This window comes from Bombina bombina, chromosome 1, assembly GCF_027579735.1.
Source record: "Bombina bombina isolate aBomBom1 chromosome 1, aBomBom1.pri, whole genome shotgun sequence".
Classification (NCBI taxonomy): domain Eukaryota; kingdom Metazoa; phylum Chordata; class Amphibia; order Anura; family Bombinatoridae; genus Bombina; species Bombina bombina.
The window spans coordinates 931,604,044-931,676,132 of record NC_069499.1 but is presented as its reverse complement, the minus strand read 5'-3'; the positions used below and the strand labels follow the sequence as shown (position 1 = coordinate 931,676,132).

At 41.0% G+C, this 72,089-nt stretch overlaps 1 protein-coding gene across 1 annotated transcript; it reads left to right on the top strand.

The window, feature by feature from the left end:
* The first annotated feature begins 19,626 nt into the window (after positions 1-19,626).
* REM1 (RRAD and GEM like GTPase 1) lies at positions 19,627-61,868 on the top strand. Its single transcript, XM_053692947.1, has 5 exons — positions 19,627-19,938; positions 29,722-30,009; positions 50,399-50,478; positions 50,550-50,751; positions 57,382-61,868. Exons 2-5 carry the CDS (start codon positions 29,727-29,729, stop codon positions 57,654-57,656), a joined length of 840 nt encoding a protein of 279 aa, XP_053548922.1. The 5' UTR covers positions 19,627-19,938; positions 29,722-29,726; the 3' UTR covers positions 57,657-61,868.
* Positions 61,869-72,089: the final 10,221 nt, after the last annotated feature.

Below are 72,089 nucleotides of genomic sequence, written 5' to 3'. Positions count from 1 at the left end.
ATTAAGGGAAGGCATAATGCAATAGATTTTTCATGGCCCAGATGTGTATGCACTGTGCTTGGGTTTTAATGTCAGTTAAAGGGCCACTGTAAGTAAATATTTTCTATGCCTGTTACTAACTAACTACCCCAAATATGCTTTTTATCAATAGCATTTCATTAACATATCACTACCGTATATCAGAAATCTTGTCTGCAAATTTAATTGTTTTCCAAACCCACTCCGTCGGTATTCTTTGCTCTGTACCAATCCGTTTACAATACCTAGGTTTCAAAATGGCGCTTTAAACACAAAGTTATTGGTTTAAGTATTTTGAACACTCAGTGCTGAAAATAGTGGGCAGGATAACGTGACATCATCAGCGAATAAAAGATATAACTTAGTTATGAAACTTCGTTTTGGAGAAAATATAGGTCAGTAGGTTTTAATTAATGTTTATTAACTTTAATATGTTAGTTGTTTAGCTTAAAAATTATAACAGAAAGTAATCCTTTAACCTTTCTTTGTATGTGCAAAAGAGCTAAAGGTATAGATAGGTAGTAGAGGGCATAATAATGACCGCCAGTGCGCATTTAAGCTGCAGTTCAGCTCCATTTGACTAAGCACATTATACAGAGTATCATTTTGTGCTCCCGGAAAGAGTGTAAAAAAACACCAGCAGAGGATTGGTACTGTATATGTATTGATGAAAAAAGGTTTATTAGGTGATACCCTGGTGCCACCTCCCCTTCAAATCAACTAAGACTAGAGTGAAATTTGAAACACTATTTGATGCACAACACAATGCTGTATAACTAATGCACTACCTATACTTACAAATATTGTTTAACATTTTTTGACAATGTGTGTGAGTTATGATGATTCTATGAGATAGGGTTATTAGCTAGAAATTACAAGACAGGTCTTCTACCCTTGATGGAAATAAACTGCTCAGACAGACACTTCCTAAAATGTTTTTAAACTGTTTATTAAAGCAGTATATAACAATATCCGGTGAAAAGTACAATAGGATGTATAAATTGTTACAGATAAATATCCACCATAAGATTGAGAGTCCTTTAAGTATGCCAGACATGTATAGTCCAATAAGTGCATATTTGACCACTACAACGGGAAAAAAGAACAAGAAAATATAACAAGAGTCAAACAACGAGAAACGAATAAAAGAATAATAGTGAATCAGGAGTTTGTCAAGAAAGAAGCAAAATAACCCAACCTGAGGTAGGCCTAATTAGGAGATACCCATTTCCGAACAACACAAGTACACCTTGGTCCATACTCTACTTAGAAGGTAAGTGGAGACATTATTTAGAAATAGGAAGGGGGGATAAGAGGGAAATATAGAAATATTTATTGTCTGAGCTCGATAACAGACAAAATGCAAAGTGGAAAAAAAGGAAGGGGAAGAAGAAGAGGAGAATTGATACATTAGTCCCAAGAGCTACGCCGTTAACAAAACCTGTGGAATATTAGAGACCAGTAACCCCCCTCACCTATTATTAAACATTCATCATGTAGGTCTAATAAGGAGAAACCCATGTCCGAACAACAGGAGAATACCTTGGTCCACAAAATATGGGAACAGGTACAGAGATTACTATAATTTATCCAGCACAGAGGTGAATTAGAGATATTTTGAACAATTGCTCTGGCGTCAAATGCCATTGTGTAAGGACTTTGAAATATAATTCATAAAGAGTAACACAATGGACTGTCGGCTTTGTTTGCTAAGTATCAAGTTTCATTATAGGCCGAGAAAGCTAAGAAAGTCTCCCACTGTAAGACACAAGCAGATTTAAAGAAAAGAGGAGTTGTCATGTCGTTGTAGGAAATTGTAAGCATTTTATGAATAGGCTTTCTAGATTCCCAACATTTTTCCCAGTCTGTCTGATTTCTTAGTGGATGGTCAAGAAAACCTCATGAGTGAAGTAAGCTACGTAGCCTAAGATATTTAAATCAAAGTGGTACGGGTGGGGAGAAATGGGCCTGAAATTGTGTGAAAGTATAGACTTCCCCCATTATCAGCAAGATCTTTTACCATTTCTATTATACATTGGTCCCATAGTAGGGAGTGAGAGTCTTGAAGACCTGAAAGAAGTAACCTGCAAAATTAATTTCTGTATCTCTAAAAAAATAATAATATATATATATATATATAAAAATATCTTTATAGCATCAAGACCCTTTTGCTTTGGGATCAAATAGTAGAGGGGCACACAATTTTAGCCAAATTGACTCTTGTCACTAATATAGCAGGGAAGTCTCAATACAAAATGTGACTTTCAGACTCCCTAGGGAGCATGGGACAAGTAACATTTTACAGTCGAAGCAAGCAAATAAATAATGTATATTGCAATGTTTATTTTTCAATAATTAAAAGGACATTCCAGGCAAAATTTGAATCCACATAGATCTATTTCAGTTTTGAATAGAATAATTTTTGTAATATACATATATTAGCAAAAATGCTTCCAATAAAAGCTGTTTCAAATGTGTATTTAAGTATGCACCAACATTTTAAATACAGCACTTGCTCAGAGATCCTAAGGTGCTTGTATTATCTGGTAATGACTCAATTTGGTAATTGCTGACATGATACAAGCCCCACTGGTGCTCTGAGCAGCTGCAGTATTTAAAATGCTGTTGCACTGAGAATAGCTATGCTTCACATGCACGTGTAGAGAGAAAATGCTTACACTAAAACAGTGATAACTTTTACTAGAAGCATTTTTTATAATACATGTATATTGCACATATGTTTCTATTCAAAAATGTAATTCATCTATGTGCATTTAAATTTTTACTGGAATGTCCCTTTAATTTATGAAGAATTCCATATTGAAGTTAATGTCCTGTGTGTAAGCTACCATTACATTTGTATTGGAAGTGACCTTTCTTAGTATATACATTATGGCAGTGATTTTTAACCTTTTTTTGCCGTGGCACACTTTTTTACATTAAAAAATCCTGTGGCACACCACCATCCCAAAATTTTAAAGAAATCACACATTGTAGCCTAATACAGAATATATATATACACATACACACAAACACACACATACTGTATGTATTGTGCTGTTATGCCATGCCTCCTACAAACTACCCCTGCACTGGGAGTAAAAAACAAGCAAAGTTTAAAAAATATGTCACACTGTTGTCAGTCTGCCGTGGCACACCTGAGGATCTCTCACGGCACACTAGTGTGCCACGGCACACTGGTTGAAAAACACTGCATTATGGTATAGGGTTGTCACCTTTTGCCCAGCCATTTCCTGGACAAATTTTGAGGGGGGTATAGTGGGTGTGATGTGTAGATGTGGAAGTAATTATTCTTATGTTTCTGTTTACCATATAAACTATAGCTAATTACATAAAAACAGATTATTTGTGTTTGTATTTTAGTTGGTAGCTTAAATTAACCTAACAATTACATGAGAGCAAAGAATACACAAAATAAAGTATATGTATTCAATGAAAATAAATAATTTACCTGTTTTCACTCTAAACAAGCACTTTCAAGGTCCCTGCTAAACCAATGCATGCAGGATGCAAAGAGAGCTGCCGTGTTTAAACCTGAGTTTTCTCAGAGAAGCTTTCTACTAGGCTAAACAGTGATTTTCTGCTGGTGCATGTTGTTGCCAGATTTGACAACTATTATTAGAAAAAGTAATTTCCAATAATAAAACACAAAAAAATCAATTGCCTGTCCACAACATTATCCCGCAGATCTTTTGACAGTGCCTTGCCATCCATAGTTGATTGTTTGCTTCAGTTGCACTACCAGGGACTGAGATGCTCCCGGAAAGCTCTTTTCATGCTGAGCTATTCAATATGCCCACAGCTGATCACAGTTGAAGGTCAAATGGCTTTGTGTGTGCCGTTTGGAAGGTGATTAGCTACATCTGATTGAGTTTACAAGTAATTTTAGGAGGGGGTGATCCTTTTTCCAACTCAATTCTTGTTTTGAATTGTCTTTATTTTTGTCTGACATGTTGATGTTATATCTTTCACTTGGATGTTATAAATTGCACTGAGTAATTTCAACTGGATAAACAAAAACTGTGTCTGTCTTTATTTCAGTCTGCAAAGCAACAAAATGTGTTTATTTTCAAAGGGGTTGATTCTTTTCAATACCCACTGTATCGCCAGACCAACAGGTGGCGAGCCTTGTGAGGCAAAAAAGCCATTTCCCATCAGGCGATGTTTCGAATATCAGGGCCTAAGTATGATAAATATAACATGGCAGATACAATATGGTGTAGTGCCTGTTTCTTCTTGTGAACCAACATCATCTTTAACTGAGTATGGGCCAGTTTATATTTTGCACTCAACTTAGTAATACCAGTGCACACATATGTTCACTGGTATAACAAGTGAGGTGCAATGTGAGAACGCGCCTCCATAGGTTCCAATGGGACCCTAATGCCGTGAGACACTTGTAAAGGCTGGTTATTTATTTCACACTCGTAAACGGGTGAATTTGCCCATTTGCAGGCACGTGATAAATTAGCGTTCTACCTACAGTTGTGCTCATAAGTTTACATTCCCTGGCAGAATTTATGATTTCTTGGCCATTTTTCAGAGAATATGAATGATAACACAAAAACCTTTATTTCACTCATGGTTATTGTTTGGCTAAAGCCATTTATTATCAATCAACTGTGTTTACTCTTTTTAAATCATAATGACAACAGAAACTACCCAAATGACCCTGATCAAAAGATTACATACCCTGGTGATTTTGGCCTGATAACATGCACACAAGTTGACACAAAGGGGTTTGAATGGCTATTAAAGGTAACCATCCTCACCTGTGATCTGTTTGCTTGTAATTAGTGTGTGTGTATAAAAGGTCAATGAGTTTCTTGCATCTTTCATCCAGTGCTGCACTGACGTTTCTAGATCCTGAGTCATGGGGAAAGCAAAAGAATTGTCAAAGAATTTGCTTGAAAAGATAGTTGAACTGTATAAAACAGGAAAGGGATATAAAAAGATATCCAAGGAATTGAGAATGCCAATCAGCAGTGTTCAAACTCTAATCAAGAAGTGGAAAATGAGGGGTTCTGTTGAAACCAAACCACGGTCAGGTAGACCAACTAAAATTTCAGCCACAACTGCTAGTAAAATTGTTCGGGATGCAAAGAAAAACCCACAAATAACTTCAGGTGAAATACAGGACTCTCTGAAAACATGTGGTGTGGCCATTTCAAGATGCACAATAAGGAGGCACTTGAAGAAAGATGGGCTGCATGGTCGAGTCGCCAGAAGAAAGCCATTACTACGCAGATGCCACAAAGTATCCTGCTTACAATACGCCAAACAGCACAGAGACAAGCCTCAAACCTTCTGGCACAAAGTCATTTGGAGTGATGAGACCAAAATTTTGCTTTTTGGCCACAACCTTTAACGCTACATTTGGAGAGGAGTCAACAAGGCCTATGATGAAAGGTACACCATTCCTACTGTTAAACACGGAGGTGGATTGCTGATGTTTTGGGGATGTGTGAGCTAAAAAAGGCACAGAAAATTTGGTCAGAATTGATGGCAAGATGAATGCAGTATGTTATTAAAAAATACTGGAGGAAAATTTGCATTCATCAGCCCGGAAGCTGCACATGGGATGTACTTGAACATTCCAACATGACAATGATCCTAAACACAAAGCCAAGTTGACCTGTCATTGGCTACAGCAGAATCAAGTAAAGGTTCTGGAGTGGCCATCTCAGTCTCCTGACCTCAATATCATTGAGCCACTCTGGGGATATCTCAAACGTGCAGTTCATGCAAGACAGCCCAAGAATTTACAGAAACTGGAGGCTTTTTGCCAGGAAGAATGAGCAGCTTTACCATCTGAGAAGATAAAGAGCCTCATCCACAAATACCACAAAAGACTTCAAGATGTCATTAATGTTAAAGGGAGCAATACACGGTATTAAGAACTGGGGTATGTAAACTTTTGATCATGGTCATTTGGGTAGTTTCTGTTGTCATTATGATTTAAAAAGAGTTATGGAAGAGTAAACACAGTTTATTGATAATAAATGGCTTCAGCCAAACACTAACCATGAGTGTGTCAGGATTTTTTCCCTGCTTTGTTTGCCATGTGCTGCTGGCAGCCATTTTACTCACCTCTCTTGCTGACTCTGGTGCATACTGTGTGATGCTGCTCATTTCCTGCACTTCCTTTTATGGCCAGACTGGTGAACATCATCCGTGTGAGACAGGATGCAGTCTCAGAATTGTGATGTCATCACTTATTATTTAAAGGGCCTCTGTTCAGTATGCTTTGTCCTTGCATTGTCTCAGACCTGTTTGTGAGAGCTCCTGTGTATTACCTGGCTGTCTGACGTCCCTCCTGGTTCCTGATCCCTGTCTTGTTCCTGACTCTGCTGTTCTCCTTGTTCCTGATTCCGGCTCATCTGACTACTCGCTTTGGCTCCTGACTCGGCTCGTCTGACTACCAGCTCTGGTTTTGATTCCTGGCTTGTTATTTGACTTGTGGACGTTTTATTATTTTTTGCTATTAATAAAGGTGTGATTATTTTTGCACTTCTCGTCTCAGTCTGATTCCTGGCACCCTGACATTACGCAAGGGCCATGAATCCTGATGGTGCTAATAATCCACCTTTACCTGCCATAATTTCCAGTATGGATGAACAAGATCACCGCTTGGATCAATTTGCACTAGCCCTGCAAACCCTGCTGACTCGCACTGCACATTTGGACCAAAATGTCCTGCAAGTTATGGCTGCTCCTGTTTCCGCTGCTGCACCTAGTCCTACCAGGAGCATGTCCGGTTCTGCACCTCTACCTCAGCAATATGGAGGCGATCCTAATCAGTGCAGAGGGTTTTTGAACCAGGTGGGCATTTACTTTGAGATGTTACCTCAGGCGTTTCCCTCTGACAGAGCTAAGGTGGGATTTCTCATCTCGTTACTCTCTGACACAGCTCTTGCCTGGGCTAACCCCTTGTGGGAGACTAATAAACCTGTGATTTCAAATTACCCTGAATTTGTGGCCTCCTTTCAAAGAGTATTTGATGTTCCAGCTCGCTCCTCCTCTGCTGCTAAATGATTCATGTCCATTCAGCAAGGTACAGTATGCCATTGAGTTCTGTACGCTTGCCGCAGAGGTAGTTCGGAACAATGAAGCCCTTGTTGCCGCCTTCTTTCATGGGCTCTCTGATGCGATTAAAGATGAAGTTGCTGCCAGTGATTTACCAGAAGATCTCGAGGCATTGGTGTCTTTTTTTTATTCTAGTTGACATTAGACTAAGTGAGAGGCCCTCTTTCAAGGAGCGCTTGCGGAAGCCTCCTGTTCCGTTGTCTCCTACGTGTTCGTTCCCACCCATACCTCCCTCTCCTCCCATGCCTCCTGGTCCAGAGTCACCAGGTACTGCTGAGCCGATGCAGTTGGGATTCCCGCGTCTCTCCGTGGCGGAGAGGGCCTTTAGGAGGAGGAAGCGGCTCTGCCTCTATTGTGGGTTACAGGGCCTCCTTTTTTGAAGTCTTGCCCTACCCGGCCGGGAAACACTCACACCTGAGGTCCTGTCAGGGGCAGACCTTGAGTGGTTTATCCTCGTCCCCGGAACCGCTAAAGGAGAAACCTTTGGTCACGGTTGTCCTTTCCTGGGTGGACTCCTCCATAGTCACCCAGGCTCTTGTTGACTCCGGTGCTGCGGGATATTTCATTGACAGTGCTTTTGTATCAAAGCACTCCATTCCTGTTTTGCCTTGGTCCGTTCCGCTTGCTATTGGAGCCATTGATGGCAGGCCCCTTCAGCCCGCACTCGTTACTCACGAAACTGCTCTGTTATCCATGGCTGTTTGGGCTCTCCATTTTGAAACCCTCCAGTTCCAGGTGATAAACTCTCTACATTTTCCGGTTGTTCTGGGTTATCCCTGGCTCCAAAAGCATAATCCCAGTATCGACTGGCACAGGTCCGAAATTGTGTCGTGGTCTCTGCAATGTATTTCCACTTGTCTTCGGAAACCAGTTAAAGTCTTGTGCACTTCTTCGGTATCTCAATTGCCAGAGGAGTACCGAGAGTTCCTAGACATGTTTGACAAGGTGCGTGCCGGTACGTTGCCTCCTCACCAGTCTTAGAATTGTGCCATAGACCTGCAACCCGGAGCCATTCCTCCTCGGGGCCGGGTTTACCCTCTGTCTGTTGCGGAGAATTGTGCTATGGAGGAGTATGTGGCCGATGCTCTGTCGTGGGGGATCATCCGCAAATCCTGCTCTCCTGCAGGGGCTGGCTTCTTCTTTGTGAAGAAAAAGCGTAGTGAGTTAAGACCATGCATCGATTATAGGGGTCTTAATAGTCTTACCATTAAGAATGCTTACCCTATTCCGCTCATTACGGAACTCTTTGACCGCCTCAAGGGAGCTACGGTCTTTACTAAACTTGATTTGAGAGGTGCGGACAATCTCGTTAGGATCAATGAGGGCCACGAATGGAAAACAGCATTTAACACCAGGAGCGGGCATTATGAGTATCTTGTAATGCCCTTTGGCCTATGTAATGCTCCTGCTGTTTTCCAGGAATTTATTAATGATGTCCTATGAGATATGTTGCAACAGTGTGTTGTGGTGTACTTAGAAGACATCCTCATACACTCACCCACACTTGAGGCTCATCGTTCTGATATTACACGGGTTCTTCAGAGACTATGTGTCAGGAATTCCAAGATTGCACCAGTCTGCTGTCCCTTTAAATACACAACTCACCTCACAAAGTTTATTTAAGCCTGCCACGCCCCTAACTCCTTGCTTCAGTTTTGTTTAGGTAGAGGTGCTGAAAGTAACAAGCCTCTGTCTCTTCGCTAAAGCTGTGGATTACAACTCACTACCTTCCTTATAACCCTGGATGTCTACATAGAATAAGAGAAGGAACAACCTACCTAATCCCTTCTACCAAGGAGGATTTCTTATAAACTGCTAATCCTTTCCAGACATCGAGGAGCTGCAGCCGCAGTCTCTCTGACACAGACAGCCTTCAGGCCAAATCAGCTGTGAGTCGCTCGCTCCGCTTGCTAACAGCAACTACAGCCACGCCTAGTAAGCGCCTTGGGAGTGAATACCTCCTCACCCTGCCGAAGTTTCCTCCGTTCAGCACATAGCACTGAACGCAACAGCTAACATCCTTGCACACTCCTTCTCGGCTCATGTTTCCTAGCAGCCAGGCATTACAACATACAAGCATACAGTACCGCTGCATAGGAACACCTTAAGCACTCAGTCTTGCTCTGAAGCCTGTATTCCTCCGGTAACCAGGGAACCTCTGGGAATTGAGGTTAGGTATACAGCGAATTTCCTAAGGGATTAATCATTCTCATCCCCTAAGTTCTCACAGGTACTTCAATACACAGGCAGGGTACAAAGTATCTTTATAAACTGCCTTAACCTTAGGTTGCTAACAGCAAACACTTAGTAACCATTGTATTTAAAGGCATACACCCATATTATTTAAACAGGACTGCAGCTGAGATCCCCCACAACGTTACAAGGCAAACGGATCCTTACATAATACTGAAGCGTAATATGGATCCAGCAGACCTACCCCAAATTGTGTACGCACTCTCTCAAAGAGTTGATCAGCTAACTCAAACATTCAGAGATTTAAAGGTGCAAAACGATAACCTTTCTGGAATCATAAAAGACACTATGACTTCCAGGATAACTCCTGCAGATGCCGTTCCCGAACCACTGGTTGGTCTCCCCGACAAGTTTTCAGGTGACAGGTCACAGTTTACGCAATTTAAAAATGCTTGCAACTTACTTTTCTCCCTAAAAAGGAGGACTTACAGTACAGAATGCATAAAAGTGCTAACAGTCATCTCATTCCTTAGAGGTGAACCCCGTAAATGGGCTTATTCATTCTTTGAAGAAGACCACCCGCTCCTATCTTCCCTTGAAGATTTCTTTAAAGAGATGGGTGTTCTTTATGAAGACACCAACAAGCAGCTGACCGCTGAAATAAAAATGAGAGCTCTTAGACAGGGCAAAAGACCTGTAGAGGAGTATTTGACTGATTTTAAGCAATATTCCAAGGATACTGAGTGGAGTGACTTCGCAATCAGGAACCAGTACTGGCTAGGCTTGTCTGAGTACGTGAAGGATGAGCTAGCCCGAACAGAGCTCCACAAAACCCTTGAAGGGTTAATAGCACTGAGTATACAAATAGATAGACGGCTCCGGGAACGCAGAGTGGAGAGCCATGCCACAGAACCGTCCTCCAAGGATTCGTTCACATACCGTAGAGCACCCATTGCTCAGGCCGCGGAACCTATGGATATTGGCTTTACCAAGGGTCCCCTACAGCCAGAAGAACGTAATCGTCGCAGGCTTAATAATCTCTGCATGTACTGTGCCTCCAGCCAGCACACAGTAAAGGATTGCCCCATACTCCAAAGGCAGAAGAAGCTTAAGTCCCACCTCTTATCTACTAGCCTACCTACAAAAGTTAAGAATATAGCTTATTGTTCTATATCTCTTTCATTACAGTGGGACCACCATCTACATCACAGTGAGGCCATCATTGACTCCGGAGCCTATACAAGTTTTATAGACTCAACATTTGTGTGTAAAAATAAAATACCAGTAGTATTGAAAGCAAAACCTGTTTCTATTCGAGTTATTGATGGGTCCCTGATCAATACAGGACCCATTACACACCAAACAATACCTCTTAAGGTCACAACCTAGACAACACATGTAGAATACATTACATTCAATGTTATTCCTTCACCTATGTTCCCAGTAGTATTAGGCCTTCAGTGGCTTCAGACACATCAACCTACCATACTTTGGGACCAGCTAGAAGTTAAATTCCTATCAGGGTAATGTAAGGATACGTGTTATCCTCATCATACTATCTGTCATCTGACAGAAATTTCAGTACCGGCTGAATATCAGGAATTCGAAGACGTCTTTAGTAAAAAGGAGGCTGAAAACCTCCCGCCGCACCGGGTCTATGATTGTCCTATCGAACTCAAACCCGGCTCCACCATTCCATACGGACATGTATACCCACTGTCACAGCCAGAACTGGAGCATCTTAAAACATACATTGCAGAAAACCTAAGGAAGGGGTTTATTCAAGCCTCCACTTCTCCCGCTGGCGCAGGAATATTGTTCATCAGGAATAAGGACCATACACTTAGACCTATAATTGAATACTGGGAATTGAACAAAAGGACTGTGAAAAACCGCTACCCTTTGCCACTAATACCGGAATTAATCGAACGTCTAAGTGAAGCTCAAGTATTCACCAACTTAGACCTTAGAGGTGCGTACAACCTCATCCGCATAAGAAAGGGGGACGAATGGCTCACGGCTTTCAGGACCCGTTACGGGTTGTACGAATACACCGTGATGCCATTCGGCCTCTTCAACGCACCTGCAACGTTCCAACATTTTATTAATGATGTTTTTAGGGATTTATTGGACATCTGTGTTGTCATGTACCTCAATGATTTCCTCATATTTTCGAACAACCTAGAGGATCATCGGAAACATGTGAGATGGGTTTTGTCACGATTACGGCAGTATCATCTATATGCCAAACCTGAGAAATGTCAATTTCATACAACCGAAATAACATTTTTAGGATATCACATCTCCCCCAAAGGTATAGAAATGGATAACATCAAGGTCGAAGCCATACGGTCCTGGCCTGTTCCCACCTCGAAAAAGGATCTACAAAGGTTCTTAGGGTTCGCAAACTACTACAGAAAATTTATCAAGAATTACTCATCCCTAGCGAAACCTCTAACTGCTATAACCAGTGTCAAGGTTCCCTTCCATTGGTCATCTACACAACAGACAGTTTTCAACTCCCTAAAAGAGACATTTTGCCAAGCACCTATCCTACAGTTCCCCGATCCAAACTCACAATACATACTAGAAGTTGACGCTTGAGACTACGCCTTAGGTTCTGTCCTCTCACAGCGAGAATCACCAGAGAAACCTGTACATCCAGTCGCTTTCTATTCCTGGGTGATGAGCTCTGCTGAATATAATTAGCCAGTTGGTGAGAAAGAACTACTGGTAATGAAGTCTTCCCTTGAACACTGGCGACAACTCCTTGAAGGAACTAAGTTCCCAATTCTTATATACATAGACCATAAGAATTTGGAATACCTACAGACTAACAGAACTCTATCTGCACGGCAACTCAGATGGAGCCTATTCCTCTCCAGATTCTACTTCCACATCACGTATAGGCCTGGAAGTAAGAACGGCAAGGCAGACGCCCTCTCGAGGAAGGACATAAAACCTGAAAAATTCAACCACCCAGCTACTGTTCTTGCTCCAGAGCAGATTATTCATTGATAAACTGAAACAATCTGAAGAGCCCTATGACATTAAACAAATTCTCGATTTACATTCAGATGGACTCCTATACCACAACAACAAATTGTACATACCATCAAGCTTACGACCGTCCATACTTAAGGAGCATCATGACTCCCCTATGGCTGGACATCCGGGCATTACAAAAACCATTGAATTGATCAAAAGGTCTTATTGGCGGCCTTCCCTAACCCTAACAGTTAAGGAGTATGTAGAATCCTGTCCTATTTGCACCGTCTGTAAAACTGAGAGGAGACGTCCTTTCGGGCTACTTATGCCCCTTCAGATCCCCGGAAGACCTTGGCAATGCATAGGAATTGATTTTATTGTAGACCTCCCTATCTCTAACAACCACAACACTATCCTAGTTGTGGTAGACCTTTTTACCAACATGGCACATTTTCTACCCTACCACAAGTTGCCCACATCTTCGGAAATCGCCAGCCAGTTCTTTAATAACATCGTAAAATTACATGGTATACCCCAGACCATCATCTCCGACAGGGGAACTCAGTTTACTTCCCGGTTCTGGAGACAGCTGTGTAATAACATGCAAGTAGAACATCGCAGAAGCACAACTGGCACAACACCTTTTTTCTCGAACTATGGATTTCACCCTTCGTTCCAACTACATCCTCAGACCGATACCACCTGTCCCCAAGTAGATGATACCACCAATTCCTTCCTAGACCTCTTCCATCATCTGAGGGAGAACATATCCGATGCTCAAAACCACCAGAAACGGTATTATGATTTAAAAAGAAGTCCAACTCCCCTATATAGAGAGGGAGATATGGTTTGGTTATCTACAAAACATATCCAGCTCAAAACTCCTAGCAAGAAACTTAGCGTGACCTTCATTGGACCCTATCGAATCAAGAAAGTAGTAAATAATGCCGTTACTCTGGATCTACCTACCACTCATCGCTTACATCCCACTTTCCATGTGTCCTTGCTCAAACCATATTGTACTATACGGCAAACATTGATAAGCCAACTGACATACAACCTGACTCAGAAAAGGACTATGAGGTGGAAGCTATACTGGATTCACGAATTAAGAACGGGAAACTCCAATATCTGATACATTGGAAGGGATACGGTCCTGACGAGGACTCTTGGGAACCATCCACCAACGTCCAAGCACCTCGACTCTTTCCTTATTCCACAGACGGTTTCCAGAACGCCCAAGGTTTACAGCTGGTGGGCAGCTGCCTTGAGGAAGGGGGTATGTCAGGAATTCCAAGATTGCACCAGTCTCCTTTTAAATACACACCTCACCTCACAAAGGTTATTTAAGCCTGCCACGCCACCTAACTCCTTGCTTCAGTATTGTTTAGGTAGAGGTGCTGAAAGTAACAAGCCTCTGTCTCTTCGCTAAAGCTGTGGATTACAACTCACTACCTTCCTTATAACCCTGGATGTCTACATAGAATAAGAGAAGGAACAACCTACCTAATCCCTTCTACCAAGGAGGATTTCTTATAAACTGCTAATCCTTTCCGGACATCGAGGAGTTGCAGCCGCAGTCTCTCTGACACAAACAGGCCCATTTATCAAGCTCCGTATGGAGCTTGAAGGGCCGTGGTTCTGGCGAGTCTTCAGACTCGCCAGAAACACAAGTTATGAAACAGCGGTCTAAAGACCGCTGCTTCATAACCCTGTCCGCCTGCTCTGAGCAGGCGGACAGGAACCGCCGGAAATCAACCCGATCGAATACGATCGGGTTGATTGACAGCTCCCTGCTGGCGGCCGATTGGCCGCGAGTCAGCAGGGGGCGGCGTTGCACCAGCAGCTCTTGTGAGCTGCTGGTGCAATGTTAAATGTGGAGAGCGTATTGCTCTCCGCATTTAGCGAGGTCTTGCGGACCTGATCCACAGTGTCGGATCAGGTCCGCAAGCCCTTTGATAAATGGGCCCCAGACAGTCTTCCGGCCAAATCAGCTGTGAGTCGCTCGCTCCGCTTGCTAACAGCCACTACAGCCACGCCTAGTAAGCACCTTGGGAGTGAATACCTCCTCACCCTGCCGAAGTTTCCTCCGTTCAGCACATAGCACTGAACGCAACAGCTTACATCCTTGCACACTCCTCGGCTCATTTTTCCTAGCAGGCAGGCATTACAACATACAAGCATACAGTACCGCTGCATAGGAACACCTTAAGCACTCAGTCTTGTTTTGAAGCCTGTATTCCTCCGGTAACCAGGGAACCTCTGGGAATTGAGGTTAGGTATACAGTGAATTTCCTAAGGGATTAATCACTCTCAGTTCTCACAGGTACTTCAATACTCAGGCTGGGTACAAAGTATCTTTATAAACTGCCTTAACCTTAGGTTGCTAACAGCAAACACTTAGTAACCATTGTATTTAAAGGCATACACACATATTATTTAAACAGGACTGCAGTTGAGATCCCCCACAACGTTACAAGGCAAACGGATCCTTACACTATGTGAGAACGGCCGTTTTTGTAAACTCGAGAAATGTGAGTTCCATCAGACTCAAGTAACCTTCCTAAGTTATGTTATCTCCGTTGCAGGGTTCTCCATGGATCCTAACAAGTTATCTGTAGTTCTGCAGTGGCCTCGCCCAGTTGGTCTTCGGTCTATTCAACGTTTTTTGGGGTTCGCCAATTACTATAGAAAGTTTATAAAAAACTTTTCTTCCTTGGTCAAACCTATCACAGACATGACCCGTAAAGAGAATGATCCACTCCATTGGTCACCTACTGCCATTAAGGCCTTTGATAGTCTTAAGACTGCCTTTGCCTTTGCTGCTGCTCCAGTTTTGGCTCATCCTAACCCTGTCCTGCCTTTTCGTTCTTGAGTTTTATGCGTCTGAGACTGGAGTAGGTGCCCTCTTGTCTCAACGTCCTACGCCTGCCAGTTCCTTGCATCCATGTGGTTTCTTCTCTAAGAAATTGTCTCCAGCGGAGTGCAATTATGAAATTGGCGACAGGGAATTACTGGCCATAATTTTGGCACTCAAGGAATGGAGGCATCTTCTCGAGGGTACTAGTGTGCCAGTGCTCATTCTTACTGACCACAAGAATTTAACTTATCTATGTGAAGCAAAACGTTTGTCGCCCCGACTGGCCAGATGGGCGCTATTTTTGTCTTGGTTTAATTATGTGGTCTCCTACCTGCCTGGTAGTAAGAATGTTAGGGCTGATGCCCTTTTTTCGACAATTTTTGCCTCTGTCCAAGGAGTCTGTACCTACTCCATTTATACCTCCTGACCATATTTTGGCTACCATACGTACTAATTTGACTTCTCCCTTGGGGGAGGAGATCCTGGCTGCACAAACCAATGCACCTCCTGAGAAACATAGTGGTGTTTTGTTCCTGAGAATCCTCAAACTAAACTTTTGCACACTTACTACTATCCTAAAGCCGCAGGTCACCCAGGCAAAAACCAAATGATTTGGTCTGTCACTCGACAATTCTGGTGGCCAGGTCTTCGTTCTGATGTTGGTGCGTATGTTACCTCCTGCTCAGTTTGTGCACAGAATAAGACTCCCCCTGTCACGCTCGGCCGCCGGGAAGCTCCGGTGGTCCTCCTTGCGTGCTTGGTTGCCTGGCAACGTCTCGCTCGGCTGAGCCGTCCCCTCCAGCTGACGTCAGGACGCGGCTTCTTATTCCGGGCTTCCTGTTCCTTCGGTGCCCGTTTGTGTGTTTCACTTTGTGGCTTCTGTGAGAACTCTGCTGACACTTTGTTCCTGTACCTTAGTCTGGATTAACCTGTTGTCAAACTCTGCATCATTGACCACGCTGTGTTTAACCCTCAAACTGCCTGATAAACTGTTGCCAAACTCTGCATTACTGACTACGCTGTGTTTAACCCTTAAACTGCCTGATAACCTGTTGCCAAACTCTGCATCATTGACCACGCTGTGTTTAACCCTCAAACTGCCTGATAAACTGTTGCCAAACTCTGCATTACTGACTATGCTGTGTTTAACCCTCAAACTGCCTGATAACCTGTTGCCAAACTCTGCATCATTGACCATGCTGTGTTTAACCCTCAGCCTGATAACAAGTTGCCAAACTCTGCATTATTGTCCACGCTGGTGATTTACCCTCAAACTGTCTGATTACCGGTTGCTAGACTCTGCAGTACTGACTACGCTGTGCTTAACCCTCAAATTGCCTGGTTTCAAGTTATCCACGCCTGCATTATTAACTGTTTATTGTTTAACCCTCCTTCTGTCTGAGAATAAGTTGTCTTACCCTGCAACCCTGGTACTGTGGAGGACTATTCCTGAACTGCCTGAATACAGTTCCCTATTCTGAAGTTTACCTGGCTGATATCAAGAATTCCATTACTCTTTCCAGAGGACTCAGACCAACACTGCTCCATATCGTGAGTACCTTGTTTTATAGAAGTTGACGTGGGGTCACATCCTGGATTAAACTCAGAGTGCAAGGGTGTTGTTTAAGTTCGCCCTAGCATTTGGGTCTTCTTCTGGACATTACCTAACCTGACACCTCCGTTCCACGTGGGTGCAGATTCAGGATTGCCTTCATCGTTTTATGCAGCGCCAAAAGTTCCAGGCTGATCGTAGGCGTCTGCCCGCTCCTTCCTACCAGGTTGGTGAGAGAGTTTGGCTGTCCTCCCGCAACTTGAACCTTCGTGTGCCTTCCAATAAACTGGCTCCACGTAATGTTGGTCCTTTTCGAATACTCCGACGGGTCAATCCTGTGGCCTACGCTCTTGACCTTCCTCCTGCAATGCGCATCTCCAATGTTTTTCATGTCTCCCTCATGAAACCATTGGTTTGTAATTGGTTTACCACTGTGTTGCCTCGTCCCCGTCCTATCTGTGTTGACAACCGTGAGGAGTATGAGGTCAGCAGCATTATTGACTCTCATATGTCCAGGGGCCGCGTACAGTATTCATGGGTTCCCTCCTCTGATGTTCATGCTCCCGCCCTCCTCCGTGCCTTCCATGCCCGCTTCCCCAATAAGCCTTTTGTCCTCCCACGGGGGAGGGGTCATTGAGGGGAGGGAATCTGTTGGCGCTCTACAAATAACCGATAATAATAATAATAATGTCAGGGTTTTTTCCCTGCTTTGTTTGCCATGTGCTGCTGGCAGCCATTTTACTCACCTCTCTTGCTGACTCTGGTGTATACTGTGTGCTGCTGCTCATTTCCTGCACTTCCTTTTAAGGCCAGACTGGTGTACATCATCCGTGTGAGACAGGATGCAGTCTCAGAATTGTGATGTCATCACTTATTATTTAAAGGGCCTCTGTTCAGTATGCTTTGCCCTTGCATTGTCTCAGACCTGTTTATGAGTTCCAGTTCCTGTGTATTAGCTGGCTGTCTGACGTCCCTCCTGGTTCTTGATCCCTGTCTTGTTCCTGACTCTGCTGTTCTCCTTGTTCCTGATTCCGGCTCGTCTGACTACTCGCTTTGGCTCCTGACTCGGCTCGTCTGACTATTCGCTTTGGCTCCTGACTTGGCTCGTCTGACTACCAGCTCTGGTTTTGATTCCTGGCTTGTTATTTGACTTGTGGACTTTTTATAATTTTTTGCTATTAATAAAGGTGTGATTATTTTTGCACTTCTCGTCTCAGTCTGATTCCTGAGTAAAATAAATGTTTTTGTGTTATCATTCATATTCTCTGAAAAATTGCCAAGAAATCATAAATTCTGCCAGGGTATGTAAACTTATAAGCACAACTGTATATTGGTTTACAGTTGCATTATTTGCTGGGTGCTGAGCCAGACTGCTACTGTAAACATTTGCTGCTTATTATGATATAGCTCTAATTTGAATACTAAACATGTTGTAATATCCAGTTATTGTTTTTAGTACCTTATCTTTATGTATTATGCAATATAGCTGAAGCAAGAGCATGTAATCTTGTAATCTGAAAGCAAGAGACAATAAATGACTATTTACACATATAGTAATTTACAGAAAAGTGGTTGCAAGAGATACATTTTATTTGTAAGACCTGTCCCTGCCAGATCTTGCTAGAAATCCATTTTCGCTCAATGTCTGTTTATGCTAATACACTGTTTGAGTCTCCTCCTCTTACTGTGAGATATATATCTCTACTGTGAGTGATTTTTCTTGTGTGTTTATTTTTGTGTGTGTGGAAGAGAGATTTACCTTTTATGTAGAATATACTTTTTTTGCGTGTGTCTGTGTAGAACAGAAAGTTGATTTATGTGTGTATATATTATAAAGAAAAGGGCCTTCCTGACACTTCAGAGCCATTCTTGTTGTATGTGTTTGTACAAATGAGGTAGTCCTTCTATAGGTATGCTGTGTCTTCCTGTGTGCATGTGTGTGCTGAGTTTACTGCATGTTTTCTTTATGAGTAGAGGGTCTTCCTCTGTTTATGTACAAAAAGACTACTCCCCCCCCCCCCCACTGTTTGTTTGTGCAGACAGGTTGTTTTTTGTGTATATCGAGCATATGGCGCCAGTGTGTATGTGTAAAAAAAATAGTTTTGTCTTGTTTATTAATTTATATAGATGTCCACCAATGTGTATGTGCACGTGTGTACGTAGCGGAAAAGGACTTGTGTGTGTGTATATGTTTACAAATAAGAAAGCTTTTTCCTGTGTCTGTGGGGTGGCAAGTGTGCTTCATTGTGTATGCATAAAGGTGTGTAGCGGCGAGAATGATCCATTTGGCTCTATTTACCTAGCAGCCATAGCTGCTTCAGAGCCCCTGTGACCAGGTGAGCCTGAAATGATAGTTAGTAGCTGTTCTCTTGTAAAAGGTTTAACATGCATATTTGTGTATGTCTTGCAGAGTGGTGATGTGTATACATGGGGTGAGAGTGGTCCATTGTGTGAATAGGACACTGTTTTCTTGTATTTGTTCTGCATTTGTGATGCTGAAATATGCCTATTGTCACTTTAAAAAGAAAGTGTTTTAAAAAATTCCTTTGTTCAGATACATATCTTATTTTTTTAAAGAAGTAAGAGCCACATAAAATAGATAGGAGGGCCACTTTGTATTCCCTGGGCCTTATGTTGGACAAGCCTGGTATAATTAAACATTAGGGTTCTCTTGTGCGTTGCTGTGTACAGGAGAGGTTAGCACTGAATGAGGGGGAGTTGCAATAAATGTGGGTGGGATTACTGAGGATGTTCAACTTCATAAACAGCTGGGTACAAGTTTATTTTGAGAGGCGACTCCAGAGGAGAGTTACTGGCTCCAGAGAGAGACTTTCCATTCCAGACATAATGAGAAACAGCTACAGAATGACAGTTATTGCTGAGTAGTTCACAGAGAAGTAAACGATAATCCCACAAAAGAGCCATTCTGGTACTAACTACTGTATAGTGCTTTGTAGACTTTACCTGAAAGAAACTGTTCCAGAGAGTGCAGTAGAACCTACTGCTGGGAGAGAATATTACCCAAGTGAATAAAACTGTTCAGTGAGGAATAAAACTGCTCCGGAGGACAGTTATGCTTTTGATTTATTTGGTGATTTTTCTCTTGAGAGAGACTGCTGAATAGAGAAACAAAGAGTGAGACTGCTGCTGCAAGAGACTGTAGCGAAAGACTAGGGAGACCACCCTGAAATCTTTCTCATAGACAGCACAGGAATTTAAGGTAAGAGATGGATTAACACAAAACTATAAGCTTCAGCATCTGTACTGTGTCACTATGTCTGTGTTGTAGATTAGCAGCCAACTATAGGCAAGATTACAAGTGGCGCACTGCTGTATGCGAGCAATAAGGGGTATATTGCTGATCTTTTGGAGCATCAGAAGTAGCGCACGTATTACAATTTGAGAGTAAACGTGTTAGCTCGAGCTTAATTTAATGCATGTCTGGATAGTTTGACTTCAGAGCTCTGGTTAACTAACACGTTTCAAAAAAGTTGCACAAAACATAAAAAATACATTTTAAAGTAAGTTATACTCATAATAACTGATAAAAAATTATTTTAAAAAAAGATGCATAAAAAAGTTGTAAGGGCTCGGGTGTTAGGAAAAAGAAGTCATGCAAAGGGATTTAACATAGAGATACATACATATACATGTCTAAATATGCTAAATATGTGTGTGTATATATATATATATATATATATATATATATATATGTGTGTGTGTTTATATGTGTGTACCTATGTATTTATTTCTGCATATGTGTATTTACAGACCTATATACACACATATAAACACATAAATACTTACGTTTACATATATATATACTGTGCATATACACATATATATATATATATATATATATATATATATATATATATATATATATATATATATACGTTCATTGGAGCCCTTTGTAGTCAACTAGCTGAAAACATGAAAAATCATATTTATGAAACATTCATATTCTTTATCTGCTGAACCTCTCTGCCAATCCCTTCACTGGCTACCTTTTTCCTCCAGGATTAAACACAAAATTCTCACTCTGACATACAAGGCCCTCACTGCTCCCCCTATATCTCAGACCTTGTTTCCAGATACTCTCCTTCCCGCCCCCTTCACTCTGCTCATGACCTCCTCCTCTCTTATTATCTCCTCACACTCCTGGTTACAGGACTTCTCCATACTGGCCCTATCTTGTGGAACTCTCTGCCTCGCTCCACAAGATTCTCTCCTAGTTTTGAAAGTTTCAAGTCCTCAAAGACTCTACTGTTCAGGAATGCATACAACCTACACTAACCTTTCCTAACCCCAGTTCCTCTCCACCATTGCTATCCCATTGAACCCCCTTAGCATGTAAGCCTATGAGCCTAGTTGTTTGCAGATCACCTTCATAAGAGCTGACTAAAACTGTGCAACTCTTGGCAGGGCCCTCTACTCACTTGATCCCTGTAATTGTTACCTTCCATATCATGCCTATGTTTATAGTGCTATGGAATCTGTTGGCGCTCTATAACTGATAATACTGTAAATATTTCACATTCCAATGTTCTTCACATAGGGGAATATGTTCTAAGTATTTTTAAATAGATATTCCTATATACAGTATATATATCTATACATATTCGTGTATATATAGAGATATTTTACCACAAAACCATCAGATAAACAGTATATAGAAATATTTATGAATAAATAGAACATATTCTTCTATGTGAAGAACATTGGAATGTGAAATATTAATATTTCATGTTGAGTTAGCGCACTTGGTTAAATGAGATCGGATTTACGCAACCCTACTCCACACAAAAACTGTAGCTAAGGAGCCGTAAGACTTGAGGTTTCTGAACAGGACTCTATCTCTGTGTTAACACTTTTTTGTGGGTTAAACGCATAGTTAAAGGGACACTGAACCCACATTTTTTCTTTCGTGATTCAGATAGAGCATGAAATTTTAAGCAACTTTCTAATTTACTCCTATTATCAAATTTTCTTTATTCTCTTGGTATCTTGTAAGTTTAGATGCTGGCCCATTTTTGGTGAACAACCTAGGTTGTCCTCGCTGATTGGTGGATAAATTCATCCACCAATCAAAAACTGCTGTCCAGAGTCCTGAACCAAGAAAAAAGCTTAGATGCCTTCTATTTCAAATAAAGATAGCAAGAGAACGAAGAAACATTAATAATAGTAGTAAATTAGAAAGTTGCTTAAAATTGCCTGCTCTATCTGAATCACAAAAGAAAACATTTGGGTTCAGTGTCCCTTTAAATAATGACCCATTAATCCACATGGTACAGTGATTTAAAGGGATATAAAAGTGCAAAACGTCAGCTCCAGAGCTGCAATGCACTCTTAGGAGCTAGCAGAACACATCTGAAAAGCAAATGGCAAGAGGCATTTATGTGTAGCCACCAGTTAAAGGGACAGTTTACTGTAAAAATGTTTTTCCCTTAATTTGTTTCCAATTACTTTTTTTTACCAGCTGCAGAGTATAAAATGTATGATATTTGCTTTTTAAGGCTTATTTGTGTATATGAATTAGCTGATTTTGTGTTTGGAAGCCACAACCTAATTGAGTTGAGCTTGTAGGTATAATCAGCTCTCATTACTTTATCACATTGTGTAAATATACCTGCTTCTTTATCTTACATCTGTCCATAAACCAATCACCAATACTTGGAGAGAACCATGAAAAATCAACATTTTATTACCTTATCTCTTCTATACCCCAATGGGAGAGTAATTTCTTCTACTGGCTGTGTTAACACAACTTGGCCTTGAGGCCAAAAACTTTCAGGATAGGTGGGGATACCACAGGCTAAATAATCTATTTCAAATGCCATTATAAGGGTAATGGAAATGCTTGTAAACAATTTAATACACTCCAGCAGGTAAAGTTTATCATTAGGAACAAATTAAAGGGGAGAAAACAATTGAGTAAACTGTCCCTTTAACTACCAGTAGTGCACTGCTGCTGCTGTGGGTTTGTACATGTGCTTTTCAACAAAGGATACCAAGGGGAAAAAAATATGCTTAATTATAGAAATTAATTTGAAAGTCTTTTAAAACAGTATGATTTACCTGAATCATGAATGAATTGGATTTAACCCCAATTATCACAAAGCAGTGATTTAACTCCCCATATGGTCAAAAACTTAAAACATAGAAAACAGGGATTTATACCCCACATTGCCAGTAAACTACAAAGCAGAGAGTTAAACATATATATATAGTATCACACAGTGCAGTAGTTGCTGTCTTATGGATAGTAACCCACATAGGGCATTAATTTAACCTCCATATTGCCAGTAGAAGAAGAAGAAGAAATTGATAACACAACAGCAGCTGAGCCTCTTTTGATTATGTGTTTATATCACTTTCTAATGCTCCATATAACCTCTCCTTGTAACACACAAAATCTAGTCATGTTCAGTTTTACCAATTGCTTTATATAATTACTCCCTATAACTTTCCCTATTGCGCCAAATAATCATTTTCTTTAACTCCTCACTATTTTCTTATAAAACTCTCAGCAGCTCAGCTTATTTTTACACATACTCCATATCATTTCTATATTATATAGGCCCCTATTCCAGTCCATTAGAAGAGCTATGCAAGTTTGGTGATTCATGGCTTTATTTTAAGCTGTGTATAAGTTGTGTGTATGGTACACTGGTTTTAAAACCTGTCCTCGGGCCTCCCTAACAGGCCTTATTTGAGGATATCTGAACTGGAGCACAGGTGAAATAATCAGCTGAATAGTAAACATGGTTATTTTACCTGCTCTCATCCAAGGTAATCCTGAAAACCTGGCCTGTTGGGGAGGCCTGAGAACAGGTTTGACAACCAGTGCTATAGTATTACAAGACAAAATAGTTAAAGTGATGGTAAATTCTAGTGTTTCATAAATGCTTGGATTTACCTGTGCTATAAAAAGGGGACTTTCTGTCCTGTAGTATAAAAAAATGCATACAGAAAGTACCTTTATTTGGCAGCGAGCTTCTTCCTAAAAAGTATTTTCTTTCAGTGCTGTATTATGTATAGTATGGCTATTGGCTAAGAGATGTAAACATTACCTCATAAAGACGCTTAGTTTAGGCCAGGGGTGTCCAAACTTTGCTCTCCAGAGGTTTTGGAACTACATTTCCCATGATGCTCAGCTAGATAAAATGCTGGCTGAGCATCATCGGAAATGTAGTTCCAAAACCTCTGGAGAGCAAAGTTTGGACACCCCTGGTTTAGGCAGAGCTTGCGGCCAAATAAAGGTACTTTCTGTTTGCAATTTTTATAGTTCATGACAAAAAGTCACCTTTTTTTATACAACTGGTAAATCCTAGCGTTTATGAAATGCAAGGATTTACCATCACTTTAAGCCATAAAAATTATAGACTTTTTGCAGTAGCAACATATACACTCACCGGCCACTTTATTAGGTTCACCTATCAAATCGCTTGGTAACACAAATTGCTAATCAGCCAATCACATGGCAGCAACTCAATGCATTCAGGCATCTAGACGTGGTGAAGACGACTTGGTGAAGTTCGAACCGAGCATCAGAATGGGGATGAAAGTGGATTTAAAGGGACATAATACTCATATGCTAAATCACTTGAAACTAATGCAGTTTAACTGTAAAAAGCTGACAGGAAAATATCACCTGAGCATCTCTATGTAAAAAAGGAAGATATTTTACCTCACAATTTCCTCAGCTCAGCAGAGTAAGTTCTGTGTAAAAAGTTATACTCAGCTGTTGCCCAGCTGCAGGTAAAAAAATTTAAAAAAATGAAGAAATGAACAGCAGCCAATCAGCATCAGCAGTGCTGAGGTCATGAACTCTTACTGTGATCTCATGAGATTTGACAACTCTCATGAGATTTCATAGTAAGCTTCCTTTACCTGATTGGTGAAATAATATGAGAGTGCACGATGCTCATCCCTTCAGATGTCCCAGGACAGACACACTAAAATGCTGCTTAGAAATCCTTTACAATGGGAGGTGGCTACTGAGGAACTTTTGAGGTGATATTTTCTAGTCAGCTTTTTACAGCTATGCTGCATCACTTTCAAGTCTTTAAACATTTGGGTATTATGGCCCTTTAAGTGACTTTGACGTGGCATGGTTGTTGGTGCCAGACTGGCTGGTCTGAGTATTTCAAAACTGCTGATCTACTGGGATTTTCACACACAACCATCTCTAGGGTTTACAGAGAATGGTCTGAAAAAGAGAAAATATCCAGTGAACGGCAGTTGTGTGGACAAAAATGCCTTGCTGATGTCCGAGGTCAGAGGAGAATGGGCAGACTGGGTGCCACTCCTGTCAGCTAAGAACAGGAAACTGAGGCTACAATTCGCACAGGCTCTTCAAACTTGGACAATAGCAGATTGTAAAAACGTTGCTTGGTCTGATGAGTCTTGATTCAGCTGTGACATTCAGATGGTGAGGTCAGAATTTGGTGTAAACAACATGAAATTATGGATCCATCCTGCCTTGTATCAACGGTTCAGGCTGGTGGTGGTGGTGTAATGGTGTGGGGGATATTTTCTTGGCACACTTTGGGCCCCTAAGTACCAATTGCGCATCATTTAAACGATGAATTAAGACTCAAGGCAGTTCTAAAGGCCTGGCATAAAACTCAAACATTTTCTTTCACGATTCAGATAGGACATACAAATTTAAACAATTTTCCAATTTACTTTTATTATCAAATTTTCTTGAATTTCTTGTTATCCTTTGTTGAAAAGCTGGGGTGTAAGCTCTGGGGTGTGCACATGTCTGCTGCACTAGATGGCAGCAGATTTATAACACTGTTATACATTAGCAGGAGCACTAGATGGCAGCAGTTTTATAACACTGTTATACATTAGCAAGAGCACTAGATGGCAGCAGTTTTATAACTGTTATACATTAGCAAGAGCACCAGATGGCAGCAGTTTTATAACACTGTTATACATTAGCAAGAGCACTAGATGGCAGCAGATTTATAACACTGTTATACATTAGCAGGAGCCCTAGATGGCAGCAGTTTTATAACACTGTTATACATTAGCAAGAGCACTAGATGGCAGCAGTTTTATAACTGTTATACATTAGCAAGAGCACCAGATGGCAGCAGTTTTATAACACTGTTATACATTAGCAAGAGCACTAGATGGCAGCAGATTTATAACACTGTTATACATTAGCAAGAGCACCAGATGGCAGCACTATTTCCTGTCTTGTAGTGCTTAAGGCATGTGCACGCTACCTACCTAGGTATCTCTTCAACAAAGGAAAACATGAGAACGAAGAAAATTTGATAATAGATGTAAATTGGGAGCTTTTTTATAATTGTATTCTCTATCTGAATTATGAAAGAACATTTGGGGTTTTATGTCCCTTTAACCTTGAGTTTGCAATATAAAATGTTTCATTATTTGTAGTAAAAACAACTTTGAAAGATACTTACATTTTTTGTTTTGTCCTCTTTTCCTGTAATTTAACCTGGGAATTGTGAGTTTTCCCATTCCATTAGAAATGGAAGTGCCAACTGCTATATTGCATGTAATCATTGGTTGCATATGCTAGTAGCTCATTAATGGTAGCACCCATTACTTTATGATCACTAAAACGTTACACTTATTCTTTTAATATTTAAACAAGTAATTTAATTGTAACAAATATGCCTGCATATTATTCTCGCTAGTTAAAGGACACTGAACCCAATTTTTTTCATGATTCAGATAGAGCCTTCAATTTTAAGCAACCTTCTAATTTATTCCTATTATCAATTTTTCTTTATTCTCTTGGTATCTTTATTTGAAAAAGCAGGAATGTAAGCTTACCAGCCAGCCCATCTTTGGTTCAGCACCTGTGTAGCAAACGCTATCTTACAAGATACCAAGAGAACGAAGAAAAATTGATAATACAGTAGAATCTCAATTATCCGGATCTCAAGCAACCGGCACTCTCAAGCAACCGGGGGGAAAAAGAAGGAAACATGTAAAGCATAAATGTGCTAAAGAAACAGTCCGGATCTCTTTAAACAGCAGGAGCTGTGGTAACCCTTGTTCACATTCATTAGAAAATGGATATAGGGACAGCAATAGACTGCAGCACTTACAATTGCATCAGCTTGGCAATCAGGGCTGGCCATCTTGCAGCAGCTTTAACTTCTTGGTACAGTATCCCTCCGTCATGTATCCCTCTGTCATGTATCCCTCTGTGGAACGAGTACTGTACTTCCAGACCAGGAGTCACACTACCGGCTGGCAGGGGAGAGCCCAATGGGAGGATCCATAAAGATGCAACGGCTCAGTCTCTTGCTGAAAACAATGTGTTTATTCAGGATAAAATACAAGTGTATATCCTGAATAAACACATTGTTTTCAGCAAAAGATTGAGCCGTTCTGGGAATCTGGGTTATAGAACTAGAGCTATTTTTAATAGTGACTCTCAAGCAACCAAAATTACACTTATCCGGAATCTACCAATCCCCATGGCTCCCGGTTAATTGAGAATCTACAGTAGGAGTAAATTAGAAATGCTCTTTCTGAATCATGAAAGAAAACATTTGGGTTCAATATACCTTTAATCTTTGCTCTGAATATATAATTATATTTAGCTTTTGTTTAGTGTTTAATATCCCTTTATATATAAACTGATCATGTGCAAACATTTAAAACATTAAAATAATGCTGTGTTTTTAAGCCAGGACATGCCATTCAAGTTGGGTTTCCAGGGGATCCAGGACTTTAATTACAAAAGTTAAAAGCTACTCAAAGGGGTCGATTTATCAAACTGTCAACTGATAATGCGATTGAATTCCGCATCATATTCAATGCGAATTTGATCCGCCGTAGTTAACAAAGTGTCAACATCGTTAAATGTTGCAATGTTCGACGTAATATATACTCCCGCGAGATCAATCCAACTCAGATCAATGCTTGCGTCATTCCAGATGTTTCTAATTCACTTTCGACTCTATTTGACCCTCTTCCCAATATATTAGACATTCAACAGGTATGCTTGCGTCTATTCCGCCGCAGCTTACCTATCGTATAAACCGCCACCCTTGAGGCCGCAAATGCAATAGAAATCAATGGGAGTGTGAAAACACAGAAAGGTTATGTTCGATGCTACAAGAGAATGAAGCATATTACATAATAAAAGTACTTATGGATTATGGATTATGTTACATCTTTGTCTCTCATTACAAAGCAAGGGGACAGTATTATTGCTTCAAATTTGGTGCACTCGTAGATATAGGGATACAAATGAAATAAATACATTACATAATATAGCTAACTTCCTTTTTTGGATACATTTATTTGCATTATGTGTAACGCATGTAATACAAGTCCCACTCTCCACTTCGCACCAAATTTGACGCAACACTTTTCGCACCAAATTTGACGCAAACTCATAAACAACCCACAAACTAGTGAAGTTTTCCACCACTTTTGATTGGGATATGCATAATCGCATGATTTGTGACAGCCAATCTGATTGAAATATACATTTTATACTATCACTAACAAATCAAATTGCTCGATACTCGTGTCATTGATTACTCATCAGAACTTATAAGTGCCATTTGTTACATTGTGTATTATACTTTGAAAGTATGTATATGTGAAATTAGTATTAAAGTTAAACATTGATGATGACATTAGAACACACAGTGTAATATTTTAGGCAATGATTTTAAAAATTGAATGTTGTTTGATTCAATATAATCTTAAACTGATAGCTCAAAGGGATAGTCTACTCAACATTAAACTGTCATGAATCTGATACAGCAGAAATTAAAATTACCTCTTTACTGTCATGCTATTTTCAGTGTTCTTCCTTCTCTTGAATTTCATTTTCATTAAGAAATGCCATGTAATATGCCAGCCAATTTTATAACACCTGTGTATGGGTGGTGTTCAAAACTAGACTGCAATCAGGAGGGGTTACACAGGTGCAGAGAGAAAACTGGCCAAGCTCTTAAAATATCCATTGATTGCAAATAAATACATATGATACCCGGATTACATGTTATATTTGCAATTATTCTTGCTCAGAATAATAATATATTTACACTATATACATATAGTGGTATAAATAAACACAGAGATATGAAAGGCAACAATGTTTAGAACAAAAAAAGGAATTTAGTGACATGTAAATATGTTTGCAAAAGATTTCTGACATAACACACACACACACACACACATACATACATATATATATATATATATATATATATATATATATATATATATGTGTGTGTGTGTGTGTGTGTGTGTGTGTGTGTGTGTGTGTGTGTGCAAAGATATGCAAAGATATATGTAGAAATGCTAGCATTATTAATCATTTTTTAAAATAAAAGAAAAAAACATGAGATAGGCATATCATGATTTTTAGAAATACAAATATACATTAATTTATGTGAAAATATCATATATCAGTTTTTTATAACAAATGCATAGAAAATAACTATGAGATATTGTTTGTTCAGGTATAAATGTAGCTATTTCTTGGACATTAACAGATGAAAAATAAAAGATTATCTTTAGAGAAATGTGCTTGTTCATGGACAGTAATGAAATGGCATAAATAAAATTGGAAAAAACAGAATATCCGCAACATCGATGACTCTTATTTATCAACAGTCTGATGATCATTGCTCCGTACTTGATGCACGTGTTTTTGACAGAGCTTTTAATAAATAAGGGCGTTGTATGTAGATTTGCGGCAGTAATGTCTGGTGAGCGTATTGACGCCAGAGAATGCACAGAGATTGACACTTTGATAAATCGGCCCCAAAAAGTGATTTCTGATGGACTGAAATGTTGTGAATCTACTGGAAAAAAACATTTGATTGGTATATTCCTAAAAGTTTTTCAAATTAATTGGAACGGACTAGAATTTCAAAACCCTGCAATGCAAATTTTTTTAAAGAGGTCACATAGTATTATTATTAGCTGTGGAAGAAATTTGCTGCTGATAGTAATAAATATTTATATTCCTTCTCCTGTTAAGACCCAATGAGTGCAACCCACGCACCTTTGCGGAGGAGAGCCAGCACCCCTCTGCCATGTTCTCACCAGAACCGCCCACGAGCAGCTCCTTCCTTAGTAGTAATGCCCTCAACCTCAAAACCTACACTCAGTGAACAGTGTAGTGGGTCATCTGACTCTGGAGGATCAGATGGAGTTCATGAAACTGTTTGCAGAGTTGTTCTTCTGGGGGACCCAGGAGTTGGAAAGTCAAGCCTTGTTGCCATCTTCACAAGAGAACCAGAAAGAGAGGTGCCAGAAAAAAAACAAGGTATGTTTAAATAAAGAGGTTAGATGTTAGATTGAGTGTTGATGAAGCAGAGAAACAGATGCAGGTAATATAAAAAAGATAGAAGTCATTGATTGGCATTTTAGAGAGATCCATGGTAAAATTAGGTAAAGATACAAAGACCAAAAGTAAATCTAGAAAGAAACACAAGGGTTTTAAATGGAGATAGGAACACTGCTAGTTAGACTGTAAGAAGAGAGCTGTTAGAAGGCTTAGGGACTGGACTGGCACCAGGTCAATGATAATGGTGGTTTTATTATATACTATGACATTGTTCTATTTAGTAGAGCAGTCTTCTACTATAATTTTAGGGTATCTCTAGTACATGTGTCTATGGAATTCTTCAGAGGCTGATATCTATGTCAGTGGAGTTATCAACACTTAACAATACATATATATAAGAAAATGTGTCAATGCTACTAAAAACGTTTATCAGCGTAAGTTTAAAGAAAAAATAATGCTAAAGGTATAATCAGAGTTCAAAAAAGAAAGGAAAAGTGAATTTTAAAAATGAACTAAAACCCTGTATGAGCACTCATTTAATCAGAAAGTATTGGTAATACGTGGATTCAAACAGCACATTTATTAAATGTACGTCCAAAAATCTCCTACTTCAAGCCCCCTAGTTTCACAAAGAGTTCTCATGGCTTTTTGAGTGACTTCACCAGTTCGTTTGTGGTGTAGCGCTCCAGCAATATTGGCACTTGTGGGGGCAGAGGCAGGTCCAAAAGGTCTATTCTTGCACATAAAGGTGTTTTGTTGATGGAAACAACTGTCAAGGGGACGTATAAAAGGAGGAAAGTATAAATAACAAACGTGTCTTTAAACTGTAAGATTAATAAAAGGTGTATATTGCATAGTGCAGATCATTTTACAGTGAGTATGGAAAAGAATCACCCCCCCCCCTCGTGAAAATAATCACATTTTGTTGCTTTGCAGTCTGAAATAAAGACAGGCACAGTTTTTGTTTGTTTATCCAGTTGTAATTACTCAGTGCAACTTATAACATCCAAGTGAAAGATATAACACCATCATGTCAGGCAAAAATAAGGACAATTTAAAAACAGAATCGCTGAGTTGCAAAAAGGATCACCCCTTGTGTCAGTATTTTTTTAAACCACCTTTTGCTTTAATTACAGCCTTTAGTCTGTTGGGCTATGTCTCTACTAACTTTGCACATCTAGACTGTGCAATATTTGCCCACTCTTCTTTCCAGAACAGCTCCAGTTCCGTTACATTTGATGGTGACCGTTTGTGGACTGCCGTCTTCAAGTCATACAACAGATATTCAATGGGGTTGAAGTCTGGGCTCTGACTAGGCCATGCAAGGACATTCACCTTTTTCTCCTTCATCCACTGTGTGGTCATTTTTGCTGTGTGGTTTCATGTTATTTTGCCCCATCCATTATTCCTTCTATCCCAACAAGTGCTCCAGTGCCTGCTGCAGAGAAACACCCCATAACAGGATATTACCACCTCCATGCTTTACTGTAGGTATAGTGTTATTTGTATGGTGAGCTGTATTGGATTTTCTCCAGACATATTGTTTGGTGTTGAAGGCCAAAAATGCAATTTTAGTCTCATCTCACCATAACACCTTTTTCCATGTGGTCTCAGAATCTCCTAGGTGTGTTATGGCAAAGCTCAGTCGTGACTGCATGTGGCCTTTCTTGAGAAGTGGCTTTTTTCTTGCAACCATCCTATACAAGCCACCATTGTGGAGAATTTGTGATATTGTTTTCACATGCACACAATGACCACTCTTTGTCATGAATTCCTGCAACTACTTCAGAGTTGCTGTGGGCCTCTTGGTAGCCTCTCTGACCAGTTTCCTCCTGGCTCTTTCATCCAGTTTGGAGCGACGTCCAGATCCAGAGAGGGTCTGTGTTGTACAAAATTCCTTCCACTTCTTAATAATAGACTTCACTGTGCTTCTAGGCATTGATAAAGCCTTTAATCTTTTCTTGTATCCATCTCCTGACTTGTGACTGTCAACATTATCCTGGGGAACTTTTAACACTGCCTTGCAACCCATAGTTGATTGTATGCTTCAGTTGCACTACCAGGGACTGAGATGCTCCAGGAAAGCTAGTTTCATGCTGAGCTAATCAATATGCCCACAGCTGATTACAGTTGAAGGTCAAATGGCTTTGTGTGTGCCGTTGAGAAGGTGATTAGCTACACCTGATTGAGTTTACAATTAATTTTAGGAGGGATGATCCTTTTTTGCAACTCAGTGATTCTGTTTTTGAATTGTCTTTATTTTTGCCTGACATGTTGGTGTTATATCTTTCACTTGGATGTTATAAGTTGCACTGAGTAATTACAACTGGATAAACAAAAACTGTGTCTGTCTTTATTTCAGGCTGCAAAGCAACAAAATGTGATTATTTTCAAGGGGGTGATTATTTTCAATACCCACTGTATATACTTACAGGGTCATTTTGCATAAGATAACCATAATATTACTTGGATATCGATCACAATAACGCCAAAATCCAAGGAAACACTGAATGCTACTAGGTGCGCAATAGCTAGTTTAGTGGAGATCACTCTGTGGTTCTAGTGTAGCCATCTGTTGCAGTACCTAATAAACCCCAATTTATGTTCTTCAGTGACAAATTCATGTTTAATGGTATTAATAGAAGTAGAATTTTTAAGTACTGTATATGACACCAATTTATGTTTATCAAAGATACAAATGAACTAATATCATTATAGAATATAAACCAAAGTAGTGTAATTGGGAATTTTATTGGCTATTTTGTATTTTAAACGGACATTAAACCCAATTTGTTTCTTTCATGATTCAGATAGAACATACAATTTTAAACAACTTTACAATTTACTTCTATTATCTAATTTGCTTCATTCTCCTGGTATCCTTTGTTGAATAGCATATCTAGATAGGCTCAGGAACTTGGAGCTAGCTGCTGATTGGTGACTAAAATTCTATGCCCATTTTCATTGGCTTTCCAATGTATTCAGCTAGCTCCAAAGAATGCATTGCTGGTTCTTCAATAAAAGATACCAAGAGAATGAAGTAAAATTGATAACAGAAGTAAAATGGAAAGTTGTATAAAAATGTATAATCTATCTGAATTAAGAAAGAAAATGTTGGGGTTTCATGTCCCTTTAAGACATACTCTTAAATGGACAATTAAGTCCTGCTGAATTGCTAAAAATATACAAAATAAATTATTGAAGAAATATTTCACACTGTAATTTTAATTTGCATTGTTTTCCAGTCCAGTAAGATACTCATTAGAAAACCTTTTGAGTATTCTTTATTATCTTTGCTGTCGTCAGTTAGGGACATCAGTAAATGAGCTGTCAAAGTGACCAGCAATCATCATGTAGAATGGTTTAGGGTCAAGGTTCTGCATTCAATAAAACCTGTCTGAGACACTGAACATTTGCTGAATTAAGCTGCTGTGTGTATCTCTCTTTATCTTTCTTTTTACGAGCTTCTCTTCTCTGTTTCTTTGTCCCTAGCTGTGCCCTCCCTCTCTTATTCTCTGGGTATCTCAGTCTGTCTGCATGTGAATCTACCGCTTTACCTGGATATTTTCCTCTGTATGTGTTTTCTATCTCCTCTGGGTTTGTGTCTCGGTACCTGTTGAGTTTTTGTGACTTTCTCTGTCTTTTTGTGTGTCTGTCGCAAATGTACAGTTATATTTTACTATTTGTGCACTTAAATTATAAACTCATACCTTTCCATGTTTTGGATGTTGTTTTCATGACTGAGATGCTGGGGGCTGTGTCAGGGACACCTCTGAGCAGAGTTGCGGAAACCAAAGCCAAGAGGTATGGATCTTTAGGAGAAACCTAGCGGGTTGTGGGGAGGATGATCATTCCAGGGCAACAATTAAATATGTTCAATATTCTTTGCACAAAAATGATGCTTACATCTAAATGTTAATAAATAGGAAATGTATGAAAATACATAAAAAATGAAAAAGAAATAGATATTTTACTGTTTTCTTCCTAATGGGAAAGAGTCCACAGCCACATTCATTACTTATGGGAAAAATAAGAATCTGGCCACCAGGTGGCAAAGACCCACCAGCCAAAGGCTTAAATACTCCTTCCACTTTCCCTATCCCCCAGTCATTCTTTGCCTTTCGTCCCAGGAGGTTGGCAGAGAAGTGTCAGAAGTTCTATTATTATACTTTAATTTAATTTATTTATATTTTTTATTTTGTCTCTTATGGAGGGTGCTACCCTTCGACAAGAGACGGGAGTTTTAAGTAGTCCTGTCAGCCTCTCGTGGAGGGCCTGGGCGAAAGTGAGAGTCCGGAGATGCAGTGGGAGCTTCCCCTGCGACACCATCCAGACTCGTATTCACAGCTCCTTTTCAGCACTTGGCGTTGCTGAACTTCGTTTTGCTACCTGCTGTCCTCTCTCAGGTCCATGGCGGAGGCAATGCTACTATTCGTCACACTTAAAGGGTCATGTTCCTGTTCCACAGCGTGGATTCCGTAAAATCGTTTCATTTTATTACGTTGCTGTAATGTGATTTGTTATGATAGTTCAGTATGGGCCTCATTTAGGCACCTTATGCTTCGATCTAGGAATCAAGGGATTATCTTCTTTTTCAGGGGGATTAGTAAACGGGATGGGGTTTGTTTATCATGTTTCTTATGTGATCATCCTGCTTGTGTACGGGAATTTGGGCTCTGAGGCAGAGACATGTATCGTTTTACTAGGCTTGACCTTGGGCTATGATTTTTTCAGACTTGTTAGTTTGCTATGGGGCCTAGTTTTGCCGCCTTTGGGTGGCGTGCTTTTTGGATTTCGGTAACCGTGCATGTTTACGCTTGGGTGGGTCTTCTTCCCCTTCCGCATTCCTGACTGAGTGGCGACGGAGGAAAGACTCTGCTCCGCTGAGGCCTGGTCATAGGAGATGGTGAGTTCCCCAGCCATTGTAGATGTCAGGTGCCAGTTTTTTTCCAAATTGCGTTCTTATTTTAAGTCTTAGCCATGGAGGATTCTAATGCTGAGACTATTTCTCTTGTTAAGTGTAGTCAGTCCACGGGTCATCCATTACTTATGGGATTATATCTCCTTCCCAACAGGAAGTTGCAAGAGGATCACCCAAGCAGAGCTGCTACATAGCTCCTCCCCTCACATGTCATATCCAGTCATTCTCTTGCAACTCAACTAGATAGGTCGTTGTGAGAGGTCTGTGGTGTTTTTAAACTTAATTTATTTCTTCAATCAAAAGTTTGTTATTTTAAATGGCACCGGAGTGTGCTGTTTGTTCTCAGGCAGTATTGGAAGAAGAATCTGCCTGCGTTTTCTATGATCTTAGCAGAAGTAACTAAGATCCACTGGCTGTTCTCGCACATTCTGAGGAGTGAGGTAACTTCAGAAAAGGGAATAGCATGCGGGACCCCCCTGCAAACGAGGTATGTGCAGTAAATTATTTTTCTAAGGAATGGAATTGACTAAGAAAATACTGCTGATACCAATGTAATGTAAGTACAGCCTTAAATGCAGTGGTAGCGACTGGTATTAGGCTGATGAGTGTATGTGCACTGAAGTAATTTTCTAGGTAATGGAATTTGACTAAGAAAATACTGTTAATACTGAAGTAATGTATGAGCCTTAACTGCAGTAAAAGCGACTGGTAGCAGGCTTATTAATAACACTTCATAACCTTTAAAATGTATGTTCAAAACGTTTACTGGCATGTTAATCGTTTTTTGTGAGGTACTTGGTGATAAAACTTATTGGGGCATGATTTTTACCACATGGCTATCGTTTATTTCTGCATAGAAACAGTTAACTAAGGTTTCCCACTGTTGTAATATGAGTGTGAGGGGCCTATTTTAGCGCTTTTTTGCGCAGTAAAAATTCAGTCACAGTCTTCCTACTTCATCCTCCATGATCCAGGACGTCTCTAGAGAGCTCAGGGGTCTTCAAAATTCATTTTGAGGGAGGTAATCAGTCACAGCAGACCTGTGACAGTGTGTTTGACTGTGATAAAAACGTTAATTGTTAAATGGATTATCCGTTTTTGGGTATTAAGGGGTTAATCATCCATTTGCTGGTGGGTGCAATCCTTTGCTAACTTAATACATGTACTGTGAAAATTTGGTTGCTATAACTAATTTGGTTCATTGTTATTTCAACTGTGACTTTTTTTTGTGCTTCTTAAAGGCGAAGTAGCGTTTTTTATATTGCTTGTAAATTTATTTGAAAGTATTTTCCAAGCTTGCTAGTCTCATTGCTAGTCTGTTTAAACATGTCTGACACAGATGAATCTGTTTGTTCACTATGTTTGAAGGCCAATGTGGAGCCCCATAGAAATATGTGTACTAAATGCATTGATGTCACTTTAAATAAAAGTCAATCTTTACATGTAAAGAAATTATCACCAGACAACGAGGGGGAAGTTATGCCGACTAACTCTCCTCACGTGTCAGTACCTTCACCTCCCGCTCAGGAGGCGCGTGATATTGTGGCACCAAGTACATCAGAGAGGCCCATACAAATCACTTTGCAAGACATGGCTACTGTTATGACAGAAGTATTATCTAAATTGCCAGAATTAAGAGGCAAGCGCGATAGCTCTGGGTTAAGGACAGAGCGCGCTGATGATGTGAGAGCCATGTCTGATACTGCGTCACAATTTGCAGAACATGAGGACGGAGAGCTTCATTCTGTGGGTGACGGATCTGATCCAGGGAGACTGGATTCAGAGATTTCTAATTTTAAATTTAAGCTTGAGAACCTCCGCATATTGCTAGGGGAGGTATTAGCGGCTCTGAATAATTGTAACACGGTTGCAATTCCAGAGAAATTATGTAGGCTGGATAGATACTATGCGGTACCGGTGTGTACTGACGTTTTTCCTATACCTAAAAGGCTTACAGAGATTATTAGCAAGGAGTGGGATAGACCCGGTGTGCCCTTTTCCCCTCCTCCTATATTTAGGAAAATGTTTCCAATAGACGCCACCACATGAGACTTATGGCAGACGGTCCCTAAGGTGGAGGGAGCAGTTTCTACTTTGGCTAAGCGTACCACTATCCCGGTGGAGGATAGTTGTGCTTTTTCGGATCCAATGGATAAAAAATTAGAAGGTTACCTTAAGAAAATGTTTGTTCAACAAGGTTTTATCTTACAGCCCCTTGCATGCATTGCGCCTGTCACTGCTGCTGCGGCATTCTGGTTTGAGTCTCTGGAAGAGGCCATTCGCACAGCTCCATTGGATGAGATTATGAACAAGCTTAAAGCACTTAAGCTAGCTAACGCATTTGTTTCTGATGCCGTTGTACATTTAACCAAACTAATGGCTAAGAACTCTGGATTTGCCATCCAAGCGCGCAGAGCGCTTTGGCTTAAATCCTGGTCAGCTGATGTGACTTCTAAATCTAAATTACTTAATATTCCTTTCAAGGGGCAGACCTTATTCGGGCCCGGCTTGAAAGAAATTATTGCTGATATTACTGGAGGTAAGGGTCATATTCTTCCTCAGGACAAGGCCAAATCAAAGGCCAAACAGTCTAATTTTCGTGCCTTTCGTAACTTCAAGGCAGGAGCAGCATCAACTTCCTCCGCTCCAAAACAGGAAGGAACTGTTGCTCGTTACAGACAGGGCTGGAAAGCTAACAAGTCCTGGAACAAGGGCAAGCAGGCCAGAAAACCTGCTTCTGCCCCTAAGACAGCATGAAGAGAGGACCCCCTATCCGGAAACGGATCTAGTGGGGGGGGGGGGCAGACTATCTCTCTTCGCCCAGGCTTGGGCAAGAGATGTCCAGGATCCCTGGGCGTTGGAGATCATATCTCAGGGATACCTTCTGGACTTCAAAGCTTCTCCTCCACAAGGGAGATTTCATCTTTCAAGGTTATCAGCAAACCAAATAAAGAAAGAGGCGTTTCTACGCTGTGTACAAGACCTCTTATTAATGGGGGTGATCCACCCAGTTCCGCGGACGGAACAAGGGCAAGGATTTTACTCAAATCTGTTTGTGGTCCCCAAGAAGGAGGGAACCTTCAGACCAATCTTGGACCTAAAAATCTTAAACAAATTCCTAAGAGTTCCATCATTCAAAATGGAAACTATTCGAACCATCCTACCCATGATCCAAGAGGGTCAATACATGACCACAGTGGACTTAAAGGATGCCTACCTTCACATACCGATTCACAAAGATCATTATCGGTACCTAAGATTTGCCTTTCTAGACAGGCATTACCAGTTTGTAGCTCTTCCCTTCGGGTTAGCTACGGCCCCGAGAATTTTTACAAAGGTTCTGGGCTCTATTCTGGTGGTACTAAGACCGTGAGGCATAGCGGTGGCTCCGTACCTAGACGACATTCTGATACAAGCGTCAAGTTTTCAAATTGCCAAGTCTCATACAGAGATAGTTCTGGCATTTCTGAGGTCGCATGGGTGGAAGGTGAATGTGGAAAAGAGTTCTCTATTACCACTCACAAGGGTTCCCTTCCTAGGGACTCTTATAGATTCTATAGAGATGAAAATTTACCTGACGGAGTCCAGGTTATTAAAGCTTCAAAATGCTTGCCGTGCCCTTCATTCCATTCCACACCCGTCAGTAGCTCAGTGCATGGAAGTAATCGGCTTAATGGTAGCGGCAATGGACATAGTACCATTTGCGCGCCTGCATCTCAGACCGCTGCAATTGTGCATGCTAAGTCAGTGGAATGGGGATTACTCAGATTTGTCCCCTCTACTAAATCTGGATCAAGAGACCAGAGATTCTCTTCTATGGTGGCTTTCTCGGCCCCATCTGTCCAAGGGGATGACCTTTCGCAGGCCAGATTGGACGATTGTAACAACAGACGCCAGCCTTCTAGGTTGGGGCGCAGTCTGGAATTCCCTGAAGGCTCAGGGATCATGGACTCAGGAGGAGAAACTCCTCCCAATAAATATTCTGGAGTTGAGAGCAATATTCAATGCTCTTCTAGCTTGGCCTCAGTTAGCAACTCTGAGGTTCATCAGATTTCAGTCGGACAACATCACGACTGTGGCTTACATCAACCATCAAGGGGGAACCAGGAGTTCCCTAGTGATGTTGGAAGTCTCAAAGATAATTCGCTGGGCAGAGTCTCACTCTTGCCACCTGTCAGCGATCTACATCCCAGGCGTGGAGAACTGGGAGGCGGATTTTCTAAGTCGCCAGACTTTTCATCCGGGGGAGTGGGAACTTCATCCGGAGGTCTTCGCTCAACTGATTCATCGTTGGGGCAAACCAGGTCTGGATCTCATGGCGTCTCACCAGAACGCCAAGCTTCCTTGTTACGGATCCAGGTCCAGGGACCCGGGAGCGGTGCTGATAGATGCTCTGACAGCCCCTTGGGTCTTCAACATGGCTTATGTGTTTCCACCATTTCCGATGCTTCCTCGACTGATTGCCAAGATCAAACAGGAGAGAGCATCGGTGATTCTGATAGCGCCTGTGTGGCCACGCAGGACCTGGTATGCAGACCTAATGGACATGTCGTCCTGTCCACCATGGTCTCTACCTCTGAGGCAGGACCTTCTAATTCAGGGTCCTTTCAACCATCCAAATCTAATTTCTCTGAGGCTGACTGCATGGTGATTGAACGCTTGATTCTATCAAAGCGTGGCTTCTCGGAGTCGGTTATTGATACCTTAATACAGGCTAGGAAACCTGTTACCAGAAAAATTTACCATAAGATATGGCGTAAATATTTATATTGGTGCTTATCCAAGAGTTACTCATGGAGTAAGGTTAGGATTCCTAGGATATTGTCTTTTCTACAAGAGGGTTTAGAAAAGGGCTTATTTGCTAGTTCGTTAAAGGGACAGATTTCTGCTCTGTCTATTCTTCTACACAAACGTCTGGCAGAAGTTCCAGACGTTCAGGCTTTTTGTCAGGCTTTGGCTAGGATTAAGCCTGTGTTTAAGACTGTTGCTCCGCCGTGGAGCTTAAACTTAGTTCTTAACGTTCTGCAAGGCGTTCTATTTGAACCCCTTCATTCCATTGATATCAAGCTGTTATCTTGGAAAGTTCTGTTTTTGATGGCTATTTCCTCGGCTCGAAGACTCTCTGAGTTATCTGCCTTACATTGTGATTCTCCTTATCTGATTTTTCATTCAGACAAGGTAGTTCTGCGTACTAAACCTGGGTTCTTACCTAAGGTAGTTTCTAACAGGAATATCAATCAAGAGATTGTTGTTCCATCATTGTGTCCTAACCCTTCTTCAAAGAAGGAACGACTTTTGCATAATCTGGACGTAGTCCGTGCCCTGAAGTTCTATTTGCAGGCAACTAAAGATTTTCGTCAAACTTCTTCCCTGTTTGTCGTTTACTCTGGACAGAGGAGAGGTCAAAAGGCTTCGGCTACCTCTCTCTCCTTTTGGCTTCGTAGCATAATACGTTTAGCCTATGAGACTGCTGGACAGCAGCCTCCTGAAAGAATTGCAGCTCATTCCACTAGAGCTGTGGCTTCCACCTGGGCCTTTAAGAATGAGGCCTCTGTTGAACAGATTTGCAAGGCTGCAACTTGGTCTTAACTTCACACTTTTTCAAACTTTTACAAATTTGACACTTTTGCTTCTTCGGAGGCTATTTTTGGGAGAAAGGTTCTTCAGGCAGTGGTTCCTTCCGTTTAGAGTTCCTGCCTTGTCCCTCCCATCATCCGTGTACTTTAGCTTTGGTATTGGTATCCCATAAGTAATGGATGACCCGTGGACTGACTACACTTAACAAGAGAAAACATAATTTATGCTTACCTGATAAATTTATTTCTCTTGTAGTGTAGTCAGTCCACGGCCCGCCCTGTCTTTTAAGGCAGATCTAAATTTTAATTAAAACTCCAGTCACCACTGCACCCTATGGTTTCTCCTTTCTCGTCTTGTTTCGGTCGAATGACTGGATATGACCTGTGAGGGGAGGAGTTATGTAGCAGCTCTGCTTGGGTGATCCTCTTGCAACTTCCTGTTGGGAAGGAGATATAATCCCATAAGTAATGGATGACCCGTGGACTGACTACACTACAAGAGAAATAAATTTATCAGGTAAGCATAAATTATGTTTTTAATATCTGATTCTGAATCGTCCTCAGCTGAGGACTGTAATTTTGTCCTGTTATCGCAAGCTTGCCAATCTTGTCTCTCGTGCCCGCATGGTTTGCCGGGTCCCTTCGGGCTTGGGGGGGCCCTGGACCTTCTGAGTCACCAGCTCCTGGGGGCTCTGTTCCTCAGGAGGTGCCTTCCCAATCGCACACTCCCTTTATTTACCTTTTGCGGGTGACCCCGATGTTAATGTCTCCTCCGCACAGGGTGGAATTTTTACCCCAGAGATGGCGAGACATTTTCGTTTTAATGGCGCTGATTCGCCTACAGGACCCTGAGGTTTCCTTGCAGTTATGTGCCGGCCGGCCTATCCTGGGTGTTCAGACTGTGAATGGCATCATTGTTTTTCCCCCAGGGTTGATTATGCCCCATGTTGTTCTTTTCGCTACAGGATTGTGCGGCTGCGCGTAAATACAAAAAGTGTGATAAATCAGCAGCGCCCAAAAACAACAAAGATCAGATATGTTCCCTTAAACATAAATAGAATAAATGTGAGCAAATGATTATGTGTAAATAATCAAATACAAGTGCAAAAACACAACAATATATGTCCCACACACTGGGTGGTGTGAGATAAACTCATATACAAAAATGTCAATCAAACCGGTATCAGGTGTGTGACCCAAAAAGTCCAAAGTTGATGGTATGGCAGCATAAGACTTCTTCCAAAAATGAAGGCAATTCAAACGTGGCAAATCTGTATAGAATACAATAAAGAAGAAGGCGCCAACATAGTGTGAATCTGTATTGAAAGTTGTTCACTCCCCACACATATATGGTACTTACGAGAAGTAAAGCACTTGAGAAGTGCTACAACGACTTTCTGGAGCATTAACAGCTGTCCAGGTAGCTGATCTCTCGTCCTCAAAGTGAGCTCCTAATACTGTGTACGGTCTGCAGCAATTTGCAGCTTGAACCCTTTCACCTGCTCCTTTCTCTCGCTGTGTAATATGAGAGATGCCCAAACCAGGTGGGCTGGTAGCTATGATCGGATTTCAAGTGTTTATTAAAATAACGATTCCTGTAACATATATCACTCAGCCGTGATCAGATATGGTTAAAAACAAATGTTTATTTCATAAACATATATCACAACGCGTTTCCCGGTCTACCTTGACCGCTTCCTCAGGTGAATAAACCATATCTAAAATACACAGCTTATATTGGCCTAACTCGGCGTTCAAGCCGAATTAAAGCGCATGCGTGAAGGAGTATACAATCCCCATAGCGAACAGGGGTGTGTATCACCGTTAGAATGATTGGTCATCTGCATGAAACAACAGACCAACCACAGAGTACTGTGGTGACACACCTCCAACGTATGGGTAAGTGTATATCCTTTAGTTTCTGGTATGCTGGTTTCTGCAAATATCGTAATATCATTTAAAAGACAGATGATTATTAGTTCTTCTATGATAATATACATAAAATTACCGAAAGTGGCTATTTGTGTAATAGCGTTACTAGGTTATAAATGCGTGCGTTCTAGCGTCTCATGGGGATAGTACTCCTTCATGCATTTACAAAAATTACTGTACTATATATCAGAGACAATAATTCATAACTCCATGGTCTAAAATGTACAAAATCTAATGCTGTATAAAAATATATATAAATATATATGAAAATAATGTGAAGATATAATGATAAAAAAAATATATATTAAAATATTACCCCTAATGACAAAGATAACAAATGTGAATACTCCTAAACTAATGTAAATACCTATAAACAATGATATTGCTCATTATATATAAAAATATATTAGTCTATGTGTACTGTTGTTAATACAGATTGCATCATGTAATACAGCTGTCCCACTCAAATTCTCTCTCTGGGGTTTCGTAGTGAGATCTATAATAGTTGGTGGTATATTATAATGTATCTGAACACAGCCTATTAAATGGAAAACTAATACTAGGGAATAATTACTGATAATAAGATAAACTATTAGCTCATAACTAAATAGGACTATGACCTAGTAAAATGCCGCCATATCAAGATTCTCATTAAGACCATATGGATTTAATGTTTTTAATTTCAATACAGATTCACACTATGTTGGCGCCTTCTTCTTTATTGTATTCTATACAGATTTGTGCGGCTGCGCGTCCTACTACAACGTATGTTTGATTTATTGGGAGATCCTTTCCTGTATCATCAGGGATCTTCTCAGGGTTCTGTGAGATAGACTAATAGGGTGTGTTTTTCCCCGGTCAGTCTCATACAAGCATTCCCAGTTGTTTTTTTTAAGGTTACGGTCTCTGTCTGACAGGTACTACAGAGGCATGGTGACTTTGGGGCAGATGCCTGATGGTGCCCTTGTTTTGTTTTTTTATCCGGTCAGGAATATTTACTTTCTGTTTTTTCTTCCCTATGGGAATTCTGGGATTGCTCGACTTACGTTCTTTTATAGAACTTGTTTCCGGATTTTGTCCGGAGTTGTTTGTATGCCTTGTGGCTTGTTCGTGACGCACGTTTGGCCTGGCTGGTCCGGCGGGACTTGCTGGTTCACTTGTTCAGTTGTTCGTTTTTGTTTTGTTTTTCCATAAAAAATAAAAAAAACTACACTTATACTTAATTTACACCTGAGGGTCTGGATGTTGGAAGCGCTTGGGCTGGCCTGTGGCAGTTCTTCTTCACCATAGGGCCAGTGGGGTCTCACTGTGTTCCTTTGCAGCCCCGGTGGAGGGGTGTGGTCCTTCATACTTTGTGCAGTTATGGCATTTCGAGATGCTTTTTGACTCATGGTCATTGTCTAGTTTGAATGATCTGTGGACTCTTTAGGAGTATGGCACCATTTTGAATGGACATGTGATGTAGTGGTTAGCTCTATCGCTCCTGCAGTAGAAGGTTGTGGGTTTGAACCCAGGCGTAAAGATGCTGCCTTCTGATCTGAAGTATCCTGGTGTCCGCTATGCTTCCACAGCGGTAGTTGTTTCTAAGGGGACGTTTAGAGGTTTTCACTATCTTCGCCTCTGGGAGCTTTTATGCTCGGTTTGTGTGGTTCACCTTTTTCAGGTGCTGTCACTAGGATTCATAGATCATTATGTCACCCCTTTTAGGGTTTAGGACCAGGTTGACCTCTGTCCTAGGATCTAGTGTCCGTTGGATCAGTGTTGCGGTTTTAATCGCAGTGTCTCCTCTGCGGAGATAGTCGGTCGGATCAGACTCAGGGAGTTTTCTTTGGGTCCTCTCTATTAGATCCAGTGGGAATCTGGAAGTGGATCTAGGGCTCTGGCGGTCTGGTTCCTCCTATCTTTTTTGTCCCTGTGTTTCCTTGAAACGTAGGGTTGGGATTAGGGTGCGCTCCTTTGTCTCTCATTTATGGGGAGTTTGGAAGTTTCCGGTTAAATACCCGGTTGTGAAGCTGGGCTTTGAATTTTGTCTCCATAAGACGGCCCTGCTGTTCGCCTTATGTCCTGGTCTCGTTCTCGACCTGTAGGGTTAATGATTAGCATGTTGTTTTTTTCCCCCGCTCTGTATTTTAGTCGCCTGACTGGCTTAGGGGGCTCGAGAGATTGTCTCTCAGAGGTTGGGATTGTTGTCACCCATTTCTAGGTGGTTTATCTCAGGGTTCTAGTCGTCTTTTTTTAAGTGACTGATTATTCCCCCCTTTTTCTTGAGTGGAGGTGTGTGCCGGTTGCTGGCCGTTGTGGCCTGTTGGCTTGTCCGGCTACCGGTCAATTGGATGGGTTGTTTTTGAATCACTGCACTAACCCTAGCTAAGTTTATAGGCTGTGTGGACAGCAATGCTTTGGCGTTCAGGGAGTCTGCTGAAGAGCAGACTTCAAGGATTTTGCAGTCAAAACCAGTTACTGTTATCTGCTCCTCGGCTGCTAGTTAACTTGGCTGCTAGTTAGCTGTTTTTGGTACTAGTTGGGAATCCTCTGGGGGAGTTGGATCCTTGGGTTCCTTCTGCTGCTGGGGATTTGATTAGAGATGAGGTTCTGCTGCTCTGTGGCCTGTAGGGGCTGTGCTGTCTTGGTTGCACAGGAGCAAGGTGGGGTATTTCTTTTTATAGGAAGGGCTCCGCTTCTTGCTCGCACCACTAGCTTCTCCTTTATATCCGGCATCTTTTTCATTGATTTTTTTTTCCATCTCTGGAATTAGTCCTTGCTAGTACGGCACCCTCAGTCTCCTGTGGTCTGGGGTGCGGGACCGGGTTTTGTCTTCTCCTGTTAGCTTGTAAGGGTTTTTTCCCTTGGTGACCGGTTTTTCATAGGAGTGCCATTGGTCCCTTGTCAGGGTGCCAGGAATCAGACTGAGACGAGAAGTGCAAAAATAATCACACCTTTATTAATAGCAAAAAATAATAAAAAGTCCACAAGTCAAATAACAAGCCAGGAGTCAAAACCAGAGCTGGTAGTCAGATGAGCCGAGTCAGGAGCCAAAGCGAATAGTCAGACGAGCCGAGTCAGGAACAAGGAGAACAGCAGGGATCAGGATCCACAATTCTGAGACTGCAACCAGTCTGGCCATAAAAGGGCCATAAAAGGGCATGCAGGAAATGAGCAGCATCACACACTATGCACCAGAGTCAGCAAGAGAGGTGAGTAAAATGGCTGCCTGCAGCACATGGCAAACAAAACAGGGACAAAAAACCTGACATCCCTGCCCCTTTTCCGGTCCTTGAGATCTGTTTGTTCTCTTCAGGTTTTTCTCTTGTATTCTGCTGTGGTTCCAGTCATTGGGACATGGGTTAGAGTACGTCTGTCAAACGGAGTTGGGTTGTCTTCCTGACGACCTGTGGGTTTCCTCCTTCTGGCTTGTATTCCCTTCAGGAATGGTTTGTCGGGTCCCCTAGTTGGTTGAGGGGCTGCTGCTGGGCTGTTGCCTAGAGAGATAGTGTCCTTGGGGACCGTGATCTTGGTTACGTCTATTCGTGGTGACCATTCAGGTTCTATGACCTGTTGGTAGATTTGCGTTTTTGGAGCTGCCTTTTTTGCAAGGGGTTCTTGTTCCCTGTTTTCAGAAGAAACAGGGTTTTTTGTTTTGGGAATGTGTCTTTTGGGTGGTGCCTTCATGTGGTCCGCCTCTTACCCTTCCTTTTTGGCATTCTGTGTCCTCTTGGCTTGGGTATAAATTTCCCATAAGTAATGAATGCGGCTGTGGACTCTTTCCCATTAGGAAGAAAAACATAAATTATGCTTACCTGATAATTTCCTTTTCTTCTGTGGGAAAGAGTCAACAGCCCCCCGCGCGTTTTCTTTTTTGAGGCGTTGTTGTTTTTTATCTTCTGGCACCCTTTTCCTTGTTCCTTGGCTGAATGACTGGGGGATAGGGGAAGAGGGAGGAGTATTTATGCCTTTGGCTGGTGGGTCTTTGGCTCCTCCTGGTGGCCAGGTTCTTATTTTTCCCATAAGTAATGAATGCGGCTGTGGACTCTTTCCCACGGAAGAAAAGGAAATTTGTTTTAAAAAAATATTCTTTTTCAGAGCCCCCATTTCCCAAAAATTGTCTTAAAGGGACAGTCAACACAAAAATTGTTATTGTTTAAAAAGATAGATAATGCCTTTTTATTACCCATTTCCTAGCTTTGACAACCAACATGGTTATATTAACATACTTTATAACCTTTAAACCTCCAAATTTCTGTCTGTTTCTAAGTCCCTAAAGACATCCCCATGATTACTTGCTTAAATGCAAGTCAATAGAAAAAGTCATGTGATCAGGGGGCCGTCAGAAGATGCTTAAGGGCATATTTACCAATGTGCAAGCGGACATGATACGAAGTAGCATACGCTGTCGGCATTTATCATTGCACCAGCAGTTCTTGTGAACTGCTGGTGCAATGCCGCCCCCTGCAGATTCGCGGCCAATCCTTGGCCGCTAGCCGGGGGTGTCAATTAACCCGATCGTATTTCTGTCCGCGGCCTCAGTGCAGGTGGACAAGTTATGGAGCAGCAGTCTTTAGACCGCTGCTTCATAACTTCTGTTTCCGGTAAGCCTGAAGGCTCGCCGGAAACAGGGGGCATCAAGCTCCATACGGAGCTTGATAAATATGCCCCTTAGAAACAAGGTAATCACAGAGGTAAAAATTATATTAATATAACCATGTTTTCTGTGCAAAACTGGGGAATGGGTAATAAAGGGATTATCTATCTTTTAAAACAATAACATTTTTTGAGTTGACTTTCCCTTTAAAGAAACTTATGTGTGCAACTGTAAAATGTTCTAATGCACTAGAACATTTTACTATTGCACTTCAGCATACCTTTAATTGTGTTTAATCCTCGCAATGTATGGCAGCTCCTGCTGCTGGAGTAAAACACATAGTTAAAGTCAGGCAGTAGTTCTATAGTAAAATGGTGTAGGGGCTCCCAAATGTTTAATAGAAGGCCTCTCACCAATTGCTGGATTGGTTGAGGACCACAACTTTATAATTTATGTCAGCTGCTCAGTGATGCTGAGAGCCAAACAAGAACCCTAGGGGCTACCTGTGGCTCATGGGTCTTAGGTTTGTACGTACAGGAATGGAACAGCACTACTAAAAGGTGCAGGTAGGACAAGAGACCCTGCCCAGTCTTTACAGTGTATACTGAATAGCAAAGACGTCCACAGCACTCAGGGTCTTAGATTTGACAATACTGCTCAAATATCCAGGTGAATTGGTTCTAACATATGTCACATACTCATCCTTTTGGTTTCTATTGGTGACCTCTCTTATGCACAGTTTTTTCCTGATTGCTGTTTGTGAAATAGTCATCCTTTAGAGATCGTTTTGTTATGCTGTACAAGGTATAATGTGTTTAGTTCCCTCATTCTACTGTCACACGATGCATATTCTCAGGCTGCTGGTGTTTCATTTGATTTGTATCTGTAGGGCTCTACTTTCAGTTGATGATTATAAATCCTGTATTTATTGCTTGCCTGTGTTTACACCTGGTGACTGTGGTAAGATACTGGGCCAGCTTGTGCCCCCTGTTAGGGCCCTGTAACATTCCAGCTGTTGATGTTATCTCTTGCTTTTAATATGACGTGCAGCTCTTCTACAAAGTGACGTGCAAAGCCTCTCTATTCCCTTGTTCTCTGCTCTGTCTTTCTGTTCCTTCTATCTGACCTCTCTTTTCTCTCATTATTTCTCAGTTCATCTCTCTCACGGTCTCTTCTGATTCTCCTGTCTGTCTTTCTCTCTCATTACATTTGGTTTTACCTCAGCATCACAATTTAAAGTGGTGTAAACCATTTGTGTCATTGTTCATGAGGTGACATAGCAGGTCATGTGCTTGTTTCTGCATAGATAGCAATAATGGAAATTTCCAAGGTTTCTTCAGCACTCGTTAGGGGTCCTCTGCGGGGGGGGGGGGGGGGGGTTGCATGTTTCCATAGAAGTTTTGTTTCAATCTTCATAGCACTTTGTTAGGGTTAAGAACAGATGAATTATATTGCCTTGAACTAATTTATGCAGTTGTGACATTGGAAAGCTAACTAGTGATCTCATAATATAGAGCCTGTGTGTGTGTCTCTACAATAAGAAAAACATTATGATTAAGGGCTGTGAGTAGCCCAAAATGTTGCTGTTTTTGGATGTGATTCCCTAATAAAGAAACATTTTTGTACGTGTATACATCAGTACTAATCTTATTTTTCTTTTTGTGGATGTAACTTTGGGGTATGCAGAACCTTTTACTATCTTTATAAAGTGTGCTGTTCTTCATATATTTTTGAATGGGTCTCTCCCTCATTTCTACATCTCTCCAATGTGCTCATGTTTAGCTTTGGTGCTCTTGCCTACGCTCTACTGGCATTTTAACCACAATGCCTGTTCTTTTCTGTGTCTACTGGCATTATAACCACCATGCCTGTTCTTGCCTGTGTCTACTGGCATTATAACCACCATGCCTGTTCTTGCCTGTGTCTACTGACATTATAACCACCATGCCTGTTCTTGCCTGTGTCTACTGACATTATAACCACGATGCCTGTTCTTGCCTGTGTCTACTGACATTATAACCACAATGCCTGTCCTTCCCTGTGTCTACTGACATTAAAACCTAAATGCCTGTCCTTCCCTGTGTCTACTGACATTATAACCACAATGCCTTTTCTTGCCTGTGCCTACTGACATTATAACCACAATGCCTGTTCTTGCCTGTGTCTACTGGCATTATAACCACCATGCCTGTTCTTGCCTGTGTCTACTGACATTATAACCACCATGCCTGTTCTTGCCTGTGTCTACTGACATTATAACCACCATGCCTGTTCTTGCCTGTGTCTACTGACATTATAACCACCATGCCTGTTCTTGCCTGTGTCTACTGACATTATAACCTCAATGCCTGTCCTTCCCTGTGTCTACTGACATTATAACCACAATGCCTTTTCTTGCCTGTGCCTACTGACATTATAACCACAATGCCTGTTCTTGCCTGTGTCTACTGACATTATAACCATGATGCCTGTTCTTGCCTGTGTCTACTGACATTATAACCATGATGCCTGTTCTTGCCTGTGCCTACTGACATTATAACCATGATGCCTGTCCTTCCCTGTGTCTACTGACATTATAACCACAATGCCTGTTCTTGCCTGTGCCTACTGACATTATAACCGTCATGCCTGTGCTTACTGACATTATAACCTCAATGCCTGTTCTTGCCTGTGCCTACTGACATTATAACCACAATGCCTGTGTCTACTGACATTATAACCACGATGCCTGTCCTTCCCTGTGTCTACTGACATTATAATCACCATGCCTGTTCTTGCCTGTGTCTACTGACATTATAACCATAATGCCTGTCCTTCCCTGTGTCTACTGACATTATAACCACAATGCCTGTTCTTGCCTGTGTCTACTATCATTATAACCGCAATGCCTGTTCTTGCCTGTGTACTGCACTTTTGTCTCTTTGAACATGGATTTCTTATTTGAATACTGTGCTTATAGTGGCATATAATATTTTGTTTTAATGTCATCTTTAGCTGCAGGCTATTATGACTTCAGAATTTGATGAATTTTAAAAGGTAGAAGAGGGGCATTAGTGTACAACAGGAATATGGGGGAATCGTTCTCCAACTAGAGGTGGTGATTAAATACTCATTGTCAGAAGGAAGCAGCACTGTCAAATAACAGTACAGAAAAGTGCTTTCTCTATATAAAATCTCTGTTCCTGTCCTCCCCACTCTGCAGGAAAAGGCAATGTTAGAAAGGGCAGTATTATAATGGTCCTTCATCTCATTTTGGGTTTTTGAATATCGTTCACATGTATGTTTAATTTGTGATTATCCACTGCTCACTGTCCTTGTATTTTCCTTGGTAATTCCATCTTTTATATCTACCATTTTTAGAAGTGTTTGAATGCTCATTGAATGTAGATGGAGAAGACACCACTCTGCTAGTGATGGATTCATGGGAAAGTGAAAGACAGGTAAGAACAGTGGTTTGTGGTGTTTGGTAGATGCTCCTGTCCCTGGTAGTTATCAGTGTATGTTTTTACAGAGGTCCAATGGAGGCAGTGACAACCCTATGCGAACAGGTAATGCATATATCATTGTGTATTCAATCACGGATCGAGCAAGCTTTGAGAGTGCCTCAGAACTTCGAATACAACTTCGACGTACCCGTCAATCAGAAAATATTCCGATAATCCTTGTAGGGAATAAGACGGATCTGGTGCGCAGCAGGGAAGTGTCTGTAGAAGGTGAGAGAAGGTGCTTCTGTCAAATTCTGATCACAGACACACCTTTTTACGTCTCCAGCTTTATTCTTTCCTTTATCCTCACTTTTCACAGCCCCAACCATTTTTTCTGACTTTTCATCCTGCAACGTATACCCATTTGCTCTGTTTACAGACAGTTGTACCTGTTTGCATGTCTACTGTCCAGAGATAGCTGCGCTCTTATTAATATACTTTTCTTCCTAATTGGAAAGAGTCCACAGCTGCATTCATTACGTTTGGGAAATAAGAACCTGGCCACCAGGAGGAGGCAAAGACACCCCAGCCAACGGCTTAAATACTCCTACCACTTCCCTCATCCCCCGTCATTCTTTGCCTTTCGTCCCAGGAGGTTGGCAGAGAAGTGTCAGAATTTGTTTTGTCTCTTATGGAGGGTACTACTCTTCGTAATGGGACAGGAGTTTTAAGTAGCCCTATAAGCTTCTCAGTGAGGGCCTGGGTGAGTCCGGAGATGCAGGGAGAGTTCTCTTTTGCGACACCATCCCGACTCATATTAACAGTTTCTACAGCAATCTGTGTTGACGAGTTTCGCAGACTGTTTTTTCTCTCAAGTCCATGCCAGGAGCGATGCTACGACCTGTCACACTTGAAAGGCCGTGTTCCTGTTCCACGGCATAGATTCTGGTAAGATCGTTCATTTTTTTATTACATAATGTTAACACAGAAGACAGGGTCACAGAGGGTCACAGTGTCTTTTATCTTTATAGAATCAAGGGTTAATATCTCCTTAGGGGGATTATTGAACAGTGGGGAATAATAATCTTATATGTTTATTTGTTTTATGCTGCTTTATGTGTGAGATGTTAGGCTCATAGGCTGTTATGGAATATACAGGTTTCACTTTCACTTTGAGAGCCATGCAGCTTACAAGCTTGGAGTGCTTTCTCTTATAGCAGGGACAGTCCTGCATTGTGTACTATGTGATTCATTCCCTCTTTCCTGACCGGACTATCAGAGAGGAGTCATAAATCTCTGTACTGTCTAGGTCATAGGAGGTGGTGAGTGTATAAAGGTGCCATTTAATCTATCTAGTCCGTATTAAAGGCGTAAGCTATGGAGGACTGATATGTTAGAGGATACTCCCTCTTTAATTAAATCTAATACCTGTGTTTATTGTAACCCTTACCTTTCTCCAGAACACTGTCCACACTCAAGCCTTCATTGATTCAGGGGCAGCTGGAAACTTTCTGGATCACTGTTTTATGATTCAAGCTGGCTTGCCTCTTCTGCAGAAAAGACATTGTCTCAAAACAACTACTCTGGATGGCACCCCCTTGGTTCAGGGTTGATCCATTTTGAGTCAGCACCCCTGACCCTGACTGTGGGAGTCCTTCATACCAAACAGCTCCAGTTCAAGGTCATTCATTCTCCAGCACAGCCTGGCATCCTTGGTCTTCCTTGGCTTCGTATACACAATCCACAGTTTGACTGGGGTGAAGGACAACTGGCCTCCTGGTGTGCCTCCTGTTTCAATTCCTGCCTTGCTAAAGTCACTCCTTTACTCCATATCCCCATAGCCAGTATACAGACTCCTCCAAACCTTCCCTCTTTATATACGGACTTCGCAGATGTGTTTGAGAAAAAGGCAGCCAACATATTACCACCCCACCGTCCCTATGACTGCAAAATTGACCTCTTTCCTGGAGCCCCACTTCCTAAAGGGAGGACTTATCCACTTTCCAAAGCTGAAACCAAATCTATGGAGGAATATATCCAAGAAAATCTAGCTAAAGGCTTCATTTGCCCTTCCTCCTCTCCTGCTGGAGCAGGCTTCTTTTTCGTCAATAAGAAGGATGGTGGGCTCAGACCCTGCATCGACTACAGGGCCTTGAACAACATAACTATCAAGAACCGCTATCCCATTCCTTTGATCACGAGCTCTATGACTCGCTCCAGAATGCTTGCTTCTTCACCAAGTTAGACTTACGTGGGGCATACAGATATATCCAGCTCCTCATCCTCCTCCGCTCCTGGTCCGTGGTGACCCTGAATATGGGGTTGCTAAGATCCTGGACTCCAGATACAGGTGCAGACAACTGCAGTATCTGGTACATTGGAAGGGTTACTCTGTGGCGAATCGTTCCTGGGTTCCTGCCCGTGATGTGCATGCTCCCTCCTTGGTCTCTAGATTCCATGCTGCTCAACCTTTGAGGCCGACTCAGGTTCCCGGAGGGAACCCTTGAGAGGGGGGCTATGTCGTGCTGCGCCACTCTAGCTGTTGCTAGGGATGCGGCGCCTGCTGTCTGCTTGATGCCTAGGGGGGAGTCGACTCACTGCATGCGGCGGTGACGTCATCGCCGCACGCTTCCCCCTGCAGAAGCCGGTCTGGATCTCCTGTGGCACAAATCCTGCACCTATGTAAGTAACGTCAGTCCTACTTATCATTGCCCAATTATAGGTGTTACTTACTGTTCTCCTGGGTGTTATTGATTTGTATGCTGGATTGTTATTTTATTGCTGACCCCTGCTTGTCTGACCACTCTGCCTCTTTAACCCTCTACCTGTTAACCCCTATCTGCCCTGGATTGCCTCACTGTTGCCAAACCCTGCCTGACTGACCAGCCTAGTGGTTTACCCCTGGACTGCCTTACTGTTGCCGAACCCTGCCTGCCTGACCACCCTAGTGGTTTTTCTCTGGTTTCTTGCCTGTTTCCGCCAAGGACTGTCCTGCCTGTGGTGAGTGCCATTTATCTCATCTTGCAAACCTACTCTGCTCTGGGATATTCCCTATCATTCTGGCTCGACGCCGGGATAACAAGACTACTGGCCGAGTTCGGTCTGATAGAGGAGTATCCCATGAGCATTACATCTGGTTGCTCCGGTGTGGCCACGGAGGACGTGGTTTGCGGATCTGATCAGGATGTCATTGTCTCCTCCTTGGAGGTTGCCCTGTCGCAGAGATCTGCTGGTTCAGACTCCTTTTCTACACCAAAATCTCGATTCTCTGAGACTGACTGCGTGGTGATTGAACGCCTAGTCTTGGCCAAGAGAGGTTTTTCAGAGAAAGTAATTGATACTCTCATCCAGTCCAGGAAGCCGGTCACTCGTCGCATCTATCATAAAGTGTGGATGACCTACTTATCCTGGTGTGAGGACCGTGGATATCCCTGGCACAAGGTTAGGGTATCCAGGATTCTGGCTTTTCTCCAGGATGGACTGAATAAAGGTCTTGCTGCCAGTTCCTTAAAGGGACACATTTCTGCATTATCGGTGCTGTTACACAAGAAGCTAGCGGAGCTTTCTGATATTCAGTCCTTTGTTCAGGCTCTGTCTAGGATCAGACCTGTCTTTAGAAATTCTGCTCTTCCTTGGAGCTTAAACTTGGTTCTTAAGGTTTTGCAGAGGGCTCCGTTTGAGCCTATACATGCACTTGACATTAAGATTATTTCCTGGAGTTAGCGGCCTTGCAATCTGAGCCCCCTTACCTGTTTTTTCATGCTGATAAGGCTGTGCTTTGCACTGGGTTGGGTTTTCTTTCCAAGGTGGTGTCAGATCGTAACGTTTATCAGGAGATAGTAATTCCTTCACTGTGTCCTAACCCTTCTTCGTTTAAGGAGAGGTTACTGCATAACTTGGATGTGGTTCGAGCCTTGAAGTTTTATCTTTAGGCCACAAAGGATTTCAGACAGACCTCATCTTTATTTGTGGTGTATTCAGGGAAGCATAGGGGGCAGAGGGCCTCCTCCACTTCTCTGTCTTTTTGGTTGAGGAGCATTATCCGTTTGGCCTATGAGACAGTAGGACATATGCCTCCTCAGAGGATTACGGCTAACTCAACTAGAGCTGTGGCTTCTTCTTGGGCCTTTAAGAATGAGGCCTCTGTGGAGCAGATTTGTAACGTGGCTACTTGTTCCTCCTTACATACTTTTACAAAGTTTTACAAATTTTATGTTTTTGCTTCAGTGGAAGCTTTTTTTGGGAGAAAGGTTCTACAGGTTGTGGTGCCCTCAGTTTAGGGTCCGCCTCCTTTTACCCTCCCGTTTTTGTTCATTCAGTGTCCTCTAGAGCTTGGGTATTTGTTCCCACAAGTAATGAATGAAGCAGTGGACTCTCCTCCCATTAAGATGGAAAACATAAATTATGCTTACCTGATAATTTCATTTCCATCTGTGGGAGGAGAGTCCACTGCTCCCGCACATTTGCTCTGGTGAGCGGACCTAAATTTAAAGTGAATGTAAATTTTTTATGTTATGAAAGTATAATTATATAGGTAATCAGTATACTAAACAAACCGCCACTTTCATTTTCTCATAAAATGTATAATAATTTTTTTAAATACATTTCTAAATATCGATCGTTGTATATACCTGCTCCTCCCACTCTCAACTTCCTTATTCTTTTTAATCCTACGGATACAGCGGTCCCACCCTCTGTTTACATAGTGGCAATGCACGCTCCCATGTATGCTAAACACTGCACATGCGTCAAACCACGATGCTGCTGTCTGTCAACATAGTATTCAGTGAATGAATACATTCACTGAATACTATCGTTGGGTAAAGAAGTAAAGCATCTGATCGTCATTCCCGTAAAGCGCTAAAATATTTATAGAATGAATGAAGTCAGAGAAGTTTGCTATTGCGCATGCGCGAAATTTGAACGAGCTTCAGATAATAACGTCGGAAGAGCTGTCTAACGCAAGCGCAATGAGGAAGTGTGACGAAAGCAAAAGGGGTTTGGTCCCCCCGTGGTTAATCTAATGATTGGTTCTAAGGATCGTGACTACAATGACAATACATTATAGAAAATGCCGGGCGGACGATTATAATGACGGATGCAACGGTATAAACAAAAAAAACACGGTAATTACAATCTTTAAAAAAAAATCATGAATTAAACTCATGTTATTTAAACGTAATTGTTAAGGGGAAGTTTAGAGAGAGCAATGAGTTTACATTCACTTTAATATTATTCTTCTGGCACCATTTATACCCTGATATTTCTCCTACTGTTCCTTGTTCCCTTGGCAGAATGACTGGGGGATGAGGGGAGTGGGGAGGTATTAAGCCTTTGCCTCCTCCTAGTGGCCAGGTTCTTATTTCCCACAAGTAATGAATGAAGCAGTGGACTCTCCTCCCAAAGATGGAAATTAAATTATCAGGTAAGCATAATTTATGTTTTTTAATAGTTTTTTTAAAAACCGGGCTTTCATTCATCAAAGTTTACCTTCACTTTAATAGAAATATTTTCAAAATGTATTATTCGTCATTTTAAAAGGATTTTACTTTTTATTTATTGATTTTTTTTAACTTATTTTGTGCAGGGTCCTGGGGTCTCTACATGAGTGCAAGGTATCATTTTTTTCCTTTGAGGTGTTGATAGGAGATATTTAATCTAGGTGCAATCAATTTATATTCCATGTTCAGTAGAGGACTTTTTTTTTGCTGAAGAAAAATCATGTGACAATAGAACATAAGTTCTGTGATGTCTCCTTGCTTATATTGCTGAAGGAAGTGGCTACAATGAAAATTTCTAAGTGCTCATTTAGCAAGAAAACAAGTGTTTGCTGTTTTTCTAACCTAATCTGTTTCTTTTAAGTTTACATTCATTTAACATATATGTTTCTATTAAAGGAGCACTTTTTTATATTCCTTTAAGTTGTGTTGTTTAATTATATTTGTAGATTTGTGCAAATTAGCATGGCCAGTATTTTTGTCCATAAAATTGTTGCAAGCCTACCTGGGGCCACAGAAGTCTGGTAGACCATGGTTGGATCTTAGTTTGTCATGGGAAGTATCTGCGCATGGCTAGAGGGCCCCTGGTTTCACTTAGTTATACTGGGACATTTTGATAGGGGATAGAGCTGCAGGAGGATTAGCTCCCAAACCATGACTTACCTGCAAAATGTGGTATAAGTGTGATATGTTGCCACCATGTTTAGATATCTCAAATTCAACAATAGCTGCACTCTCAGTTTGTGGTTAACAGTATCCTTTATTAGTGATTGTAACGTTTAATGAAGAAGTGCCCGGTATCTAAAAATAATCTTAAAAACAGGGGCACTTTCATTCATTAAACTTTACAAAGAAGCTTATTTTTTTTAAATACTTACCTTTACTTTATAAAAAACAGAACGCCGATCCTCCGCCCGCATCTCCTGCTGTAGTTAGCAGATCAATGACGAATCTGTAGGAAGCCGGATTCGTCATCGATATGCTAACTACAGCTGGAGATGTGGGTGGCGGATCACTGGTCTGTTTTCCATAAAGCAAAGGTAAGTATTTTAATAATGAGGGTTTATTGTAAAGTTTAATGAATGAAAGTGGCCCTGTTTTTAAGATTATTTTTATATACCGGGCACTTAAACTTTACAATCAGTTTAAGCAGAGCTTCTGAGTATACACCTGCAGTACTGTCTTGGTTAGCTTACTATAAAATGGCTGCAGCTTCCAGCTCCTTTTACAATAAGGCTAAAATGGTCAGTTCTGTAATCCCTGCAGCTTCTCTCCTTGTCAGACTTTATTCCTCTTACCCACATGCTATCAGGCACCGCCGACTTCATGTCTGTACTCACCTTCACTTTCTACACTTCCAGCTCAACTCCCCTCTCCTGCATGGTCTTCTTTTAATGAATACCCTTTGTTCTCTCTACAGAGGGACGTGCCTGTGCAGTGGTGTTTGACTGTAAGTTCATAGAGACCTCAGCAGTGCTACAGCACAATGTCCGTGAGCTATTTGAGGGGATGGTTCGCCAGATCCGGTTACGCAGAGATGGGGCAGATACATCAGAAAGTTGCAGATTGAGGCACCAACGCAAGGAGAGTCTGAGCAAACGAGCGCGCAGATTTCTTGACCGTCTAGTAACCAGGAATAGCAAAGCAGTGCTGAGAGTGCACTCACGCTCCTGCCACGACCTGTCTGTACTCTGAGTGCTGGGACAGTTAAGGACTATTTATGTGCACACACTGGGGGTATCTTACTGGAGCTCACTGCTCCGTCACATGGGAAGTTCAAAGAATGCAATTAAACTTTATATGGTTTAAGTGAGTTACTTAAATGTGAAGTTCAATGGGTTTTTGTATAGGAACCAATGATAGATTAGTTCTGTCCCCAGAACACATTTTTACTAAGGAATGAAATCAGGCTTTCTGAGTGTGGGATTGTAGATGACACTTGTAGGGGATGTAGGTCACAGTTTTTCTATTTCTCCCTCCCCCTCCAGCACTTTATGGAATTTTGCTCAGCTCCCTCTAAGCAGACACTGACCAAACAATGGAAAAATTGAGCTCAATGTTTATGGAGAGAGACTGGGAGAGACTGCAGGGAAAAAAACAGAAGACAGGGATTCCAAGGAGTGCGCCCCCCACCCCCTTCCTAGATGTGAGCATCTTCAGGCATTTTTAAAGCAGGGTTGGTCTTTCCCTTGGTTGCTTAAATCACACGTGTAGCAGCGGAGAGTTTAGACCCTTATTGATCTGTGGATGCATTACGTCCCAGTGGCCTAGTTTCTTTAAAGCATTCTGGGTCTATAAAAACATAACAGAGTAGCGCCGTATCAGAAGTGTGAAATACCGTAAAAGGACGATTTTGCTGCTGAAGTGTTATAATAGAATTTGGTATTATAAGTAGCAAGTCAAATGTTATCTGATTCGTTGGCATCTTTCTGAAAAGCTGAGCTGGGGTGCACTAGGGGTCCGGCACATGTTTATGTATCATTCCTTCTTCCAGCTTTATTTGCTGTGTAAATCTGGGCCTTGGGGCTTTTCCTACAGAATTGCTCTATGGTGTTGGATTTCAGTTATATTTGTTAACCCTTGTCATGCCGCAGTTGTTGAAAGAACAATGCTGACGTTTCAGATGTCATTATAGTACTATGACTATCTGTGATCTCCTTGGGGACATTTCCGCTGGATGAAGAATGCTGTGTAGTTAAAGGGAAAGTCCAGCCAAAATTGGAATCCACATGGATGCAGTTCAGTTTTGATTAGGAGCATTTTTGTAATATACATGTATTAGCAAAAATATTTCTAATAAAAGCTATAGCTGTTCCAAAAGTATATTTAAGTATGCACCGTGCACCAGAATTTTAAACAGCACTTGCTTAAGACCTTAAAGGGACATTATACACTATTTTTTTCTTTGCATAAATGTTTTGTAGATGATCTATTTATATAGCCCATAAAGATTTTTGTTTTTTTTAAATGTATAGTTTTGCTTATTTTTAAATAACATTGCTCTGACTCCTAACCAAGCCCCAAAGTTTTATGAGAATACCGTCAGATACCTACTCCAGCTTGCTCCTGTTTGTGTAAAGGGTCTTTTCATATGCAAAAGAAGGGGGGGGGTTGTCTTATTTCCCCCTTGTAGTGGGCTTTCCAGCTACCTTTTCAACAGAGCTAAACTGAGCGCTTCTAAGTAAGTTTTTAAACTGTTTTATACTGGATTTTTATATCAGTATCTGTGCATCTTTTTCTTTATAGTAATGTCTATTAGATGCAGTTATATGAAAATGAGTGTATACTGTCCCTTTAAGTTGCTTGTAGCATCTGGTAATGACTCAATTTGTTAATTGCTGACATGATACAAGCCCCACTGGCGCTCTGAGCTGCAGCCTTATTTAAAATGCTGGTGCACTGAGAACATCCAGCTATGCTTCACATGCACATGCTGAGACAAATTCTAACACTAAAACAGTGATAACTTTTACTTGAAGCATTTTTGCCAATAAATGTATATTGTAAATAAGTTTCTATTAAAAAATCTAATTTATTTATGTGGATTTCAATTTTGACCGGAAAATTCCTTTAAGAGGAATTTGGACAAATGCAATACAAAATAGTAACAAATAAGAAAAGATGAATCATTTAAGTTTTTATTATTTTTATTGTGTGTGTATATCAGTATATTTAGAAATATGACTTTTAATATCTATGGTTTATATTGTATTGTATGCTACAAAAAATAGATTTTACTGTATTCAGCGAGTGCCTACACAAGAGTCTGACATGTCTGAAGTTAATCAATAATCTGCTTACTCCTGCCTCAAATATACGCTTGCCGTGAAATATAAGACTAGCAATGATACAAAAACAACATTACGTTTAGAAGTATAATTCTTTCAAAGGCAGAGTTGTTATTACCAATTTGCGGTGCTGCCATGTCAAAAGGACAATAAACTTCACACAAATGCTATCATGTATACGAAAGAGCAGACATTGTACATATTTAATTGTGTATTAAACTAAGGTTAATTTAATTTTGCTTTAACTAAGAGGAATTGCTCATTAAAGGGATGTGAAACCCAATTTCTTTCATGATTTAGAAAGAACATGCAATTTTAAACAACTTTCCAATTTACTTTTATTATCTAATTTTCTTCATTCTGTTGATATCCTTGGTTGAAAAGCATATATAGATAGGCTCATTAGCTGCTGATTGGTGGCTGTACATGGATGCCTTGGGGCCGAATTATCAAGGGCCGAATGGCCCTAAATACCCCTGTTGGCTCACCGGAAACAGGAGTAAAGAAGCAGCAGTCTTAAGACAGCCACTTCTTAACTCGTCTGCCGCTTCTGAGGCGGCGGACAGCAATCAGCCCAATCGAATACGATTGGCTTGATTGACACACCCTGCTAGCGGCCAATTGGATCTGCAGGGGGCGGCATTGCACAAGCAGTTCACCAGAACTGCTTGTGCAATGTTAAATGCCGACAGCGATGTCGGGCGGACATGTTTCGCTACATTGAATCATGTCCGCCTGCCATTTGATAATTCGGCCCCCTTGTGTGAATGGCTCACCCATGTGTATTGCTATTTCTTCAACAAAGGATATATAAAGAATGAAGCAAATTAGATAATACAAGTACATTTAAATGTTGTTTAAAATTGTATTCTCTATCTGAATCATGAAAGAAAAAATGTGGGTTTCATGTCCCTTTAAGCACAACCCATTCATTGGGACAGATTTCCCAATGGATAATAAAGGCAATTCTATAAGTGAACAGAATTTATTATAAAACAAAAATAAAAAGATACAAAAACAAACTTGGAAAAGAAAAACAATTGTTGATGCAAAAAAATAAAAATAAATATATATATATATAATCTCCCTTTAAATATTTATGATTTTTGGCTCAAAAAAGGGGTTGCTGGGTACAGTCCTGCTTTTTAATGACAGTGGTAACTTCTAATTTGCAAATCCAAATGGCTTTAATTAATCTCTGTGTTTTGTTTTGCAACTCCAGTCTGTAAGTACCACAAACGGGCCAGATGTGAACCACTTGCCTACCTAGGCACTAAACCAAAAGACTGAGCAGATGAACAGCCTGGGAAGGGGAATGTTACAATTCTGGCCAGTTTGAGTACTAGGGTTGAGAAACTTAGGTCTAGGCCACGTTATTTTTTTTATTACATGGATGCTATAGAATGTACGAATGCAATGCACATTGGGAAGATTACTTAGGTCTTCTCTGTTTTTATTTTTACGCAGGAAGCCTTTAGCTTAGTTGTCCAACCAGTATCCAAACTGCAGCTCTTAAATGTTGTTTTTTAAAGCCACTCCGCTTGTTATGCATGTGAACCTGGGAGGTATCTTGTAGCACTTGCCCCTTAAAATAGCAACAACAGTCGCCATGCAGCAAATGTGTACTGATAAAGAAGTCAGCGTTAGGACAGAGGAGGAGATGCTCTCTATGCCTATCTAATAACACAGATCCATGTGTGTACATTGCCAGGCAATGGATTCATCATGGTGCCTGAATGATATTTGAAAGGGAGTGTTTAGGTTTCCATGCTGAGGAAAAATGGGTTGGTTCATTTCTACTGTGTAAAGAAGAATTGTTTGGTGTCTGAAGAGGGGAATTACTTCTTTACATACATTTTTTTTTTTGATGTTCCATGATAGTATTTGGGCCCTTGGTGATCCATAAGGGAATCATTACCTAATTTTGGTAGAGAGTGTTATTCCCCATTTTGTATAGGGAAAAACAGAGCAATCAAGTTACACTATCATAAAGTGACACATTATTTGGAGTCTTCTTAAAAAATCACACTGTTGGAAAATGCATTCAAAGATGGAACTATATAACCATATTTGGAATTTGGAGCCGCTTTATAAATAAATTATAATTATTTTGAAGGAATGTTGTCTGTAATGTCTGAATTTGTATTAATTATAGAGAAATAATTTAAAATGAAATGTTAAATATAAACTTTCATTAAAAGAACAGTAAAGTCATAATTAGACATTCATGATTTAGACAGAGCATACCATTTGAAACAACTTTTCCTTTTACTTCTATTATTTAGTTGAAATAATTTTTATTAACTCCTCTCCATCTTGCATAGGAATCATACATACATTACATGTTTTGGGTACAACAGATATCACAATACAATAGTTTCTTAACATAAGGGTGTTCATCTCTGGAGGTTTTCCCCTTATTTGAGTCTCCTAAGCTTTCGTATGCCTCATCCCAAGCTGACCCATTTGAAGAGTTTGACAGTTAGATATATTTTTAACTTATATTCTCAAAACTTTATTCTTCATGGTCTTCTGTGGAGTTGTTTTTCTTATTAAGTTCTCCCCCTGTAATTACTCTTCATTAATCTCCTTTAGAATGATACTCATTGCAGGGCGTAAGATAACGCGGGGTGTGTGTTTTCAACATAAAATATCAACATCTTAAATACAAACAAACCAAACCAACAAATCAACAATATAGAAACATTCATAGAGTTATATTATGTCACTGAACATTTTATATTCTTTTTGTCTAGAGATCACTTACTCATCTAGGAGTGCTTCTGCTAAGGACCAAATTATCCCTCTTAGCCAGCCTCTTCCCCACTCTATCTTTCTATATATAGGGTTTACCTCCTCTTTTCCCCAGTCTCAAGCATTTTCTACTTATTATAAGGTATCACTGTTTATTATTCTCCATTATCCAGTAGAACCAGACTTTTTGGAACCAAGGTTCTATGTCTAGTATATTTGCTGCTGATTCATACATCGAATATGTCACCTGGATTCTAGCTAGGACCTCTGTCCACGACGGTATTTCCGTCTTCCAATATTTTGCTATAGTTATTCTCGTTACAGTGCACAGAATCCTGATAAACACATTTATGTGTGCATTAAATCTAGCTATATTCTCGTGTAGTAGTGCCTGTGCTGGGGTGAGAGAAATCTGTTCATTCAGCACCTTGCTCAACAGTTTAGACAGTTTTTGCCATATGTTGCTTACTTTAGTGCATCCCCACCACATGTGGAAATAGGAACCCGCTGTTTGACAGCCTCTGTAACAATGATTATTGCTCCCTTTTACCATATGAGCTGTTTTTGTTGGTGTCAGATACCATCTAAAAGATGTTTTCAGTATATTTTCCCTAAGATCCGCACTTATAAGTCCTTTACTAGCCTGGGAAAGCATTTCATCCCATTTATCTATCTCAAACTCTCTACCTAGATCTCGTTCCCATTTTAACATTACTGATGATTTCGTCTGGGTCTTAATCTCCTGAATAGAGATATATAATCTAGAGATTGCCTTTTTGGGTCTATTAAGGGATGTACACAGGATCTCTAAGGTCCTCTGTCGTTTTTGTGTCACCTCTGTCCCTAGGTAGTCTCGTATGGCTGACATCGTCTGGAGGTATAGGAACCAATGTAGCTGAATAGGCTCAAGTTTTTGTTGAAGTTGACTATATGTCAACAGCTTACCCTGGTGTTGTAGATCTGCAACCCTATATAACCCTTTATTTTCCCATTTCCTGACTCTACGCTTGAAGTCGTCATTTACTATGTATTTCAGTGGTATTGTCAGTGAGTTTACCGGAACCAACCGTCCCCTCTTGTTAACAGCCATCCACTGTTGTCTGGTAAACAATGTGGTTTTGTTTTGATACAATGCACAAGATTCCTCGAGACCTTTGACCCATAGGATACCATCTGGCGTCTCCTGATTCAGCATTTCTGCTTCTAGAGCAGGCCATAATATGTTTGTCTGTCGTCTCCCCAATATCGAATTCTGGGCTAAGCGAGCTGCTGTATAGTAGTCGTGTAGGTTAGGGACTCCCATCCCTCCCAGTTGTCTATGTTTATCTAAAATATGACGTGATATCCCCGGGTGTCTATTGTCCCTCAGAAATCTATGTATATCCTTCTGAAGATTATCAAGGTCTGGAATATTGATTTTGATAGGAAGCACTCGAAACAGGTATAGAATTCTAGGCAGAATTGTCATCTTTACCGCAGACATTCTGCCATACCAGGAGAACCCCATCTTCCTCCATTTCCCTAATTCAGAGCGGGTTGCCTTAAACAGGGGAACATAATTTGTGGTGTACAGTTTGGAGGAATGTGAAGTTAATTTAATCCCCAAATATTTTAGCCCCCCTGGTGCCCATTGGAAATCGAAGTTAGCTTCAATCAGTTTAATCGTGTGTTTTGGGATAGATAGAGGGAGAGCCTCACACTTATCAGCGTTAATTTTATAGCCCGAAATTTGGGAAAATAAATCTAGTGCCTGGTATAAAAAGGGCAAGGACTTTAATGGGTTCGTAATTGTGAGTAGCACATCGTCGGCAAACAGGGCAATTTTATGACTTATCTTCCCTATCTCCACCCCTGAGATGTCTGGGCAATTCCGTATGTATGCTGCTAGTGGTTCTATGCACAATGCGAAGATCAAAGGTGAGAGCGGGCATCCCTGTCGTGTGCCATTGAGTATGTGTATTTCTGTAGATTGGTGTCCTATCGCCCTAACCTGGGCTGTTGGTGTCGAGTATAAACCTCTGATAGCTTGTAGGAATCTTCCATTAAATCCCATTATTGCAAGCACCGCCATCATATATTTCCAATCCACTCTGTCGAATGCCTTCTCCGCGTCCAGTGATAGGATCAGAGAAGGCACTCCTTTGTCATGAAGATAATCTATTACTGACACCATTTTACGAATATTATCCGGGGCTTCCCTATCCTTAATAAATCCGACCTGATCTGGATGTATAATAGAGGGCAAAATATGTTTTAATCTGTTGGCCAATATTTTTGTAACTATTTTGAGGTCTTGATTGATAAGTGAGATCGGCCTATAACTAGCACAAAATTTAGGATCTTTCCCCTGTTTCGGTATGACCACTATTTTAGCGCGAAGAAGGTCTTTAGGTATCTCCCCTCCCTCCATAATATGATTTGCGAATACTACTAAGTGGGGCACCAGTATCTCTTTAAATGCTTAATAATATTCCCCTGGGAACCCGTCAGGACCTGGGGCTTTACCTGGCTTAAGTTCTTTAATAGCCGCCAAGACCTCCACCTGCGTGATTTTGGCATTTAGAACATCTCTATCTTCCTCAGTTATTGGTGTCAATTTTGCCTTTGAGAAGAAGGAATCGAATATCTCCTGTGTGGAGGAATTGTGCTGTACTTTTAAGCCATCATATAGCTCACTATAGAACCGGGCAAAGGTATCAACAATATCCTGAGGGTGGGATGTCATCTGTCCACTAAAACTCTGTATTTGTGGTATATCCATTGCTTTGTAGTTATCTCTAATTTTCTTCGCTAAGTATTTGTCTGGTTTATTAGAAAAGATGTAGTAGTTTATTTTTAGTCTATGTGCAGCTCTTAGAGATTGTTCATTTAATAGCGAGTGCAATTTCTGTCTTTCATTAGTGAGTTGCGTCAGTGTAGCTCTCGACTGATTTTGTTTATGTAATGTTTCTAAGGACTTAATTTCTGCCTCAATCTGTTTTATGTGGGACTCCCTTTGTTTCTTGTATTGAGTCTTCTCCTTAATGAGGATCCCTCTCAACACTGTTTTATGTGCCGCCCAAGGCGTGATCGGGTTCACTGTGGAATCTGTGTTAATCATCCAATATTCTTCTAAGTGTCTAAGTATGTTATTCTTGACTAATGGGTTTTTCGTGCAGGATGCATCGTATGTCCAGGTCTTTATTCTATGTGGGTCCGAGAGATTACCTATCTTTAGTTGTGTAATGGAGTGGTCAGACCATACGCATGAATGTATGTCTATGGCTTGTATTGTAGGCTGTAGGATCTGACTTGTAAATACATAATCTATTTTGCTATAACTATTATGGGCTGATGAGTAGAAAGTCGTGTCCCTAGACCCCCCATTCAAAGTTCGCCAAGTGTCTTGTAGAATATGTTGCTCAAGTATGCCTAGTATATTTTTAGCAGTCGTTCTTTGTCTATGCTTTTTTTTTGACAACAGTGCAGGATTTTGTTTTACTAATGCCTGAAGGTCAATGTTAAAATCTCCCGCCAGCAGTATTCGCATTCTCGACCAGCTGGTCAACAAATGTGAAATGTTTTCAAAGAATTTATCTTGTTGTTCGTTAGGAGCGTAGACATTACACAAAAGTACATCCGTGTCTCCTATCCTACCTAGTACTAAGAGATATCTACCTTCCACATCTGATATGGTTTCTTTGTGTAAGAATGATATAGTTGAATGTATCAAGATAGAAACTCCTCTTTTTTTGGAATCTAAGGTGGAGTGGAATTGCTGTGGATAATCTTTTGCCCAGTATTTAGGTATGGTATTTTTAAGAAAGTGGGTTTCCTGTAGGTAAATGATAGTTGCCCTTAATCTTCTATAATTGGTCATAGCCGTCCTTCTTTTAACGTCCGTGTTAAGACCTCTCGCATTGTGCGAGATTAACACAATCCTAGGGAGCGTCATTGTTTATAGTGTGTGTATATGTCAATCTCTTACCCTTTACAGTCCGCCCTAGTATGGGATATAATAGTCTTGTGTCATAAGGGTTGCCCTCACCTCTCTTCTGGTGTTCTAGGGGTTCTTGATTCTCCTCCCATCCCCAGTATTTCCCTAACGCTGCCTCCTCTGATGAGTGACCATTCAATGCACAGTGTCTTACAACTCTATATAACATAAGTATAAACAAATATATAATCAACAATAACCGGTACTTACATATGTTTAAGATAAACATGTATCAATGCAAACATAAATAATGGCAAACAGGTGATCTTACCAGAAACCATAACATATTTTCTTTTTTTTTTGTGAGTGAAATAGTTATATCAAGTCTTTTTGGAACGTCCAAGCAATAAACCTTATTGCTAAGTCAGAGGTTATCAAGTTCAGGTGAACCTTGGTTTTGTCAATCAGGAGCATAGATTTTCTCCTCTAACTCGTGTGTTGTGTATTTGATAATTTCAAGTTTTCACTTTCTTCTTAGTGACTTTCTTCCACTTTGATCTTTGAGGCTTTGGATGAACTTGAGATGAATCTGGCGGACGGGCTGTTGTTTCTCCGGTTGAGGTGTCTGGGGGCTCTAGGTCAAGAAATTTACATATATCAGGTATCTCTTCTATTGACTTGATAGAGAACATTCTTCCGTTCCGCACCACTTGCAGTGCAAAAGGAAAGCCCCATCGGTATGGGATCTGATTTTTCCTCAAAAGAAGAGTAAGAGGTCGTAGTGCATTGCGTCGTTGTAGAGTCTTAACACAGAGGTCTTGAAAAAATTGGATGATATTTCCCTGAAATTTAAAGGTGGGGTTTTGTCTGGCTGCTAGGAGTATCTTCTCCCTGTCTGGGAACCGTAGCAATTTAATGATAACATCTCTTGGTGGCTGATCCGGTTTGGGTTTAGGTCTGAGAGCCCTATGAGCTCTTTCTATTGGGTAGTCCGAATCATTGGTTGTTCCCAGGATAGCATGAAACATTTGCTGGAGATAGGTGTGAAGCTCCTCAGCCGTTATGGCTTCCGGTATCCCCTTAAGCCTAATATTGGATCTTCTGTTTCTATTTTCCATATCTTCTATTTTCTCTTCCAATTCAGTTATTGCTTGTTGTTGTGAAGCTAATGTTTCCGAGACTGCAGCAACCTCCTCTCCCATCTCATCTGTGGTTGTTTCTAGAGAGTCTACTCGGCTTCCCAGTTCCGAGATCTCATTCTTAATCTCAGTGAGACTGCCAGTAATTGTCGCTTGAAAACTGTCCATTTTCTCCCACAGCTTTTCAAAATTTGATGTAATGTCTTGTTTAGAGACTAAGGACCGGAGATCTGCTCTAGTTACAGGTATCATATCATTAGATTCTACCTCTTCCTCAGATTCCAGGTCTTCTTCCATTTCAACTGTGGGGTGGTCTTGAGTTTTGGGTGCTTTAGCCGTCTTGAAAAAGGTGTCCACTGATATGGATTTTGCCCCTTTATCGCTTTTAGGGCCTTTTTCTGGTAGACATGGTAAGTTTTTTTAAAAAGCTGATGAAAATGCACTATGATATGGGTAAGTGAAATAGTCAGCTAGATAGAAATATAAAGTCAGACTCCACCTTCTGCTCTTCTCAGGTATAGGTACTAAGCAGTTTATTTTCAGCTACTGTAGGATAGTGAGACTGCGTATCGGACTTCTCTGAAAAGTATGTAAGAGTCCCCTTTCTCTCAATGCAAATGAAGAAGGGTTAACCGCATTCCAAACCTCTGCTATTTATCTTGTTATGCACAGACAAACTCCAACCCAGCAACCATCCGCCATTTTATCAAAATCTTCACTCACTTTATCTACACCGCCCTCATTTCTTGCTGGCAAACATATTTATAGATCTCTGTAGCACTCTATAGAACATAAGGGCTATGATAACAGAAAAGTTTTTTACTCTTTCACATCCTTAGATTTCTGTCAGACCATCCGGCCAAGCTGTATCACGCAGCCATACCGCTATTTATTTCTGTTCACCTTTCCAACTTAGATAAGCCAGAGCATATGATTCAGATCAAAATTCTTGCCTCTCACTTGCTGTCTCTTATCCCCAGGGCAGGTGTCCACACTGGACGAATTCAGAGAAGGAAAGTGGGATATGACCTGCTGAGCAAAGTCAGCAGGAAATGGAGGGGACAGAGAACAGCAATGCTATATTGTTCAGCTCTGTGTTAAGATATTTAAGTAAGATTTAAATCCTGCCTCAAGATAGCGTTTAACTTAATCAGCCCGGTATTTTACTTCTGGCCTTAGCAGTCAGTTATGCCACTCTTACTTGCAGTGCTTAATTACTTTAATGTTCAGCAGCTGTGGGACCCTGCTTATAGTTTCAGTATATAGTGTCAGTGCAGGCAGTTATTATGGTCCCCCGGTGTAATTTCTCTTTACCTGCTTTAGATGGCTGTGTATGTGTTCCGGAATCCCATTATCATCAGGTGTTCCTCTGTCAGAGTCCCTGCCGCCGGTTCGCGGTCAAGATGGCGATTTTTCGCGCCACTAGAGTCTCCTCTCTGCAGCGTTAGGTAGCCGGCGGCTCTCTAGTTCAAATAGCACCGGGTGTGAATGCTATAGATAGCTAGGTGAGTGAGCTGCTTCAAATCACTGTTTAGCCTCCGTCCTCCCTGTTTGTGAGGCGCAGTCACAAGTTTCGGCTGTGACAGATACAGCCGGAGCTGCTGTTAAGTTCCGTTGCACCCGAGTATGTGGAGACGGCTCCGGAGCGGAGCCCCGACCCTCCGGAGTCGTATATCTACCTGTATTCGGCAGACCCCGCACAGGCAATCAGTCAGTCACTATCGATCCGATGAGGGATTAGTTTGTCCAGGGACTCAGGGCCTCGGTGTCCCACCGACAGTGTTCCTGTTTTGTTTTGCCGTCTTCTGGTGTTAGTACAGTCGGTCAGAGCAGCCGAGTAACTCACTGCAATAAGCTCTTAATGTTTCCAGCAAATTTAGATAAAACTATGTGTTTTAAATGGTTAATTTACATAAGTTACACATGAGCTTTTGCAAGATGCTGCTGATCCTTTCGGCCATGATACTCCAATTTCTACTTCTATTATTTAAAGGGACAGTCAACAGCAGAATTTGTGTTGTTTAAAAAGATAGATAATCCCTTTATTATCCATTCCCCAGTTTTGCATAAGCAACATGGTTATATTAATATACTTTTACCTCTTTGATTACCTTGTATCTAAGCATCTTCTGACAGCCCCCTGATCACATGGCATTTTATTTATTATCTATTGACTTTCACTTTAGCAGTGTCTGCCACAAGCCACAGGTATGAGCACAATGTTATCTATATGGTTTACATGAACTAGCTCTCCCCTCCTCCCAAATAAAAAAGCATGTGATAAGAGGCGGCCTTCAAGGGCTTAGAAATTATCATATGAGTCATCCTAGGTTTAGCTTTCAATTAAGAATACCAAGAGAACAAAGCAAAATTGGTGATAGAATTAAATTGGAAAGTTGTTTAAAATTACATGTCCTATCTGAATCATGAATGTTTTTTCTCTTGTTAAGTGTATTCAGTCCACGGATCATCCATTACTTATGGGATATATTCCCTTCCCAACAGGAAGTTGCAAGAGGATCACCCAATGCAGAGCTGCTATATAGCTCCTCCCCTCCACGTCATATCCAGTCATTCTCTTGCAACTCTCAACATAGTAGGAAGGTGTGAGAGGAGTGTGGAGTTTTTATACTTAATTATTTCTTCAATCAAAAGTTTGTTATTTTAAATGGCACCGGAGTGTGCTGTTTTTCTCTCAGGCAGTATTTAGAAGAAGAATCTGCCTGCGTTTTCTATGATCTTAGCAGAAGTAACTAAGATCCACTGGCTGTTCTCGCACATTCTGAGGAGTGGGGTAACTTTAGAAAGGGAATAGCATGCAGGGTTCCCTGCAGATGATGTATGTGCAGTAAAATATTTTTTCTAAGGAATGGAATTGACTAGAAAATACTGCTGATACCGATGTAATGTAAGTACAGCCTTAAATGCAGTAGTAGTGACTGGTATCAGGCTGATGAATGTATGTGCAGTAAAGTAATTTTCTAAGGAATGGAATTTGACTAAGAAAATGCTGTTAATACTGAAGTAATATATGAGCCTTAACTGCAGTAGAAGCGACTGGTAGCAGGCTTATTGATAACACTACATAACTTTTAAAATGTATGTTTAAAACGTTTACTGGCATGTTATTCGTTTTTGTGAGGTACTTTGGTGATAAATCTTTTGGGGCATGATTCCACATGGCTGACGTATATTTCTGCATAGAAAAGGTTAACTGAGTTTTCCCACTATTGTAATATGAGTGGGAGGGGCCTATTTTAGCGCTTTTTTGCGCAGTAAAAATTCAGTCACAGTCTTCCTGCTTCTTCCTCCTTGATCCAGAACGTCTCTAAAGAGCTCAGGGGTCTTCAAAATTCATTTTGAGGGAGGTAATCAGTCACAGCAGACCTGTGACAGTGTGTTTGACTGTGATAAAAACGTTAATTGTTAAATTGATTATCCGTTTTTTGGGTATTAAGGGGTTAATCATCCATTTGCTAGTGGGTGCAATACTTTGCTAACTTAATACATTTACTGTGAAAATTTGGTTGCTATAACTGTTTTGGTTCATTGTTATTTCAACTGTGACAGTTTTTTTGTGCTTCTTAAAGGCGCAGTAGCGTTTTTTATATTGCTTGTAAACTTATTTGAAAGGATTTTCCAAGCTTGCTAGTCTCATTGCTAGTCTGTTTAAACATGTCTGACATAGATGAATCTGTTTGTTCACTATGTTTGAAGGCCAATGTGGAGCCCCTTAGAAACATGTGTACTAAATGCATTGATGTCACTTTAAATAAAAGTCAGTCTTTATCTGTAAATAAATTATCACCAGACAACGAGGGGGAAGTTATGCCGACTAACTCTCCTCACGTGTCAGTACCTTCGCCTCCCGCTCAGGAGGCGCGTGATATTGTGGCGCCAAGTACATCAGAGAGGCCCATACAAATCACTTTGCAAGACATGGCGGCTGTTATGACAGAGGTATTATCTAAATTGCCAGAATTAAGAGGCATGCGCGATAGCTCTGGGTTAAGGACAGAGCGCGCTGATGATGTGAGAGCCATGTCCGATACTGCGTCACAATTTGCAGAACATGAGGACGGAGAGCTTCATTCTGTGGGTGACGGATCTGATCCAGGGAGACCGGATTCAGAGATTTCTAATTTTAAATTTAAGCTTGAGAACCTCTGTGTATTGTTAGGGGAGGTATTAGCGGCTCTGAATGATTGTAACACGGTTGCAATTCCAGAGAAATTATGTAGGCTGGATAGATACTATGCGGTGCCGGTGTGTACTGTCGTTTTTCCTATACCTAAAAGGCTTACAGAGATTATTAGCAAGGAGTGGGATAGACCCGGTGTGCCCTTTTCCCCTCCTCCGATATTTAGGAAAATGTTTCCAATAGACGCCACCACACGAGACTTATGGCAGACGGTCCCTAGGGTGGAGGGAGCAGTTTCTACTTTAGCTAAACGTACCACTATCCCGGTGGAGGATAGTTGTGCTTTTTCGGATCCAATGGATAAAAAATTAGAAGGTTACCTTAAGAAAA

Excerpts from the sequence above, each read along its gene's own strand:
- REM1 (XM_053692947.1), top strand. The coding sequence starts at position 29,727 with ATGAGTGCAACCCACGCACCTTTGCGGAGGAGAGCCAGCACCCCTCTG. Across the intron at positions 30,010-50,398 it reads GGTGCCAGAAAAAAAACAAG|AAGTGTTTGAATGCTCATTG; the intron begins GTATGTTTAAAT and ends TACCATTTTTAG. Across the intron at positions 50,752-57,381 it reads CAGGGAAGTGTCTGTAGAAG|AGGGACGTGCCTGTGCAGTG; the intron begins GTGAGAGAAGGT and ends TTCTCTCTACAG.